Raw genomic sequence first — 72,089 nt, forward strand, 5'->3', positions numbered from 1 at the left:
GCTCGGGTGAAGACGGGCGATTACGTTTTTGGGGAGTGTCGGTGGTGGCACGACTACTCGCTGGTAAACCTGTAGCGGTGCCTCTTCACGGCGTCCTTTTCTGCACTGCATCGAGCGGGATGACTACAACAACAAAGCACCATCATGGCTTTTCCTGGTGCGAGCGGTTCCGCCACAGGGTATAATCTCCTTCACCCTCTTCTGAGTTTCATCATCAATATCATGATGTTCCTAGGCAATACTGCTTTCATATTCAGCATGCTCTGTTTGGTTGATTTGGATGATTATGCTAGTACTGGTTTTCTGGTTCCTTTTAATTTTGTGATCATTATGATCTTGATATTTAAGAACACATCTTTTATATTTATGATCATGTCTGTGATGCTTCAGCTATGTAAAACAATGTTTCACATATGTTTTGGCTCCATAATTTGTCTTATCAGCATGTTAATATTTGTCATGAATTGTTTCTGTCTTTTTATTCATGACTTCACTCTCATTTTTATTGCGTTATTTTTATGGATTAAAATAAATATGAAAATGCCTTATTCTTCAACAGGACAAGAATTCAGCAGTCTTTGGTTGCAAAACGAAGGCAACACCTAAAGGAGGTCCGCGTACGATCATGTAGGTACGAAGCAACTACATATGCAAATCTCATCCCGTACAACAAAGATACAAAGTTTCAAAGTTTGGGTCTTAATTCCTTCAAGTCTACAGGAAGTGTCGGTGATGTAATTTATTTAACGTTTGTTCTTTTTGAACTACGAAAGTTTCTATAAACCCATTTGAGTTTCGTCAGCATAATTATTGTGCTGGTACAGATTTTCAAAATGTCTAGTTTCCAATATTATTGTTGAAATTAATTGGTCCGGTGTGAAACCGTGCATGATGTTCAGTAATCAGTCATATATGATCGATGGACTTGGTCTTCAACTGAATTTCACAAAAATAAATGTATATACCTCACCTTTCCAAATTGCATTTCATTTTAGTTTTTTTTTGTGACTTTCATTTTAGTTTATTCTAAGTCAGACTTTTGTCACTTCGATCAAGTTTATCGGGGGACCCAGGGCCCGGCGACCCTGGGCTGCCGCCAAGACTCATCATATCGGCACCGATTCTTCTATATAAAATCATTGTTTTGCCTGTATAGTTAAGAGATTAAGCATAATCTCGTATTTAGCCATTAGACTCGCCCGGTCTTACAGAAAGTTCTAGGTTTGCTACTGTTCAAGTTTATAGAAAAATGCACAAACATATAAACATCAAACAAGATTCATGTAACGCCCCGACCTAAGAAGACGGCTAAGGCCCACTCTACACATTGAATGAATCACACCTGCTAATTAACTCCATTGCGCTTTCGTCCTCGCTTCACGCAAAAGGATCGATCCGGAGCTAACAACCTCCAAGGTCTAGGCTTTTAACTTGGCTCATCTCTCCTCCAACTTTCAGTGTGGTACTAAACTTCGTCGCAACACCCCGAAGTTACAGTGTCGCGAATTCGGTCCGGCCCAACTGGACCATTAGGCTGGGTCTCACATCCACCCACTCTCAAAGGATTCGACGTCCTCGTCGAATGCTGAACCAAGCTACACCTAGTAGGACAAATGTCCAGGACCGACTCTCTTGGCCACGTTCATATTTCCAGTTCCCCGGCCCAAGTGTCATGCCCTCACAGGAGCCATGCACAACCTGTCCAGGCTTCCAGACCAAACGCAACCGTGAAACCGCGAGAGTTGGCTCTGACTATCATTTGTAACGCCCCGACCCGGAAAGACGGCTAAGGCCCACTCTACATGTTGAATGAACTACACCTGCTAATTAACTCTCTCGCGCTTTCGTCCTCGCTTCGTGCAAAATGATTGATCCGGAGTTAACAGCCTCCCTGGTTTAGGCTTTTAACTTGGCTCGGCTTCCAGTATGGGACTAAACTTCACGCTACAGTACCCCTGAAGCTACGGTGCCACAAAATTGGTCCGGCCCAACTGGCTGTGCTGGGTCTCACAATTCACTAGATAAATCATTAAATATATTTGATAGTGCATTTATTTGATAGTTTAGAGGTTAATATATTAAAAAAACTATTCAAGTTAGACAAGTTTGACTTAGAGCAAAACTAAAACGATTTACAATTTAAAACATAGAGAGTACGGATTTAGTGTTCAAGTAAGAAAATCAAAAGGTTTCGATTTACTAGTCAATGAATTTTACCATGGAAGGTAAAGAGTTTCCAAGCTACTACTAAGTAACATAAATCCTTGGTTTCTTGCAGCCAACATTTGAACCTAAAGAGGAATAAGTTTTCTATAAAATATTGGAACTAACAGAAAATTACCATTCATTAAAAGAATAAAACAGATATATATGAGATAAATTAATTTCATAAAATTTGGGACATTGGATACAACACATGTTATCCATATCTGTCCATAAAAATACACATGGTACAATGTAAAATAAGTAACAAAAAAATATGTTGGGGAAGTCTTTAAACCTTTTGTTGTTTCACATTATATATATTTGCATATTTATCATACTAGATCCAGATAACAATATATATAATTACTTCATCCCTCCTGAAATACAAGGGCATGCATATATTTTAAAATTTAAACTTTGCTATCTTTAACAAATAACTAGTCTAATCATATCAAAAAGTTTATACTACAAAAATGGTTATTGCATTTGTATTTGGAATGATCAAACTTTTGTTACCATAAATTATACTTCCTCCATTCTAAATTGTAAGTCACTCTGCCTTTTCAAGAAATGTTGTTTTTATTATGCACCTAGATACATATTATGTCTGCATATATACTGAGAACTATATATCTAGAGAAGCCGTAACAATTATAATTTTGAATGGAGGGAGTATATTATAAGAAAAAATAGTGGTCAAAGTGTGTTTTCGAAGACGTACCAAGTTAAATCATGCCTTATATTTTGAGACAGAGAGTACCTACTTGAGTTTGTCATACAAGAAGCAGAAGTCCATTTGTTTGTACTAAGAAAAAAAATCACAGCCAGCAGTCATATGTGATGACTCACTTCACTAAAGGAAAAAAGAGACATATCATTCACAGACCCAAATCACACAACCAAAACAGGATGTCCAACCTCACCTAAATCTATCCACAGCCCAATGCGAGAATATATATCAAATGAACTTTCTGGTTAAATAATTCTAAGAACATCAGATGTGGTGATTCACAAAGTTACTTGTTTTTTAAATAGGCTATTCACCCCCTCTAGCCATATTAGGACCTTTCAAGTGGTATTCGGAGCCAGTGGTCAACCGTTTGATTGAAGGCTTAACAACCTCGGTGTCAAATTATGGCTCAAGTTGTGTTTCAACCATATGTGGGGAGCAAACCACCGTTCTTTGATGGCACATGCTATGATTATTGGAAGAGAAAGATGAGATATATCTTGGATTCAATCAATGATCAAGTATGGGAGGTGATCGAGAATGACTATGCTATCATTGATCCTGATGACTCCACCAACCAAGACAAGATCCAACAAGCAATGCAATACAATGGCTCTCAACATCATATACAATGTCATTGATTCTAAGGTGTTTGAGCAAATCAAGGATTGTTAAAAGAGCAAATGAGGTGTGGAGGATATGAAGGAAACATATGAGGGCACACCGGTGGTGAAGAGTGCTAAGTTGTATATTCTCAAGGAATAAGTTGACAAGCTTCAAGATAAAGGAAGATGAGAGCATTCTGGAAATAGTTCCCATCGGTTGCAAGTGATTGTAAATGACTTGAAGGCCTTGGGAGAGAAGATCAAGGATGATGATGTCTCTCATCGGTTCTTGATGTGCTTACCTCCAAGATTTGAGATGTTGAGATTGCTTATCATAAGAGGAGGATTGAAGGAGATTACCCCTAACCAAGTACTAGGTGATGTCATGACCCAAGAGACATACCGTGTGGAAAGGGAGGGGGATGACAAGGATGACAAGAAGGAAGAAGAAGAAAAGAAGAAGAAGAGTATAGCATTCAAGGCTAGCTCATCATCATCCAAGAACAAGGGCAAGTCCAAGAAAGAATCAAGTGATGATGATGATCTTAGTGATATTGATGATGAAGCTATGGCCCTCTTTGTACGCAAGATGGGAAAATTCATGAAGAAGAAGAGGCTATGGTGCAAGAAAGAGAAGAGATCACACCAAAAGCAAAGAATATGTGAGAAGATGCTACAATTGCAAGAGTCCCGATCACGTTGTAGCAAATTGTCCCTACAATAGTGACAATGATGAGGATGAGAAGAAGAAGCACAAGAAGGATAAGAAAGAAAAGAAGAGAAGAAGGAGAAGAGAATGACCTTCCAAAAGAAGAAGAAGGGTGGAGGCTATGTGGTCACTTGGGATAGTGATGGCTCTTCGGATAGTGATGACTCTAGTGATGATGGTAAGAAATCTATCAAGAAAGCACTAGCAAGCATCGCCATCAACAACAAGCCCTCCATCTTCGACACTCCTTCGACATGCCTCATGGCAAAACCTACCAAGGTAAAATATGATGTGAGTGATGATGATGAATGTGAAAGTGATGCTTGTAGGAGTGATGATGATGATGAGGAGTACTCCAAGGAGGAGCTCATGGACATGTGTGAGCAAGTGCATACTTGCTTTGAGATGAAGAGAAAGGAGTGCAAGGAATTGAACAAGAAAGTCAAATTTCTTGAGCAATCCCTTGATGAGCTCAATGCCACTCATGAGAGGCTAATGGAAGCCCATGAGAAGCTTGGCAAAGCTCACTCTAAGCTTGAGAAAGCTCACTCCTCTCTCATCGAGCAAGTCAAAGAGGAAGCCAAGAAGGAGCAAGTGATTGTATCATGTGATGTGGGACTAACATGTGATCTTATTGATGAATCTTTTTATAAGCCCATTATAGTTGCTCCCACTAACACTTCTTGTAGCACTACTACTTCTACTTCACCTTTGAGTGATGGTCTCACTTGTGATGCCTCATTAATGGTGGAAAATGAGACCCTCAAGAAGGAGGTGAATGAGCTCACTCGTGCCTTAGGCAATGCCTATGGTGGAGATGCCCGCTTGCTAAAGTGCTTGGGTAGCCAAAGGTTTTCTCTCAACAAAGAGGGATTAGGCTATACCCCCAAGAAAGGCAAGGTGGCCTTTGTCACTCCCAAAGTTAACTTTGTGAAGGGCAATGGTCGGTTTTGCAATAGATGCAAGCAAGTTGGGCATGTAGAGCAATATTGCAAGATTAACAAGAACAAGCTACCTATTGTATCCTCAATTAAATTTGATTCTTGTTACATGCTTGTTAAGGGTGCCAATGGTGTGAAGGCTAAGTTCATTGGTACACCAATTGTGGGCCCAAAGAAGAAGGCCATTTGGGTACCAAAGACCTTGGTAACTAACCTTCAAGGACCCAAGCAAGTTTGGGTACCTAAAAAGAATTGATCTTCTTTTGTAGGTCAATTATAAAGCCAGGAGGAAGGCATTGGGTGCTTGATAGTGGGTGCACACAACACATGACCGGTGATCCAAGAATGTTCAATTCAATCAATGAAAACAAGAGCAATGGGATTGATAGTATCACATTTGGTGACAATGGCAAAGGCAAGGTCAAAGGGCTTGGTAAGATTGCAATATCCAATGACTTGAGCATTTCCAATGTGCTACTAGTAGAGAGCTTGAACTTCAACCTTTTGTCGGTAGCTCAATTGTGTGATCTTGGTTTCAAGTGCATATTTGGTGTGGATGATGTAGAGATTATAAGTGTAGATGGCTCTAACTTGATATTCAAAGGATTTAGATATGAAAATCTATACTTGGTTGATTTCAATGCTAGAGAAGCTCAATTGACAACATGTTTGATCACTAAGTCTAGCATGGGTTGGTTATGGCATAGAAGGCTTGGTCATGTTGGAATGAAACAATTGAACAAGTTGATTAAGCATGACTTAGTTAGAGGCTTGAAAGATGTCACATTTGAGAAGGATAAGCTATGTAGTGCATGTCAAGCCAGAAAACAAGTTGGTAACACACATCCTAAGAAGAGCATGATGAGCACATCTAAGGCATTTGAGTTGATGCACATGGACTTGTTTGGACCAACCACATACACAAGCATTGGTGGAAACAAATATGGATTTGTGATTGTGGATGATTTCACTAGATACACATGGGTATTCTTTCTTGTTGACAAGAGTGATGTGTTTGCAACATTCAAATCATTTGTCAAGGGCATTCACAATGAGTTTGAAACAACCATCAAGAAAGTTAGAAGTGACAATGGTAGTGAATTCAAGAACACTAGAATTGATGAGTTGTGTGATGAATTTGGAATTAGACATCAATTCTCGGCCAAGTACACTCCTCAATCAAATGGCTTAGTTGAAAGGAAGAATAGAACTTTGATTGACATGGCAAGATCAATGTTGAGTGAGTACAATGTGAGTCATTCATTTTGGGCCGAAGCAATCAACACGGCTTGCTATTATAGCAACCGACTCTATTGTCACCCCATGATGGAGAAGACACCTTATGAGCTTTTGAATGGAAGAAAGCCCAACATAGCATACTTTCGGGTTTTTGGTTGTAAATGCTACATATTGAAGAAAGGCACTAGATTGAGCAAGTTTGAAAAGAAATGTGATGAAGGTTTCTTGCTTGGTTACTCCACTACTAGCAAGGCTTATAGAGTTTGGAATTTGGCTAGTGGTACTCTTGAGGAGGTTCATGATGTGGAGTTTGATGAAACAAATGGTTCCAAGAGGAAGATGAGAATCTAGATGATGTAAGAGGCACTCAATTGGTCAATGCAATGAAGAACATGGACATTGGTGATATAAGGCCTAGAGAGGTGATTGATGTTGAAGATGACAAGAATCAAGTGCTCTCTAACTCAAATGTGCAAGCTAGTGGTTCTCATGATCAAGTTCAAGCAAGAACTAGTGATGACAAAGTGCAAGATCAACAACAAGTGGCTAGTTCATCATCTCAACCAAGTGATCTATCAAATGCAAGCAATCAAGTGCAAGTGCTTCAACCAACCAATGTTGCAAGAGATCATCCCTTGGACACTATCATTGGTGATATTTCAAGAGGTGTGCAAACTAGATCAAGATTGGCTTCATTTTGTGAGCATTTCTCATTTGTGTCATCCATTGAACCTAAGAAGATAGATGAAGCTTTGAAGGATGTTGATTGGGTCAATGCTATGCATGAAGAGCTAAACAACTTCACAAGAAACCAAGTATGGGAGTTAGTTGAGAGGCCTAAGGATCATAATGTGATTGGAACCAAGTGGGTCTTTCGGAACAAGCAAGATCAAGATGGGATAGTAATAAGGAACAAAGCAAGATTAGTGGCTCAAGGTTACACTCAAGTTGAAGGTCTTGACTTTGGAGAAACATATGCCCCGGTTGCAAGATTGGAAGCAATTAGGATCTTGTTAGCCTATGCTTGTGCCCACAACATCAAGTTGTACCAAATGGATGTGAAGAGTGCATTTCTCAATGGGTACATCAATGAGCTTGTGTATGTTGAGCAACCTCCCGGTTTTGAAGATGAAAAGAAACCCAACCATGTTTACAAGTTGAGAAAGGCTTTGTATGGATTGAAACAAGCACCTAAGAGCATGGTATGAGAGATTGAGGGATTTCCTACTCTCTAAGGGATTCAAGATGGGAAAGGTTGACACCACTCTCTTCACCAAGAAGCTTGGAAATGACTTGTTTGTAATGCAAATCTATGTTGATGATATCATATTTGGGTCAACAAATCAAGATTTTTGTGAGGAGTTTGGCAAGATGATGGCAAGTGAGTTTGAGATGTCCATGATTGGAGAGCTTAGTTACTTCCTTGGTCTTCAAATCAAGCAAATGAAGAATGGCACATTTGTGAGTCAAGGCAAGTATATCAAGGACATGCTCAAGAAGTTTGGAATGGATGATGCTAAAGCTATTAGTACACCAATGGGACAAGTGGAAGCTTGGATAGTGATGCTAGTGGCAACATGGTGGATCAAAAGATGTATCGGTCTATGATTGGAAGCCTACTCTATGTGACCGCATCAAGGCCGGATGTGATGTTTAGTGTATGCATGTGTGCTAGATTTCAAGCCTCACCAAGAGAAAGTCATTCGAAAGGCAACAAAGAGAATATTGAGGTACTTGAAGCATACACAAAATGTTGGATTGTGGTATCCCAAAGGAGCAAGATTTGAGTTGATTGGATATTCGGACTCCGATTATGCGGGATGCAAAGTTGAGAGAAAGAGCACATCGGGCACATGTCAACTATTGGAAAGATCACTTGTGTCTTGGTCATCAAAGAAGCAAAATAGTGTAGCACTTTCAACCGCCGAAGCGGAGTACATTTTGGCCGGTAGTTGTTGTGCTCAATTACTTTGGATGAAGGCTACTTTGAGTGACTTTGGAATTAAATTCAAGCAAGTGCCATTGCTATGTGACAATGAGAGTGCCGTAAAGCTCACCAACAACCCGGTTCAACATTCAAGAACAAAGCATATTGATGTTCCGCCATCATTTCATAAGAGATCACCAACAAAAAGGGGACATTTGCATTGAGAGTGTGGGCACCGAAGATCAACTTGCCGATATCTTCACCAAGCCACTTGATGAAAAGAGGTTTTGCAAGCTAAGGAATGAATTGAACATACTTGACTTCTCCAATATGTGTTGATGCACCCCCCACTTATATGACATGCCTCTCCTTCGAGCAATCCAAGGTAAAAGTTGATTGGCATGGCATACATCCTTGCTAAGGACATGTTTAGTGCATCTAGACATATTTCAAATTTGAATAGGCTCATTCATTAAAATCAAATGAATTTGATGCTTGTATGGTACCACTATTGCTTGTATGTTTGAAATGATCTAGTGGTAACATATGACATGTTTGTGGGCTTGTAAACCTAGTATTTGATCTAGAAAATAAGCTATAAGTGTTTAACTCAACATGGTACAAGATAACCCTTATTTAGAGGTGTGAAGAAGCTTGTCCTTGGATCAAACCGAGTTAAATATCTTTTGCAAGTGATCTAGATTGAACCAAATTGGGAAAATGATTCCTCATTTCACATGATTTCACCTCAACCTATCTATAATTTGAGCTCACCTTTTGTGCTAATTGTTGACAAAGGGGGAGAGAAATTCATAAAGATAGTAAGATAGGAGGAGCAAACAAATGAAATACATTGTAAGGGGATCAATAAAAAATGCACACTAAGTAGGGGGAGCAAGCTCATAAACTTGTATGTTGTATTTGAATGTGCATTTCATATATTTGCTTGCATGGCACAAGTTTTAAATTTCAATATCCATGCTTGTGTGGTGTATGCTAGTTATATGCTTGAATGGTGAAATGAAAAACTAGCATGCATAGGCTAAAGTAACTAGACTTATGTTCATTTTATGGAAACTAGACCCTTGCTTGTAATGTTGATCTCATGGGGTATTCTAGTTTTTGTGTATGTATAGTTACTAATGGTGCTAAGGATGGTATATTGGTGCACTCCGATTGGTATCACGCTTCAAAGGTCCATCTCTTATACCTTAGCATCATACGGTAGAAATTGTCTCCTATATTTCCTATCTAAGCATATGTGCAAGCTACAATCCAAACTCTTAGCACATATGTAGGGGGAGCAATTGCTACCATTTGGAGTTCATGAAACTTGTCCATATTCTTTTACACATGGTAAATATGCTTGGGCAAGCAACATGGATTCAATTAAATCTCAATTCATATCTTTGTGTAAGGGTTGTCATCAATTACCAAAAAGGGGAGATTGAAAGCTCTAGTTTGGTTTTGGTTAATTGATGAAACCCTAAGTGCTAACCTAGTTTATCAAAGTGATTATGAGATAGGTAGCACTACTCCAAGTGATGAAGCAATGGCGAAGATCATGACAATGGTGATGGCATGGTGATGATCAAATGCTTGAACTTGAAAAGAAGAAAGAGAAAAACAAAAGGCTCAAGGCAAAGGTATAAATAGTAGGAGCCATTTTGTTTCGGTGATCAAGACACTTAGCGAGTGTGATCACATTTAGGTTAGATAGCCATACTATTAAGAGGGGTGAAAACTCATATTGAAATGCGGTTATCAAAGTGCCACTAGATGCTCTAACTCATTGCATATGCATTTAGGATCTAGTGGAGTGCTAACACCCTTAAAAGTATTTGTGAAAATATGCTAACACATGAGCACAAGGTGATACACTCAGGTGGTTGGCACATTTGAGCAAGGGTTAGGAAACTCCACCAGCGCCCTATATAGAAAAGACAGGGGTTCACAGAAGTGACTGGACGCTGGTGGTGTAGTGACCGGACGCTAGGGTTCAAGTCCGGTCAGTGACAGCAGTAAGCACATGGTCTCGGTCTGTGACCAGACGCTGGCGCGAAGAGTGACCACGCTGGCAGGGTGCGTCCAGTGTGCTGACACCTGATGTGAGGTGCACATAGGAAATGTTGAGTGACGGACGCTGGGTGTCTGGTCGAGCATGACCAGACGTGTCCGGTCATGAAATTTCATTTTGGAACCTTACTGGAAACGACCGGACGCTAGGGTCCTACGTCCGGTCACTTTCTAACTGACGCATCCGGTCATCACTTGACCGTTGAATCGGGCGATCGATGTTTGAAGCCGATGACACATGGCAAGCATCGGGCGACCGGACGCTGGGGTCCTATGTCCGATCACCCCGAGTTGTGCCCAGTGAAGGGGTACAATGGCTCTATTTCATGGGGGCTTCTATTTAAGCCCCATGGCCGGCTCAAGCTCACTCTCTTGGCCATTTGCATTGATAGTAATCTTGTGAGCTTAGCCAAAGCCCTCCCACTCATCTCCATCATTGTTTCATCATCATTGTGAGATTGGGAGAGAATCCAAGTGCATTGCTTGAGTGATTGCATCTAGTGGCACTTGGCATTCATGTTTCGCTGTGGGATTCACTTATTACTCTTGGTGGTTGCCGCCACCTAGATGGCTTGGAGCAGCAAGGATCGTTGAGCGGAGGGTGGTGATTGTCTCTGGCTCCGATCATGGTGATTGTGAGGGGTCTTGTGCCTTCCCCGGTGGAGAGCCAAAAGGTAACTCTAGTGGATTGCTCGTGTCATTGAGTTACCTTACTTGTGGGTAGGTTCTTGCGGTGTCCAATTGTGTGGACGAGGTTCGTGCAACACCTCTTAGCTGCTGAACCACCAAGTGTTGGTCGACACAACGGGGACTAGCGTGCCGGCAAGCACGTGAACCTCAGGAGAAAAATTGGTTGTCTCTTGCCCTTTGGTATTCTCCTGATGATTGATTTAGTATTCATCTTGTGATTGGTTCACTCCTCTACACGGTGGTATAATCACCCTACTCACTCATTTATATTCTTGCAAACTAGTTGTGGCAAGCTCTTTAGTGTAATTAGAATTGAGAGCTTGCTTTGTTATTTTAAGTTCATCTAGTGGAGCTCTTTAGAATAGCAAGTTGAGAGCTCTTAGTGAGTAGTAACATTACAAGTTGTGTGCCTAGTAATCATTGCAACTAGAATTGTTGGATAGATGGCTTGCAACCCTTGTAGAGCTAGAGCAAGTTTGCATTTCGCTATTTGTCATACTAATCAAATTGCTCTAGTTGATTTATAGATTTTTAAGTACGGCTATTCACCCCCCTTAGCCATATTAGGACCTTTCAAGGGGCAAGCTCAGCCATCTCCTGACAGACGACAAGCGAGCTGTGTGGCCAGCCCCTCACTCTACCGTGTCTCCTCAGCAAGGAACTGGGACTACTTCCGGCTGCGGGCCATAAGGATCTATGAAGAAGACAAGACTTAGAGGCATGGAAAGAGAACATGAGGGTCAGAAGCATGGTCATATCATTCCTGGCCAACCAAGGTGACAATGTCGCGCATCAAGCTCAGCTTGGTGGTTAGGGCGTGAACTGTGTCCCCAACCTCCATGTAGATGCTCCCCTATTCCCTCTCCTCCACTGCTTCATCGAGGGTAGCCACCCGAACCAGAGACCGGTGTAGGGTCAAGATGACGACTAGAGGGGGGGGGGTGAATAGTCATTTCTAAATTTAATCGCACCGGCTAACCAAAACAATTGTGGAATTAAAACAATCGGTCTAGCTAAGACTACACCCCTCTATCGAAGTTCACAAATACCTTATAAAGATCCTAATTATGCAACAAAGGTGTCGGGCTAGCTAGAGCTCACCTATCCAATTCAAGAAGCAAGGTCACACAAACCTATGCCACTAGTACTTTAAGCAACGAAGGAGCTCCTATACATGCTAGTAAGCAAAAGCACAAAGCTCCTAAGCTCACTAGCAATGCTCAATAACAATGCAACCAATACCAAATTAGAGAGCACAAATACTTAGCTACATAAACTAAGTAATATGACTAACAAGGTTACACAAACCAAATTAGCCATGCAAGGGAGCTACTTCTTATGCTACACAAGCAAGAAGGTAACTAGTGAGCTACACAAGCTAACTAATTACAAGAGCAACTACACAAGCACAATGTATGTGAAAGTAATTATAAGCTTTAGTAAGGGGATTGCAAACCAACAGGAAGAACAAAGTTGACACGGTGATTTTTCTCCCAAAGTTCATGTGCTTGCCAACATGCTAGTCCCCGTTGTGTCGACCGCTCACTTGGTGGTTCGGCGGGTAATTGGCATCACCCACCAAGCCCGCACATTGGGCATCACAAGAACCTACCACGAAAGTAAGGGTAGCTCAATGACACGCTCTACTAGAGTTGCTCTTCGTGCCTCCCGCGAGGCGAGCACAATGCCCCTCACAAAGCTCTTCTTCGGAGCACCGCACAAGCTTCTTGTGAGTTTCGATGGAGACCACCACCAAGCCATCTAGGAGGTGGCAACCCCCAAGAGTAACAAGCACCACCAGCTTGCAAGACGACCACCTAGTGCCATTCGATGTAATCTCATGATGCAATCGCACTAGAATCGCTCTCACACATAATCGAATAATCACTATCAAGCATATGTGAGATGGAGGGCTCCCAAGCACTCTCAAGCATGGACACAAAGTCTCCCAATGCACTCTTCTCTAGCAATGGCTGAGAGCACCTTCTATTTATAGCCCCCAAGAAAATAGAGTCATTGTACCCCTTCACTAGGCACTGCCCGAGGTGACCGGACGCTCCAATCAGATCGACCAAACGCACCCTACCAGCATTCGGTCAATGGATGCACGCCATGTGTCGCCACCATTCAACCTCAATCACTTGACCTCAACAGTCAAGTGATGACCGGACATAGCACAATGCTAAGACTGGACGCACCTCTGCCGAGTCTGATCGTTTTCGGAGTGGTTTCATTCATGACCAGACGCGTTAGTTTGATCACGACCGGACACAGGACTCCAGCGTTCGATCACTTCTAGTAAGCTCCTAGAGTTGCTCAACCACAACCGGACACGTCCGGCTGGTCATGATCGAATGCAGCATCAGCGTCTGGTCCTTTTCTCCTCTTATTTGTGCCTCCACGTCAGTGGGACCAGACACACCCACCTTACGTCTGGTCAAAGATCGATGCCTGCGCCTTCACTGCTGCCACTGATCGGATGCAGGACCCCAGCATCCAGTCACTACATGATCAACATCTGGTGCACTCTGTGAAACCCTATCTTTTCTACATGGGCGGGCACTCTGCTGGTGAAGTTTCAAAACCTTTTCTTTACCAAGTTGATGCACATCAACTCTAACTTCTTCTCCTTTGTAAATATGCCAACATCACCAAGTGTACACCACCATGTGTATGTGTTAGCCTTTTCACAATTATTTTCCAAAGGATTAGCCACTCAACTTGCCATGCCACTGGATCCTAGCGATGACGCAAAGTTAGATCATATGAGTGGCACTAGATGGCCGATATGCAAACAAGTTTGCCCCTCTTGATAGTACGGCCATCTATCCTAAACCCAGTCATCAACTTCTCTACACACCTATGACTAGTGAAATGAAATGCCCTAGGTTATACCTTTTCCTTGCGCATTCCATTCCATCTCCTCCATTGTTCATGCAACACATGCACCAACATGATCAACAATGATATGATCCACTTCATATGATCACGTGATCATATTGGTTCATCAATCTTGACTTCACTTGCTTTTCACCATTGCCTTCGTCCATCGGCGCCAAGTCTTGCTCAAGCTTCACCACCACGCGATCCATAGCTCCAAAGCCTCCGACTTGCCCTTCACTCTTACAACCGGTCCATCAAGCCAAGTCTTGTCTTGATCTTTCCACCTTGATCACATAACTCAATGTCATGTCTCATGTGTAATGAGCTCCTTCATCATCACATGTATGAGCTTTGCAACATCTCCGAGCCATTTCAACCTTCATGGCATATGTTACTCATACACATGTACCTGTGGACTAATCACCTATGCATCTCACAAAAACACAATTAGTCCACCTAGGTTGTCACTCAAGTACCAAAACCACACAAGGAACTTTCAACTAGGACCCCCTTCCCCCTCCCTTCTTTCTTCTTTTGGGCACATGGCCGCCCGCACGCCTCCCTCATCGAGCGCACCCTCTTATCTTCCCTCCTTTATTTCTCCTCCACTCGCTCGCGTAGGGAGCACACCATGGCCGACCTTATCCCCACAGCATGACTCGTCTGTGTATCACATTCATGCCATCTCCACTTCTAGTGTGTTGTGCCCCACCTCCGTTTGCCACTATAAGATGCCCTTAGTCCTTGCTCTTCTTCTCCATTCCCATCCCCTCGAATTTGAGGTAGAGCTATGAGATCCAGTCATTATTGTGGAACTAGGTTCGTCAATCCGTGGTGATGGTGTAATCTAAAAAGAAGAAAGGATCTGGTTCTCGAAGAAGTTCAAGTCTACCGTTGGTTAATTTGGTCTTAGGGTTCACGATGTTTGATTTCTCAGTCTCCTGTTTCTAGATCTGTTGGACCTACGCCATGTTTTGGATAATCATCTTCCAGTTGTTTCTCCATTGTCCTCGTCTATCTTGACTTATAGATTAAGTCTCGGTTGTATTAGATTGCTCTTAACCATGTATCTCTGAATCCCTATGTGGTTTAGCATTCAAAGTCGTGTAACCTCTGATTTACAAAATGTAATCGTGTTTTCCCCTCTTCTGGTTCTTGATTTGAATCTTGAGATGAGATTCTTTTTAGGGGGGTTGGTTGTAACACCTCTGGTGTTATGAGCTTGCATAGCACCGAGGTTTAGACCTAAGAGGATTTACCGAAACGATTTTCTCGAATTTTAAAATTTAACTAAAGTTAAAAAGTGTTAATTTTTACAAATTATATTGAACATCGGGTTAATTAGTTCCTAGATGTTTTGTTTCTACGAGTTAGTATGACGTATGGACTAGTGCTTAAAAATGTCTGATAGCAAATAAAAGGGTGAATGGCTTGTTTATTTGATTAAGCATGAAAAATAAACTTTATAAACAAAAATACGATACGACTGGTATATAGTACTTAAGTAAAATTTAGAACATGATTTTTGTTGCATTTAAAATATTGAGTAACAAACTTTAGTGCTGTAGCCGTGTTTGAAAATATATATAGCCGGCTTAGAAAATGCATATTTGAGAGCTAAAATGATATATAATGTGGGTAGAAAAATTATGCCGTCAGCAAGGTAAGAATGTCGTGAGTGTGTTAGTATGTTTGTTCGGGTACGGCTATGATGTTTGTTAGTTTAAAAATTAGTTTGAAAAGGAACAAAAATGGAAAACCCATTCGTAGTTGTGTCGATAAATAATAGTCAGCTTGAAAAGTGATTTTTATAGAGCAACAATAATATAGAACGTGTGTTTGGGGCTTTAATAAAAATTGAAGTACAAGTCGAGTAGATGAAAACACAACTTGGGTTTTGGAAAACAAATGCTGATGTGCGTTCGTAGCCGCTCGTTTCACCTACACTGCCGCAGCCAGCAGAGCCACATGACGCTATGTGTTCAGCTGTCTGTCGTGGTTTAGTTATTGATTAGCGAGCGGACTGATCCACAGTGAGGATGGGACATCTCCCTGCCCTGCTCTACCACTAGCCGATGCCGGTGACTCTCTTGGACCCGCTGCTATGATTTGATGCTCATGGTCGCTGCCTGCTTCATCGCATCATCTCTGCTGCACCATGAATTCCTCTGCTGCCTCTACTTGCCTATCTCAGCTTGTCTCTGCCTACCGCGGCTTGTCTCTGTCTACGCTACCCCTGCGTTCGTGTTCAAGTGGAGGCCGAATCCTCAGCGCTCGGCACTCCTGGCATCCATGCCCTTGTCCCTAGCACCACCCCTCCCTTCCCCTCTCCTCACGCCCTACAGTAGCCGTAGTGCCCACACCGCCATGCTACGCCCCATGCCCACGCCGCTTGCTCTCTCTCGGCTTGCTTTCTGCCACTAGAGGCCACAATCGCCGCGCCTCTCGCCCGTCCGCAGTGCCACCGACCACCGCATACGCAAACGCACGAGAACCCCATGGCTCCACACTGGATGCGGCAACCATAGCGCTGCCCCATCTGTGCTAGTACGGCTTCGCTGCCGTGGCTGCTTGCCTTGAGCCACACACAGATACAGCGCCGGCGCGTCCCCTACCACCGGGTCACCATGGAAGTCCACCACCACCTAGAGGATGGACGCGCCCAGCTCTGCCTCACCTCAAGCCTCCTCTGCGCCACTGTCGCTGCGCCTCCCTCCCACCTGTCATTCTCCTTCTCCCTTGCGAGCGCTCTGAGCCGCGTTGCCCCGCGCCGTTCCACCGTCTTCATCGGCTGGGAGCTGCCGTTTACGCCGACCAAGCCGCCACAACCACCAACTCTGCCTTCATCTCGGTTCTGCTGTCGCTGTGCAACCACCCGAGCCTTGGAGCACCATCATTGTGGTCCGCTGTCACCGTTGCGCCCTGTCGGTCGTTGGCGCTCACGGTGGGACCGCCTCGAGACGCATCCAGCGAGGCCACAACCACCACTGGTGTGCCATGGCCGCCCTTGGTACCCCTACGCACCGCCTCCGTCGTCGCCGGTCACCACCACGTGCCGAATCGGCCACCGGCCGATTCCTCCGCCTAGCGCTGCCCCGTTTCAAGGTAGTAGGTGGACTCAAGAGTAAATAGAGATAACAGTAAGGGCCTAGGTGTGATAATCGTGACTCAAAGGAATAGTAGAAATGGTAGCATACTAAATAGATAGAGGCATGGGGACATTTTTGCAAAACTGTCACCATGCACTGCGCTTGCCTAGCTGGGCTGGCCTATCGCCCCACGCCTGGGCCGTGTGTGCCCGCTGTGCGTTTGGGCCAAGCTCTCTCCGCACGTGGGCCAACCGCTATGGTTGCTGGGCCGCCGCTTGTTCTACCTGAGCCGCCGGTCACATGTCCCAACTAGGCCGCCGCACCCTTTACCGCGCCGCTGAGCCACGCCTGGCCAGCAGGCCGCGTGCGCGTCTATGGGCCAAACCGAGCCGCGTAGGCCCTTTTCTTTTGTGTTGATTTTTGTTTTGTTGATTTAGTGTTATTCAAAAATTGAAAATAAATCGTAGAAAATCATAAAAATGCAAAACCAATTTTGTTAGTCTCCTAAAATCATGATCTATCTGCTAGTATGTTTTGTTCACATAGTTTGATAATATTCTTGGGAGCTATATAATTAATTTGAGATACTTAATACTGTAAAAATATAAACTTGTAGGAATTGTTGTGATAAATTGGTGATAGTGTTGACTCTAAGAATTTTATAGTAAATTACTAATATTATTAGTTGCTCATTGTAATTTTTGTAGCTCTGGAATAATTAGTTTGCTAGATATATAATGATGCCCTATTTTGAATAATGATTAAATCGATATAATGAAATAAAGAAATAACTTGGGTTTATATAACTAAAATAATTGTTGGGAAATAACACCTTATTCGACAACATAGATATGTAGCCTAAGTACAGTCATTGTTAGAACTAGCTCATTAACTTGAGAGGCGTAAATCGTATTTTACGAGTCACGATTGCAGTCGATTAATTTCGTCTTTGCATTGCATTGCATTGCATTGCATTGCATTGCATTGCATTGCATATCATAAAAGGGACGTCGATGGATCGCGGAGTCATCAGGAGTTGCTGGAGAATGGTACTTTTGGAGATCATGTTGCCATGATGGAAAGCTAACTTCTGATTAAATCTTACCTAGGCAAGCCTTGATGCATAACCCCTACTTTTCTGCACTTTCAATTATATTTATGCATTAAGTTTTAAAGAGTTGAATGAAACCCACTTGCATATATATATATATATCTTTGTCCTATGAGTCTTACTAGTATGACAGGATCATGTAGATTGCTATGCTATAGGACTCCGGTAGAAGTCGAGTGATTGCTTGTCAGTCGCGAGATATAGGAAATATATTACTATGTTATTATCACTTGGAATATATAACATGGTGGAAAAAAATGGTGATCGGGCAGGGATATGGTTTGGGTATTGGTGGGTGTAAGAGGTTGTGTCCTACGGCCATGGGGCATAGCTTGGTTACACTGCTTTCCCTGCCTGTGTTGGTTAAGGACCGGTCGTTGCATAAGACTCTAGGTAAGTCACAGACATATTATCCTGAGCACATACTTGGATATGGGCACTTGGAAGACTTATTACTCTCTTATCATGGGTTTTGGCTCTTTCCAGACTGACTGTTAGGGTGATTTTTGGGTTAGGAGGTCCTTGCACCACACTAAGGCCAGGACTCAAGGGTGAGGGCTTGGAGTCCCAGTTTGAACGAGGACCTAGACCCCATGATAGGAGGGTAGTGGGTTGGTCCTACTTGTGTATGGGGTACAAGCGGGGCGTGTGTTTTTGGGGTACTCAGCTGGGGGCATTGATTCATGAATCGCCGGGCAATCCGATACGGCTTGTCTGTGGTCTAGCATCGTAGTAAGAACTAAAAGATGAAAGGTGAAGAAAGGGAAGTTTGATTGCTTACCATCAGCTTGAAAGTAGCATATGTGCTTACATAGAATAGTTAGTTAATGAACTAATGTGACTACTAATAAAAATCGAATATAAGGACGCACTTTTAGTAATGCTCCTGCAAATGCAATAAACCCACAAGCCAGATAGTCTTGCATATCCTTGGAGTCTTTTCTTTCCTTCTGTCGGATAAGTCTTACTGAGTATAATTGAGTACTCAGGGTTTTTTTCCCCCGTGTTGTAGGTGACAGGTGAAGGCTAGAGCCGACCTTTGTGTGTGGATTCCTCATGGTGGGCTCAAAGAGGATTTCTTTTATACTGCGATCATAGTTTTTATTTATAACTCTCACCAAATGTTTTATTAAATATAAGTTTTATGATCTGTTGTCATAGTTTATATATCAATATTTCATCACATCATAAATAGATATTTAATTCCACCGTAACCCTGTTCACATGTTTATATTTTGCTATTCAATTAAATTGCTCATAACTCTGATAATATGATTACATTCTACTATTATAACAATAAATATTATACTCTGATGTTGTATTAAAAGTGATGTAAGAAATGGTTAAAATATTGTAAGCTTTATTCTCTCATTTGTGATCTTGATAGAAAAATATAGATTTTTGGGTTCTCCCCTAGGGTGTGCTTGATGGGACCGCATGATTTAGTGTTCTCCCTTGAGTGCTTAGTGTCTAATGGAAGACGAGCACTCCTGGGAGGCATTAGATTAGGCGGTTCTGCCACACAGGGTCTCCCGACCTCTCTCCTTCTTCTTGATCAAGGAGATGGAGAAGAAATATCTCCACAGCTCGAAGTGGGGCTTGATCCCTAGGTACCCCTCGCACATCGCGATGAAGGCTATGATGTGCTAGATCTTGTTGGGGTTCAAGTGCTGCAGCTCGATCTGATAGTGGTGCAATAGACCCTGGAAGAACGGGTGGGGAGGAACCACGAGTCCGCGCTCGTGGAAGGGCGTGAAGGAGACAACGTAGCTGTCGGGCGGCACCGGCGCATCCTCATAGCCAGGCAGAAGCCACTCCGCCACATCGGTCCTCCCACAGAGAAGACCATGCTTGACGGGGCCCTCCATACGCGCATGGGGAACATTGGAGCGGTACCACTAATCCATATAGGATGGAGGCGGCTGCAAAGAAGCAAAGGCGACAATAGAGAAGCGAAAGCTACAGATCTAGGGCTCTGGTGGCGGATTAGCAAGCACGACAGATCCGAACGATGGCGGTGGAGAAACAGAGAAGGTAAGGCTATGGTTTTGATATGCAGAAACATGAAGGGGGAGGTCGCTATTTATAGGATGGAGCAGGGCGAGAAGGCAAACCATCTGCCAAGGTTCACGCGCCCGCTGTGCCATGTCACGTCACCTCCCTCCAAAGATTGTGTGCACGATATCTTTGGCCGTACCCTTGAAGGACATGCTTGATGATAGTTCGCCCAGTCGATGGGCCAAGAACCATCGTAGGTAAGGATGGATACAGAGCTAAAAATGCTCCTACGACCCATTCAGGAACAGGTGTTCGAAGGCTGGCTTGTCGATGGGTTCACAGCCTCTTCGGGGCACCCTTAGAGTGAGGGCTGGAAAGGGATGGGCCCACTATCGACCAGTACCCAGGCGCACGAGCGCCGCGGGCATCCTAGCCCATGTTCGAGTCTTGGTTGGTTCCTAGTCCATAGTTTTTCCTCGAAGAAAGGCAACGAGCCCTTGGGATCAGTCGAATGGACCTGAGAACTATATGGATTGGCCAGTGAGAATCTAGAGTCGGTCACCAGCTGACCCATGCAAGACCCCCATGAATGGGAAGCTAGGGCCCCACACAGACTAGCTTGTTAACAGCTCACCGAGCACCATGTTTCGTCCATCGAGGAAAAACATGGCACAGCTCAGTCCCTCTGTTTTATCAAAAAATGCTTGAGGGATGACGATCACAAAGATGAGCTGACCCTCGATTGGACCCCTGCTACGCGCAGGGGCTCGAGGGAAGTTGGACTCACAAGGAGACCGAATGCGCGATCGTAGTACGACGGTGGACCGATTGGATCCTAGGGGACCAAAATCAAGAACAATCTTTTCGACCTCCTGAATCCTATGGTTACATGCCTGACCTCGAGGACGTGGGTTCCGTCTCGTCCGACGGGGACCCATACCACCGCCAACCACTCCAGGTCCAAGCTTATGGGTCTGGGTCAAAACTCTGACACTAGGGAAGAGGTTGGTACACCTCGATGTAACCCGTGGCCATGACAGGCTATACCTAGGGATTTACATCAAGAACAATGTCGGGCGTGTCGATGTTGTTCTGCCTAATCTTCATATGGACACTGACATGCGCGTTAGTTCACCATAACGTCCGTCAAGACGGAGTGGAACGCCATGACCAGCAGATGACGCCTGCGCATGGCACCAGTGACGAATAGGGCCACGACATGGAGCTGTCCCTGTTGACATCTACAGGATCGGCGGGATCTACATGAAGGAGAAGGACCCGGCAACCCTGGAAGCCTTCCTCTCTCTCGTTCTTCTCCTTTTCCTCCTCTGTAACCCGCGCTTTCCCTTGGCCTATAAAAGAGGAAGCAGGGCATGCCATGAAAGGGGGGATCTGGACACCAGAGAGCATGACACGAGCACACGGCTGAGCGGCAAGCGAGCTCTCAGCACCTCTTCACTTCTTCCACCAGAGACTTAGGATCATCTCCCTCTCTCGCCTGTTTGTAACCCCTACTGTAAACCAAGTGCCAGTAACACGAGCAGCAGCAAACTGGACATAGAGATGTTCTGACCGAACCAGTATAAACCATTGTGTCCTCTGAGCACACCATCCGAGCCAGACGCGCAAATACAAATTTACTCGTCGGTGGTCCGAAAACACCGACACCGTCGCTTTTGCATTTTCGCTCAATACATCAACGACAGAGCCAGCCATAGTGTGTTGTGCTTATCGCCGGTTTGACTCCTGGAGCAGGTGCACACAGAATAACAATATACCACTCAATGGATCGTTGTAGCGGCTGGGACTGGATGGGATGGGACGGGACGGGATGGGACAAAGGGGTCCAAGCGCCAGGAGATGAAAGCTTTTGGCCGCGCCGTGGAGAGCCGTTACTGTTAGCCGCTGGCTGGGTCTCGATTGATCCGACTTTGGCGGCACACGCGGGACAGATGATACCGTGAAGTAACCCTGTGGTTGGCCCGATTAGGAGCACGATGTGTTATCCTCGGCCTCCATCGAAAGCGATACCCATGTATAGTATCAAGTTACCACGACAACTTCAGGATAATTTTACCAATACTTCTTCAGTTCGTCGCCGATTAGCCTGAGGAACACGTAACATGTAATTAGTTATCCTTAATCTTCACAGATCACCATCATCACACCGAATAAAGATGAGAAAATTTCCTATTGGGAACTAGAAAAGGCTGTGCTCTTCTATTTAACATCCAAACTTGAAATCTTTCTCACTTGTCCACTTTGTCAATTTTTCTTTCCTACATGACGTTTCGTCAGGTTTGTTGTTGGCGTGCACCGTGAGTCCTTTTCTTGGGAGGATGTGGAAAGACCAAAATGCCCTTTGGGAAAATAAAGGTAGACAAAGAAAATGGGCTAACCAGTTTCTGTCTCCAACCCTAGATCGAGCTAGGATGGAGGAGACTCCTTGTGGAGCACAGCCACCATGAGCGAGGGTGCAACCGCCCAGCGCACGTGGGCACTCCCGGCAGGGGGTTGCAGCCACCCGCTACGGGGGCGCGGCCACATGGCGCTGGCGCGCATCCTCATGGCTTGGGGGCGCGACACCATGCCTAGGGCCGGCCTAGGCCCTGCGCGGGGGCGAAACAGAGCGTCGACAGAGCTAGGACAGAGCAGACCGGCTTGTTCAGGTCAGTTCAAATTAGTAGTTAGATTTATAGATTTTTAGGATTAAATGTACATGGTTAGTACTCATGCATATCGTTTTACACTCATAGGATGGAGGAAAATACTAGTTTTCTATTGGAAATTAAATTGCTTGGCAATCACAAAAAAGCTAGCCCTTCAATGGCCACAAGAAGCAAAACAATTGAAACTGGAAGTCCTGCAATGAGCACAATGAGTAAAAGAAGATTAAGTTTGTGATTACCATATCCCAAACTGGATGTTATATATGTAATGTGAATATGTATAACAATTGTCTGTTCTATATATATGAACCTGGATGCTAAATTATAAAATTATGTAAGCTATGTTAATATCATGCTACATGTGAAACCTGGATGTTATTGTCATTTCTATGCACCTAATTAATTCATATTATAAGATGATGCTGGTGCTTTTAATTTTTGATATCTCTTAATTTGTACAAGCAAATAAAAAAGAAAAGTGTAAGATTTTTTTTTTAAAAGTTGCCATGAAAGACAGCAACAACAAACATATGGGGAGAGAACTTGCAATAATCATCCTGTGAGCGTAACGTCATGACCAAAAAATTCAGCAGGGGCAAACGGTCTTTTTGCATAGGATTTAACACCGTTACCTAGCTAACTGACAGAAATGTCAAAAGGAAAAATTGACAGAGTGGATAAATAAGAAAGATTTTAAGTTTAGATTTCAAATAGAAGAGCACAACTTTTTCTAGTGTCAAATACAAAATTTTCTCAATAAAGATCTGCAGCAGCGTGTGAAGTTGCCAGCGGGCAGCAACAAAGGTGGTGGAGCCTCCGCATGACAAACGTCATACGGCGCTGGACTAGACATGTGTGTGTGTATATATCAATCAACGGACAAGTACCATATGCATGCCGCACAAACATGGTGACTGTACATGGTGCTTAGTATGAGTTGATTTCAGCTAAGGAGGACGTACTTTTAACTTTGTCCAAGCAAACTAACGTGCTTTACACCAAAGGCGCGCACAAAGTAAAATTTATTTTGTCCTTATCCCCTAATACGTATCCCGCAATAAAAAGATATCGGCATCAATTCCCCCGATCTGCTTGTCTAACCCCTCGTGCTGCCATTTGACGTTGATATGTGTCGTCTCTTGCTTCACATATTGTCGCGGGACAGTGACAGCAGAATTATACACCTTCGGATGTAGGAGTACAAATCTACCCTTTCACTAACCACGGTCACTTAGTATAGTAGTACTACTTCACTCGCCCAGCCAGCCAATCACGCACGAGCACTCGGCCGGCATGGCATAGCATTTACGCAATCGCGTCGCAACACCTAGCGGCTAGCACGCAGCGGCAGCGCTGGATCGCGCGGGACCAACCAGGCAGATCTCAACGGCGTGGTAAAAACGCGGGCGAATCGCGGGGCGGCGCGTTGGCGTGCAGACGAGCGCCGCCAGCCACACAAGTGATCTGCGGCCTGCGGCTGCGGATGCACGGGCCGGGTTAAAACGAGGGTGGTTAAAGGCGCGGACTGCGGCAGCGGTCCATTCCTCCGGCGCATCAGAGATAAGATTTTGATGCGCGCCCCGTCCACGTCGCGGTCTCGCGGTCGCGGGTGCCAGTGCCATCACCCCAAAACGTACTAGCCCTATTCGGGGAACGCCAGCGGCAACAGTACCGAAATGTGCCGGGCCGCGATATGATGCCCCGCGCCGACGTTTCGAGCGCCCGTACGCTCGCTAACTCGCTGGCTCTCTCGCTTCGCCCGCGCGGCGGCGTCGGCGCCCGGGCGCCGCCGGATCGGAGGAAAAAAACCCAGAGAGGATGCATGCTTGCCGCGCGCGCATACGCCTAAGGGTGCGTTTAGATCAAAAAAATTTTGGATTTTGGCTTACTGTAGCATTTCATTTGTATTTGATAATTAGTGTCTAATTATGGACTAATTAGGTTCAAAAGTTTCGTCTCGCGATTTCTCGATCTTAATTAGTTTTTTTTTCGTCTACATTTAGTACTCCATGCATGTGCCGCAAGATTCGATGTGACAGTTACTATGCAAAATTTTTTGGCAACTAAACGGGGCCTAACTTCTTTCCGTCTAGGCCTAACTTCATTTCCTCCCCGGCCGGCAGGGCTCCTTCTCGATAGCCGCGGCGCGCGCGCCATGGGGCACGTCTCGCGCTCCATGCCAAGCTCTACCGGTACATGCCATTAGCCAACGCCGCCCGCGGACACGTGGTTTTTGCCTTTTCTCGGCAGGTGAACGCGACGGCGCCTCGACGAACCGCCAGCAAGCGCGCGCGGTTCGTTCTCGCCAGCACCGTTCGCGCGAGCACAGCTGGCTCGTGGCTCCTGGCTCCTGTAGATTGAGTTTGTTACTAGCTAGCTGGACGAGAGATTCCGTTATGGCATGTGACGTGATGGCCATTGATCGGTGGTAGACATTGATCCATCGATCAGTGACGTGAGAATGAGGAGGCCGGCTGCTGGACGAGAGATTCCGTTATGGCATGTTCTCAGCCCAGATATATGAGGGTGCAAGTGACATGGCACCACAGGGCATAGTGCAAATGGTCTAGCCATTTTAAAACTCGTCTGTATTATACATTACAGTCCAATAATGCAACCGAAACATAGATTACATATGCAGCTATATTAATTGTGCACACAACCTGCAGGTGCCTAATGATGACGGGCGACGACGGCTTTTATATCTAGCAACCAAGCTGCGGCTCAATTAGGAAATTCTGTAGGTATGTACTAGGCTACTAGCTAGCTAGTATGAACATGGTCCATGCGTGTGCATATGCATGAATCAAGCATACAAATATCTTTTTCTTTTTTGAGCTTTACGCATACAAATATCTACATGCATGCAATATAATTACCGTACAAATATCTATATTATATTATATCTATACTATATATCTACATGCATACAAATATCTATATTATATTTTCCCCGTCAACTACATGCCCGTGTGAACTGTCATGCAGTTAAATTAAGCAGTTAATTTTGTTTTGTGGCGGGGATGTCATGAACAGGGGTGGTCATGAACATGCATGCAGGCTAAATTATTTTATGCAGGGTTCAATCTATAGATGCAAGAGGCTAAATGGCTAATTAATATCATATCTGTGTAAGTATTGGCTAGCTAGATTTTTGTTTCAAATTGGCCTACCTACTTGCAATTAATCATGTTCGCTTGTTGGTTTCAACCAGCCCAAACCAACCAACCAATAATATTTCCTCTCACATAAAACCAGCACCAGCCAGCCCAAACCAGCTCACAAATCAACCAGCGAACAGGCCGAAGGTTGCTTAGCTCCGTACAAGTACGTGCTCGTGGTACTAGCTGTCCTGCGGTTCACTGAATGAGACTCCTACCACTATAACAACTGGTACTAGTTGCTGGCGATGCTGACTATAGGCAATGTCGGTATCATGGATTCTTCACGGGTTCCAGCTCACGCCGGAGAGCTGGTAGGGGTGCTGGAAACCGCATGTGGCGGTGGCGGTGGCGGCGGCCGCGGCAGCTTCCGGCGTTACTGGTGTGCCGAACATGGCGTGGTGGTGATAGGTTGTCGCACCTTGCACGCCGAGCGGGTTGAGAAATGTAGGAACGATGGCATTAGTGCAACCGCTGCAGGCGCCACTATCGACGGCACCGGCAGCCGCCAGGTTATTCCTCTCGGATGGCGACGACAGGGACGTGCCGCCGCCGTCAGTGGTGTCTCTGTTGTACCCATGGAACCTCTTTGCCGGCGGAAGCATCGCGAATGCCGACGCGTCCAGCCAGTTGAATGGGGTGGAGGAGGACGACGGGACGAGGAGCTGCTTGGTGTCAGCTGCCCTCGCCGCCGCGGCTAGCTGGCTCAGGGAGCTGGCGCCCGCTGAGAGGCCTGTGTCCTCTGCTGTGATAAATCCATCCAGGAAGTTGTCCTCGTGATGGTGGTGGATCAGCGAAGTGTAGTTATTGCCGTTATGATGAGCCGGCCTTCCTCCGCCTGCGACGGCGGCCATGGCAGCCGCGGCATGCGTCGGGTAGGCTGCCACCGCGTCCTCCATGGAGTCCTCGCACTCCATGCTCCTCTCGCCGGCTCCAAGCTTGTTGATCTTCTTGTAGATGCGGCATAACACCCAGTCGTCGAGCTGAGACACTAGTTAGAGCTTGATCACCACACTAGCTATATATTATATTATATTAGTGAAAACATTCTGAGAGATTATTGATGCATGCATATGTTTGTTAATGCAATCTCAGGGTAGATCGGATTATGTTCCGTTCTTGACACTGTAGAAAATAGTTGCACACGTACCCTGAGAGACGCTGTGGCCTTGCCTCCGACGACGTTGCAAGGCGGCCGGCTGGTGGTTGAGCTCGCCGCATCCGCGAGGCGGTACTCGTGCATGATCCAGTTGGTCTTGAGGCCCTTTGGTGGCTTCCCGCGGTAGAACACGAGCGCCTTCTTAACGCCGACCTTCTCGCGGTTGCCACCGGACGCCATGATGGGCTTGTCTGTGCCAGTCGCCTTCCAGTAGCCGGACGTTGCCGCCCTGTTCGGCCGCGCTCCGTTGGGGTACTTGCGGTCCCTCGGGCTGAAGAAGTACCACTCCTGCTCCCCGAAGGTCGCCTTATCTGATCAACCATCATGTCCAGGCCACAGTATCGTACGTGAGAGTAGTATATGGCACATGCATGCATGGAAGTATATATGCAAGCTAGATGAGCATATATATAGTATAACACATAGTAGTATTACTTTATTATTTACTTCCAAAAAGTTATGCACAGTATTAAAAAGAATATTTTATTAGAAGTACTACACTGCATACACAATAATCACTAGCAGAACGAGTAAGATGAGATAATCATGCCAATAAACAATTCATCAATCAAGTTTGTTACACACGCTAGCTTTACGTACCAGGTAGCTCCCACGGATCGAACTTGTAAAGGTCGACCTCGGCGATGATGGCGACGGGGAGAGGCACGGACGCGGCCTTCTTCTTGAGGTAGTGGACGACCAGCTCCTCGTCCGTCGGGTGGAACCGGAACCCCGGCGGGAGATCCGGCGCCGAGCTCGGCTGCTTCTGCGGTGGCAACTCGCCGGACGACGAGTCCGTGCTCTCCATGGATCTCATCACCGTACTAGCTACTACCCCGGCCGGCCCCTGTACCAAGCGCCAACACCAGATCAGTAGATCGATCTACCAGACTATATATGCTACGCACACAGAAAGCACAGCAGCACCTTGTGCTACCGAACTGCCATGCAGTTTGCTGCTTACCGCGGTATGGATCCCTCCCTGCAGTTTGGCAGAGCCGCCTCTAGTAGTGTGGAGGAGAGCAGACAGCGACGAGGATATCCGGGGTTTGTTACGCTGTCGGTTGGGAGGATCTGATGGAGCAGGCGGCCGGCGAGTGATCTGCGCTGGGATTTTTGGTGGTTTCGCCCGGGGAATCGTAGCGATGGAGGAGAGCCGGCCGGAGACGGAGGCGCAGGCGGGCAGGGGAAGAGTGGGAGGTGCCGAAGGCATTGCCCCGAGAAATATGGCTCCGTTGCACCGAACCCTAGAGCCCCGCGCCCGTCGTCCCTCGACACGTACCCCGCCGCCGCCCGTGTCAGCTCGCCGCCGCCTGCAGCACGTGTCAGCTCGCGCGCCGTGGCCGCGATTCCGTGAAGCCCTCGCCCGGTCGCCCCTGGCCATGCGCTCGCGGGCTGGCCGCGGGCCGCCTGTGTCGTCCGGGCTAGCTCTTCCTGAGAGCCGAGCCCAGCCCAGCTGCCGGAACAGGATCCTTCGTGGCCTCGTTTCGGCCCACGTCCGTAAACAAATGGGGCCGATTTCTTCTCAGTTTAGCCCGTCCAGAGCCGCTACCGTGGCCCACGTGCTATCATGGATTTGGGAGCGCAGGACCAGGCTGCTAGTAGTAGAAAATTAGAAATTGCAGTGCAGGTCTGAGCGAGTTGTACCCCCCATTTCTTCTTCTTTTCCTAAACTAAAGGACAGAGAGAGATAGGAGTAGAATTTAACCAGATTCTTCGAATGTTCCTGCGCTGAATTTCAAAATTTGAGCTCGCTTCGTACGTACGGCGTCCAGACAATGCATGGTCATGGATTCATGGTTCATGACTTGACTGTGCCCATTGTTTTTTAATCCAAGTCCTGTTAAGTTTCTCCTAGTCCTAGGTGAGTTCAACATTCAAGTAATAATAAACAAACAAATAAATGGAAGACAGAACTGAACCGAACTGCGGTCGAATCGGTGCCAAGAGAAATCTAGCAGAGTACATACAATTGTGCACATTCTTTGACGTATGTCTACTTTCTGAAATGGGTCTTTAACGTACTTTCATTCTAGGAGTAGAATGTTCCATTTCCTAATTGATATTTCAGCATACTCAATCAGCTGATCTAACATTGTAGCTCCAAAATTTAATATGATTAGTTTGACGAGATTTCCTGTCAGTCCAATTGAATCGCCTCCAAACATTCCAGTCTATCTTTGGAAGAAAACTAATTAAGCCGCAGCATGCATTATTTTATCATTAGCCAGCTGCTAGCGGTCATCATGCATGCCACTAGAGTTCCGACTTCCGAGTCCATGCATGGCTGCACGCTGCATCGGACCAGCAGCAGCTCTAGATGCAAGGAAGTCACTGTCAACATAAAAGGAATCTGATTGAACTACTTAAAAATGAATAAATAAATAGATACAACTAGTTGATTTCGAGATCAAAGACCAGCAATTGACCTTGACCACACTAATCATCAACATTTGATTTGAGTTCCACACCAGCGGTTGTATTAACCGCCAGAATCTCCAGCCAACAACGAGAAGATTCACCGAAAAAACAAGTAGACGTCTGAGTAGCTTCCAAATTAGCTAGGCTGCTGTGTCTCTCTGACCGAAGGGCTAAAATCATCTTCCGTAGTCCGTACACAGCTTAACGAGTGAGCTGACGCCGCATCTCGATCGGGCACGCGCTTGGAATTCCGTTTGGGGAAACGCCGCCGCGATCCGTTTGGCTGACCTTGACCCTGTCAATTCCGGGGTCTCATCTACCTCTGACCGGACGGTCTCGATCGCCGATTGATCAAACCCTAAACCTGACTTGTGTTGGTGGTTAATGATCCTGGTCAACGTCTATCTTAATGTTGTGGCTGCATTGCACTGCATATAGGTCAAACAGAAGTACCCGCGTCTGACCCTTGAAGAGAAAACCAATGGGTCTGGAACTCTGCATGCCTGGCGCGGTGGCGCCTGTCAACTTAATTTGTCTGTCTGCAGTAAGGCCCTGGTTGGAACGCGAGAATTTTCTCACGTGTTTTTTCTGTGAAAATAAATTGATTCATGTGAAATTCCTGTGTTCTAAATAGATCCAGTTGCTGCATATTCATAACATGTATCCATATGGCTATTATATAGATTTAGGAGAAATAATTAGAAAAAAATACTCTTCATTTAGAAAAAAACTACTCATCATTTTTTATATGTTGTATTAGTTTTGTCCTAAGTTAAATATTTCATCTTTGACCATCTATTTCACTACCGGAATCCTCAAATTTGCTGAGTGTTTTTTTGTTTGCCGAGTGTATTTCCTCGGGCACTCGGCGAACAAGTTCTTTGCTGAGTGCTGCGCTAAAAACACTCGGCAAAAAAAAACACTCGACAAAGAGGGGGTTTGCCGAGTGTCAAAAAAACACTCGGTAAATAAATAAAAAAAATTTCCTGAAAAAGAAGGAGAAGAAAAAATAAAAAAAAAAAACTTTGCCGAGTGCTCAGATCTATAACACTCGGCAAAAAAAAAGGAGAAGAAAAAAATGAAAAAAAACTTTGTCGGCAAACAAAAAAATATCGTACTTAACCCCAGCGCCCCCTCTCCTCCCGGCCCCCAACGCCCCCCCTCCTCTCGTCGGCGCCTCCTCCCTCCCCTCCTCAAGCCGGCGCCGCCTCCTTCCCCTCCTCTCCCGGCCGGCCTCTTCCCCTCCGGCCGCGGCCCCTCCCCTCTGCTCCGGCCCCCTCATCCGCCGCCCCCTCCTTGGATCCGACGTCCCCTCCTTTCCCGACGGCATGGCGGTGGGGATCCGGCGCCCGGCGGCCCCTCCTTCCCCGGCGGCATGGCGGCGGGGATCCTCCTTCCCCGGCGGCGTTCCCGGCGGCCCCTCCCCTCCTTCCCCGGCAGCGTGGCCCCTCCTTCCTCGGCAGCGTGCCCGGCGGCCCCTCCTTCCCCGTGGCGGCGTGGTGGCTTTGTGGTGGTGTCAGCGGCGGCATGGGCGGTGGTGGAGGCAGCGGCATGGGCGGTGGTGGCGGCCGGCGGAGCAGGGTGATTGTTTTTTTAAAAAAAAATGTTTGCCGAGTGTTTTTGTGGCACTCGGCAAAGTCTTTGCCGAGTGCCGACGAGTGACAGTCGACAAACAGCTCTTTGTCGTTAAAACCTACGCCGAGTGTTATACTTGGTAAACCGTTTGCCGAGTGTTTTTTTTTGTGCTCCCGTAGTGTTTTAAGAAAGTACTTCTCATACTAAATCTGAAAACATGAAATCTTATATTGTTGATATGTACAGGTTTATTGAAATTGATGATCATAGTTGGAAATATTTTACTTAGAACAAAGTAAATACGACATGTGAAAAAGAATAGAACGAGTATTTCTTAAATTCAAGAGGATGGACACGGATCGTAATAAATCGGTGATAGATCCTTCTGGCGGCGCCGTGGTTAAACTTCCACTCAATTATTTTCCCAATTAAGGCTGTGTTTAATTCGCGAAATGAAATTTTTTGAATGTCACATCGGATGTTTCGGGGATGTCGGAAGGGGTTTTCGGATACTAATAAAAAAACTAATTACATAGCTCGCCTGGAAACTGCGAGACGAATTTATTAAGCCAAATTAATCCATCATTAGCGTATGCTAGTTACTGTAGCACTTATGGCTAATCATGGACTAATTAGTCTTAAAACATTCGTCTCGCGATTTCCAACCAAACTGTGCAATTAGTTTTTTTTGTCTATATTTAATACTCAATGCATGTGCCGTAAGATTCGATATGATAGTTTGGGGTGAAAATTTTTGAAAACTAAACCAGGCCTAAGCACACGGAGGCACGTAGGTAAATAGGATAGGTAGTACTGTACGATCTGCATTGGAAACATTCAATTTTCAGGGTGGTCGTCATTCGGTCAGACGACAGCGCCGCCGGGTCCTGCGGTTTCTCTGGCAGCTTGGAAAAATAGAAACAACAGAGAGGGTTGGCTACTTTTTGCTGAAACAGCAGAGAAAGTTCAGACTCGTCCGGTACCGCCGTGAACCCATAACAACAGGCAACATCCGAGCAAGTATCAGGTAGCGTGATTAAATCAACACCATTGGACTGATTTGATTTCTTTTATTTTGCCACCTCAACACTCGTTTGTGGGAGTCGTCTCGGCTCTCTCTCTCCAGGTCGGATGCAGTGGGAAAACGAGACACGGAAGTCGCTGCTGAAGAAAACGATCGGATTTGTCGGGTGTGGCGGCACGATCGCCGTCTGCGTCGTCGCGCGCGCGTCTTTGTCAGCCTACGCGATCTTGGGACCGGACGCCCTCGTCTCTTTTTTGTGTCTTTCTCATTCAGTTCCCTCGTCGTCTTAATTTTCTAAGTCTCTTTATTTTTGAGATCTTGATGATCTGCATGCGTTCACACATGTCTTAGAACGCCACGTTTGTGGTCATATAATCGGGCTGCACCAGAGCACGATTGGAAAATGGAGCGACTACTTGAATTGCAAGCAACTTTACAACAAAGGCATTATGCCAAGTTACTCCTAGTCGAGATTAGGGTGAGCATTAACTTGCCGGTTAAGACTAACCTTCACTGGTAGAGAACGGAGCTTTACTCCCGGTGGAAAACCCCCTCTAGTCCCGGTTCCCCACCTGGGAGCAAGCATCCGGGACTAAAGGGAGGTCCTTTAGTCCCGGGTCAGGAACCGGGACTAAAGGAGAACCTTTAGTCCCGGTTCGTATTATCAACCGGGACTAAAGGTGCCTCCTGACATGCCATGATGGCCGGCACCTTTAGTCCCGGTTGGTAATACGAACCGAGACTAAATGTTTTATTCCTTTTTTCTTTTCTTTTTATTTTATTGTTTTCTTTTCAAAATAAGTTTTCGAAGTCGTATTGTACGCTGCTAATTATACATTTATACACGCGTATAGTATGTTTCGGTTCAAGCACAATGAACGTATTAAATCACGCAATTCAAGCATAGAATATATATATATATATATATATATATATATATATATATATATATATATATATATATATATATCCATGCATGCATCATAAATATATTTACATGCATGCATGCATATGTGTATTTTACATTATATTATTTCATGTGCATATATTACAAAAAGATTGCATTACAGTTGTTGTGATATAACAAGTTTCCTCTCATTCTCTAGCTTGGCTTCTATGGCAGTGTTGGGTCGAAGTAGAACTCGCCCTTGGAATCGATGACCTGCTCATTAAAAAATCCGGCTATAGACTCTTGAATTGTTTTGATTTGGTCTTGCCGTATGACCTTTTCCTCCAACCATCGAGTCTACAGGTTTGAATTAAAGGAAAATAAATTAATATATGTACACACACACACACACACACACATATATATATATATATATATATATATATATATATATATATATATATATATATATATATATATATATATATATATATATATATAAACATAGTAACACAATCAATAATAATAATTAAATGAATATATAGTGTATTTTTAACGTACTTTGAGTCTCTCTGTAGGAGTTCTTCGGGAGACTACCTTGATCAACTTGCAAACATAGTAACCACAGTAGTTGTTCTCCTGTTCCTGCCTCAGACACCACTTTACGAGAAAAAAATTTATCATCCAATCTGGTGATCCGGTGAAAGCTATATGTTTAATTAATAAAGATGATGCGATTCAGTGGACTTACTTTCAAAGGGATTATATTCAGTGGCGCTTTGTATTTTTCCATGTGTTGCTTTTCAATAAAGGTTTTCCAAACACTGCCCAATAAAAAATTTACCACGTCATCAGATATAGTTAATCATCATGTTTGTGTGTATATATAGTTGCTAGAGATACCGAAATTACCTCTGGATAATATCTATCATATCTTGGTAGTCTTGTTGTGGTTTTCTCATCGAGTCATAGATTATCAAGTGACTTTTCACCAGATCTATGTCCATCAATATCCAATAATTGCTGCATGTGTTTATAGGATATAACGCATAACACTCATTAATTAACTAGAATCAACATATGAGCCATTAAGGATGATCGACATTATTAACACCCACTTGAAGTTGTAGGGAAAGAGTATATCCTTCTTGTGGCGTTGGTTCACTAAGAAGTTCATGAGGTTACTCTCTGACTCAGACTTCCAATTAGTCTTTGGAGTAACTGGGTCTTTGAATACTATATGGGGATCAACAAAACCAATTTCATTGCAGCCTTCCTTTTCTGAGCTCTGTCATTGTAAATCTACATATATATAGTACTTGTTAGGATAATTTATATGCATATACACACATATGATGAGTTTAATAATAGATCGAAAGAATTATTACTTACAGGCAATAGCAGCTAATGATAACTTTGTCCAGAGAGGTCAGGTGACATAGTTGATGAAATTCTGCAAAGTCAACATACATAACATCATCGCCACGGAACCAATGTTCGTCTCTAATTCTGACACCAAAGCAGAAGTCTCCACCAGTAGACACCTGCATGTACCACTTGTTTAGCAGGTACATTTGCGTCCCCAGATCAGATAAGGCTTGAGGGTTGTATAGACTCTGGCCTAGTACAAATTTTTTCTTCCAAATATCAACCTCCGCCGTACTCTCAATGTTTCCATCACCAAACATCTGGTAAAGATCGAGACCAGTCTCATCAATAAATTCACCAAGGTGACCCAAATCGACATCCGGAGGTATGTTTGCCTGATGCATTAATCCTAAATTCGAATCATATTCATTACCAACAACTAGCGGGGGGACTGATTGATGCGCTTGTTGTCTGAGTTAGGCAACTCCTTTCTCTGCCCGCTTCTTTTTCTGTGCCGCCTCAATTGACTTGGTGAGAGTGTAGTCATAGTCCGATAACGTTGATTTGGACGGCTTACGAGATTCCCGCTGTTGTTGCTGGTAAGAAGCCACCCTTTTTCTTAGAATATCTAGAGCTACGAAGAAGTATGGTTTCTCCGGATTTCTCCTTGCTTCTTGATTCTTTTTAAGTTTGTCATAGAATCTAGACATATCTTTTTTATATGCATCAGTTCCTTCTTCCTTCTCTTCAGATATTATTTTAGGAATAGCTCTTGGTTTCATGGTGGCTTTCTTTGCCGGCGGGGACTGGTTCTTTGTTTGCGGGGCTGTCCTCTTGCTAGGCTTCTTGGTAGGCGGGGGCGGGGGAGGCGTTGGAGACCTCCTTGGAGGTGTTGGCAGCGGCGTTGGAGACCTCCTTAGAGGTGGCGGCTGCGGCATTGGAGACCTCCTTGGAGATGGTGTGGATGTAGCCTCGCCTTCCAACACAATGTCATCGTACAGAGCACTATAATGATCTGGCGATTGAACAATTGGATTTAGGTTGGGGGAGGATCTGCTACAAAAAAAGGAATGACATATTATTATGAGCAGATTGTTAATTATTTAAGCCAATACAAATTAATGATGTAGTGTTTTCATCCGCACGTACCTATGGTGAGGTAGTTCAGGAGGAGGTAGAGCCAACATCCCTGGAATGATGATGTAGCGCTTGCGCCATAGAATGAATGTCTTCTCCGCTTCTCCTAGAGTCTTCTCGTCATCACCTCCAGGAATGTCAAGAGGCAAATTACTAAAACCTTTTTTAGCTTTATCTACCGAGATGGTAGCATATCCTTCTTGGATTATATTCCCATGAATCCTTGGTGTCTTGGTTCGGTTGATAGGATTAACAAGACCGATAGCCACCTTGATTGTGGAATTCCCCTTCGGAATGTGTAGCTCACACGTTGTACAAGGTTCAGTGACATCATCCACAGGGAAGCGCAGTCATGTGTCCCCTTAATTTGGTATCTCCGTGGAAGCGCAACTGCTTTTCAACTGAACAAATTGGCTAATGTTGATTCCTGGCTCTGATGCCTGCTTGCTTGCACTCACAGCTATTTGCACTTGCCTTCTGATTTCCTCCTGCATTCTCGCTTCAAGGTTTTTTTCCCATTCCTATGCTTCACGCACCGCTTCCTCCAACCTCTGGAGCCGCTATGCCTCTTCTTCCTTCTTTCTCTAGCGGCTTCTGTAGGAAGGTCTATCCTGAGGGAATCCATACTCCCACGAGACACTTCCTTTGCCTCTAGTTCGGCCACCATGTTCAATAGTCCCGATGGCGTATGTCAGCTCATCCTTCTCTTTGTTGGGCCTGAACGCACCACTAGCAGTAGCTCTCTGAGCATAAAACAATCTTTCTGCTGCTTCTTGCAGTCTTGCGCCATAAATGCACTTCCCTGTCTCCTGGTCCAGTGTTCCCCCATGAGCGAAAAACCAATTCTTTGCATGTTCTCCCCACTCGAGTGATTCTGGTCTGATACCCTTGACAAGAAGGTCTGCTTCCATTTTGTTCCACTTCTTAATGGCAGTCGGGTAGCCACCTGATCCCAAGTTATGGTGGTATGTTTTCTGTTGGGCATTATGTTGGTTCTTTATCACCCGACTCACACCCTCTTCCGAAGTCTTGTACTGTACAAACTCATCCCAATAGGGCCTCTGCTTTGAGATCGGGCCTGGGACAGTAAAATCTGGTGCTATGTTCTTCTTGACATATGTCGTGTATAGGTGTTTCTTCCAAGTCTGAAACTGGGTGGCCATCTTCTTCATTGCCCAATCCCTAACTCGCTCCTTCAATTCATCACCATCTATTATATCATCATAACCATCTGTTTGGAGAGTGAAATGTACCAAGACATCTTTCCAAATTAACATCTTGTCACGATCGGAGACAAAATTGATATGAGGAGCATTGGTCTTCTTCCATTCGTGGGTACTGATCGGGAGCCGATCCCGTACAAGGTAACCACAGTGGTGCACAAATTTCATTTTATTCACCCCCCCGGTTCTCCTGTATCCACATTGAACTCCGAGATGATGAAGTGGCCCTCCAATGGCTTTTTGGGACCTTGAACATTTTTATTCTTCGTTGTAGTTGTTGTTGTCGATCCAGAGGGCTACAAAACATAAACATTATTTTTAATGTCATGAGCACACATAAGACATATGATAATATATATAGCTAATAATAAAAAATATATACTTGGCCAATATGTTGTTGCTCATTTTGTTCAAGAGCTAAGTACTGACTCCCGTCATCTGCATTCTCTTGCACGTTATTTTTAGCACCATCATCGCCGGCAACTTGAGTGCCAGTGTTGATCAAATTCATCATCAACTCCTCATCCATGTTTCTCGGGTCGGCCATCTAGCTTCAAAAAACAAAACCAAATCTTTGCTTAATTGCGTCGGTGACTAGGGCGAACCACGTCGGTGACATCAACAGCGCGGTTCGCCCTAGTGTGATTGTTTAGCGTTAACGATAACGATAATACAAATGTTGATCGACTAGGCCATGAGAGAGGGCGGTGTGACAAGAGTGGCGGTGCTCCACTCCGCCGGATATATGTCTGTACACATGGGTGAACGAGGGCGGCGGTGCTCCGCCGTATACATAGAAACGCATGGGCGAACGAGGGCGGCGGTGCTCCGCGACGTATATATACATGCATATGAATACAAATGACGTATATATACATGTCGGCGCGGTGGCTGGTGTGCTGACGACGACGACGTGAGGCGGGCTGGCGTGCTATGTACCATGTGAACCATGTAGTCATTCATCATATGAGAAAATTCTATGCTGATAATGTAAGTATAAGTCATTATGAAATGTAAGTATATGTGTCTTATTGCTAATATAACCATTACTATTTCTGAAATGATAAGAATTTATTTTCTTCTTCTACAGGCACAGTACTTCGTCTCTAATGCTATGATATAAAGTTTGAAGATAGTCTTCCCGGAAAAAATATGTAATGCTCATATTACTTTAGCAACATTAATATATTATATATGTATATTCAAAGTTCACAAATGAAGAAACGTTGAAGTTTTCCTTCATTTTTATATGATATTTGCGTATATAAAATCTAGGACATTTGTAATTTACTTTAGAACATCTATATTCGGTATCACAGCAAAATATAACATTTTTTGAAGTTTTCCGGCCACCGTCTGAGAATGTACAGAGAGACGAACTGATCACCTCGAGCTCGGCAGTGGAGGGCCTCGGACGCGCACGGAGGAGGGCGCGGTGGAGGGCCACGGGCGTGCGTGGAGGAGGGGCACGGGCGCGCGCGCGGAGGAGGCCGCACGAGGAAGAAGAGGGCGGCGGTGTCACGGAAGGCGAACGAACGGCGGCGCGAGGAAGAAGAGGGCGGCGGTGTTCGATGAGGAAGAAGACGAGCGGATCGATCTGCGCCAGGCGCTGGCGGTTATATATCAGAGAGAATTACTCCCGGTGCCAGCCACCAGCCAGGAGTAAAAGTCCTTTACTCCCGGTGCGTATTACCAACCGGGAGTAAAGGTCTCTTTACTCCCGGTGCGTGTTACCAACCGGGAGTAAAGGTATACCTTTACTCCCGGTTGGTAACACGCACCGGGAGTAAAGGGTTTTTTTTGGCGGGCCACGAAACTGCAGCCCACCTTTACTCCCGGGTGGGCTTCCCACCCGGGAGTAAAGGTGGCCTGAAGTTTCATTTCCCATCTATTTTAAGCAATAGTCTTGTTAAATACAATAGAAATGCAATAGTTTTTGTTAAATACATAGTAAATTAAATAAAAGGCATAAAATTATTTTGTTAAAAATATGGATTTTCTTTTTCTTTATTGCATGCACCATCTTCTACGGCTACCTCTTCTTTAGCTTCTCCTATTGTAGTATCATTGAAGCACGCACCATCAGGAATAATATCATTGTCGTCCCATTGTTCTTCTTCACCTTCTTCCATTACAACACCGGTTTCTCCGTGCTTCGTCCAACAAATATAGTTTGGCATGAAACTTGACTTGAACAAGTGTGAATGAAGAGTCCTTGAGCAAGGATATTCCACCGTATTCTTACATATGGCACATGGGTAGCACATGAAACCGTCGCGTTTGTTTGCCTCGGCCGCACGTAACAAAGAATGCACGCCGTCAATGAACTCTTGAGAGCGGCGATCAGCATTATACATCCAATGCCGGCTCATCTGCATTACATGACATAAATACCATATTAAAACCTAGATCATAATTAATTATTTATACAACATGCGTGCCACCACAAAAGATACAAATTTATGAAAGCATCGCTACAATGTAGACAATCCCAACTACCACTAAAAGAACTAAAGCTAAATATATTTTAGGAGCACAAGGATTTCGCGACCAATCTCAACTAAAACAGACAAATCCCCCGATTGTGCAACATCTTTAGGCTTCTTCTGCTGGATCACTGCCTCATTAGCGGCCGTATCTTCCTATTGTGCAAGATATTTTTGCACGAGTTCAATATACTCTTCCTCCCAATAGAAGCCTGAACATCGTCCACTGCCATCCCACTGAAATTAAAACAAAAAATTAGAACTTTAATCACAACCATCATGTGTCGACGAAATATGGTCGGCAGTCCACCGAGAGGGGTGCCCGTGGTGGTAGATTATCGGTAGGATGCGTGTAATCAGGAACCAAATGGTGACATAAGGCGCAGAGACAATGATTTAGACAGGTTCGGGTCGTCTGATAGACGTAATACCCTACATCCTGTATCTTTGGTGTATTGTATTGAGATGTATATCGATTAACCTGTCCTCTAGGGGACCCTTGTCTCTCCTTATATACTCCGAAGAGACAAGGTTACAAGTAAAGTATCTAATTTGGTACTATTACAATATCTAGTACAACTTATAATCTTGATGTGCACGCCTTGATCTTACGGGCCGGGCCACCTCGGATGGTGCGGCCCATGTACCATCTTGTGGTACCTAGGGGTATATCCCCCACAGCTAGTCCCCGAGCGCCATGTATTCTGATGCGACACGCCATTTTAACCTTCTCCGAACAGTGAGGCTTGAGTTCTTGACATCTCCGACCACCGTTGTCACCGGAGAAGTAGGTTGTCCGAAGAATGTATGGTGCTCTTAAGAAGAAAGAAAAAGATTTCTGTCCCGGGAAGTGTGCCCACTTGTATTTCTGAAAAGAAATGTAAGTGCGTCTTGAAGCGTAGCATCTTTGATCATCAGAGGCGTAGTGGTCGAAAAACAAGCACATTCACCGCAAGGTGAAGTGTGCCCACTTAGTCCCCGAGCCTGGTAGTAGGTGACGTAGGCACGTGGTGCCAGGGCCTAAAAAGAATTCTCAGTTAAGTTGAGAATCCAATCGTCGTACAGGCGATACGAGATGCACCGGCAGGTGCATCGTACCGATGTAGTCCCCGAGCTTGCTGGAAGGCGAGGTATGATCCTTGTAGCAAGGTCCAAGAAAAAATATCCCAACTGTATGCGAGTTGCCAGTCACATGTAGTCGAGACGCAAAGTCCCCAAGCCGTGGTCGGAGAGTGGTCGAGGCAGTCCCCGAGCACAGGTCGAGGAGCCAGCGACGAAGTTCCCGAGCCGTGGTCGGAGAGCGGTCGAGGCAGTCCCTGAGCACAGGTCGAGGAGCGAGCGACGAAGTCCCCGAGCCGTGATCGGAGAGTGATCGAGGCAGTCCTTGAGCACAGGTCGAGGAGCGAGCGACGAAGTTCCCAAGCCATGGTCGGAGAGTGATCGAGGCAGTCCTCGAGCTTAGGTCGAGGAGCGAGCGACAAAGTCCCCGAGCCATGGTCGGAGAGTGATCGAGGCAGTCCCCAAGCACAGGTCGAGGAGCGAGCGACGAAGTCCCCGAGCCGTGGTTGGAGAGTGATCGAGGCAGTCCCCGAGCGTAGGTCGAAATTCTTATCTTTGGATAGAAATCTGGTCGATGGCGATGAAGTTGTCTAGTCCTCGAGCTTTTTGGCCTGTCGTCATGACTGTGGTCACGATTGTCGTAGCGCCGTTCTTTGTGGCGATCATCATTGCGACGTGGTCTAGTGGTCGATGTGGTCGGAGCTCAGCAGAGCCGCTCGGGACGTGGTCGACGTGGTCGCAGTCGATGTGGTCGGAGCTCAGTGGAGCTGCTCGGGACGTGGTCGACGTGGTCCGTGGTCGACGTGAGCTCGGACGGCTTGCTCAATCGGTGATGGTGTAGGAGCAGTAGGAGCAGCCTTTGCCGCTGCTGGAGTACTCGTCGTCATCGTTGGCTTGTGTGTTGATCAAGCTTGGCTCTTGGAAATTGACGTAGAGCTACATGGCACGCATATATGCATGCATACTTGGCCTTGCTTGCTTGCGTCGGCTTCATGGTGATGTTGTCGTACGTCCTTGCCTGCTTTGCCTCGTGTTGATCTGATGTCGTAGTCCACGGGCGCGAGAGGTTGCCGAGCATCGCTACGAGTGAGCAAGAGCCGTGGCCGGCTATGCAACGTATATGCATGAACATGAATACGTGTAGCCCCTGATTGCTTGCATGGACATGACGTTTGCATGCATATATCCATATACGATACATGCATATATCCATATATGCCTTGTCCCTGCTTGCTTCCTGTTTGCTTGCATGGCCACATGACGTTCACATGCATATACCCGTATACGATGCATGTATATATCCCGAGCACGGAGTGGTCTGGCGATATATCCCGAGCACTTGCATGGCCATGACGTTCACATGCATATACCCGTATACGATGCACGTATATATCCCGAGCATGGAGTGGTCTGGCGAGAAGTCCCAGAGCGCGGAGTGGTCTGGCGAGTCCCCGAGCGCGGAGTGGTCTGGCGAGAAGTCCCAGAGCACGGAGTGGTCTGGCGAGAAGTCCCAGAGCACGAGCGTGGTCTGGCCAGAGTCCCCGAGCACGAGCGTGGTCTGGCCAGAGTCCTCGAGCACCGTAGTGGTCTTGGCGAACCCCGAAGCATGAGCTCGCTGACCGAACTGTGTTCCTGAAAAATAAACACGGAGAGCGATAGTACATGATGATGTACGAAATATATTGACCTCTCTGTAGGAGGTGAAGTAAACACTTGGTGTTCGGTTGGCGATGAATTATACTTGGTGTAATATTCGAAAAATAACATTAGCTGTTTTTAGCCCTTTTGTTATGTAGTGGCGTAGCGCGATGTATTAACATGTCCTGAAGAATGCGCCAGCCCTGGGCTGACCAACATCTCGTAGCGCGAGGTATGGAACGCTGCCGCGCGTAGAGTGCTAGTGTTACCTAGGAGCGACTGCCGACTACCCGTAGCGCAGAGGGCGGACTCTCATGCACGCGTGGGGTGGAGCCAGAGACAGTGCCGGCTCTGGGATTCTCAAGCAGGAAGGAAAACATATCGGCGAACTATTGTAAAAACTTATACATGTTTTGGATTGTATGTATGGAGAAAATTCAACGCGGAGCGCACCCCAAGGGTGGTCGGCGGAGGTGTACGATGATCGAAGAAATTTTCAATTAAAAATAATACTTAGCTTTATTGACGACCGGTGGGTGTAGTCGGCGTGTTGCGATGTTCGAGAGATGGCTTGACACGGCTCGCTTGTGGCTCGGCGCGGCTCGCTCAACGACTCGACGCGGCTCAACGCTGCTCGTCGTGACTTGCTAGACAGCTCAGACGGCTTGTTTGACGGATCGACACGGCTCGCCGATGGCTCAACATGAGTTGATCGGCGTCTGGCTTCCGAGTGCTCCAGAGCTCATGTACTTGGCCTTGACATTCCGACCTATGTCTGTACACCCTCTCCTCCATGCTCCAGCGGCAGGCGTGTGCCTTGAGTCTATGATCCCATCATGCACGCATCTTGCTTCGGTCATCGCGAGATGCCGCGCGAGATGGTGCATGAGGAAAAATAAAAAGATTTGTGTGTCATTGAATAGAAATCAAGTAATAAATATTTAATTGAGAATTCACTTAGCTTTTGGGCGTGTGAACAAATCGTCTTGGCCTTCTGCCCAATGAGATGGCTTGCATGTATACTTGTGTAGATGTATACGTGTATATGCGTAACTCTTGGCTAGCTTGCGTTGTCTTCATGCTGCTGTGGATTGGGCCGACGCCTGGTCGGAACTTTGGCCTCATGACGGACGCACATGAGGTCGTGGACGATATGATGGAAAAAACCGCCGTCACAGATTGACGTCGAGTTGCCGCAATTTTGACGAAACTCCACATGTCGTCGCCTTGATCTTGCTGGATTACATGCCCGTCGTGCATGAATACGATGGATATACTAGTTGACGTCACCTCTTGCATGTATCCCCGGTACAGTGATCATTGAACGCCTGCCGCGAGAAGCTGGGTTGCCGCGGATGGCATTGTTGAGGAAAATTATCTTTGGATAGACATCTGGTTGGTCACGATGAAGTTGTCCGGTCCTCGAGCTTTTCGGCCTGTCGCCATGACTGTTGTCGCGATTGTCGTAGCGCCGTTCTTCGCGACGATCATCATTGCGACGTGGTCTGGTGGCCGATGTGGCCGGAGCTCGGCGGAGCTGCTCGAGACGCGGTCGACGTGGTCGCGGTCGATGTGGTCGGAGCTCGGCGGAGCTGCTCGGGACGTGGTCGACGTGGTCGTGGTCGGAGCTCGGCGGGGCCGCTCGAAACGTGGTCGACGTGGTCTGTAGACTTCTGGGCCCGGGGTCGAATTAGTAGTCCGAGCAATCGGAGGTTCGTCGTAGATGCATCCATCTGGGCAAGCAGGCACGACGTGATGTATGCCTTTGTAGATACAAGTTTGGTCCATAACTATCTTGCATGCCTGGTGATCCACGGAAGCCTCTGTCTTCATGATATCCATAATTAGCTTGCTTGCTGTTGCCATGCCTGTGCCCGACGGAAGCTTTGCATGGTGGTGTAGATATATCATCACGTGATGACATGATGTTACGCTTAAATCTTCGGCGTTGATGCATGCAGACCCGATCTGGCAGGAAGGTTCACGCGGGAAGCACGGCGAGTCCCACTGTAGGTCGTAGTCGTCGTTGCCGAAGGACGTTGTCGCAAACAACATTGATCTTGAGATCCCATCTGGTTCGCCGTGGATCAGCACACACAACCCCTAAAGGGGCCCCTACCTGGCGCGCCACTGTCGACGAAATATGGTCGGCAGTCCACCGAGAGGGGTGCCCGTGGTGGTAGATTATCGGTAGGATGCGTGTAATCAGGAACCAGATGGTGACACAAGGCGCAGAGACAACGATTTAGACAGGTTCGGGCCGTCTGATTGACGTAATACCCTACGTCCTGTGTCTTTGGTGTATTGTATTGAGATGTATATCGATTAACCTGTCCTCTAGGGGACCCTTGTCTCTCTTTATATACTCCGAAGAGACAAGGTTACAAGTAAAGTATCCAATTTAGTACTATTACAATATCTAGTACAACTTATAATCTTGATGTGCACGCCTTGATCTTACGGGCCGGGCCACCTCGGATGGTGCGGCCCATGTACCATCTTGTGGTACCCGAGGGTATATCCCCCACATCATGAAAATAGGTATAAACTAACCATAATCATTAAATACGATAAAATAACTCACATTGCGATCCGGACACTTGTAGAAGATACGATCCTTGTTGGGACCCTCTTTCTTCACTCGGTACTCCATCACAATCTTCGTCTCATCACGACACTTGCCGCATGGAATGAGAGGGAGGCCCGGCCTAAGTCGCTTTGGAAACCCATGAGAGGCCGAGGACCCGGAAGCAGTTGCCATCTACTCTCTATACTCATTTTTTAATACACTATAAATTTCTCCTTTTATAAATAAATAAAATTAAGAAACTATAAAATTATCTAGATCTCTATACTCATTTTTTAATACATTATAGCTCAAAAACATGTTTTAATAAATAACCATCCGTAAGAGTTGACCTTGCTTACGTGATCATCTCGGCGAGCATTTCTCCACCGGACGGCACCGTACTTAGTCAAGGAAGAGCTCCGATTCTACGAGGAAGGGAACACGGTCTTCCACGACCGTTGTCGCTCTCCCTCGTAGAATCAAAGCTCCTCCTTGATATCCGTTACCGCTCGGCAGAGAACATGCTCGCCGATATGAACACGGTCCGCAAGTTCAACTAGTACGGATTTTCTATAATTTTCTAACTATTTTCTAAGTTTATATTTATATATACTACGTTTAGGTACGGTGATTGATAGACTACTGCGACGATATCGGGACATGTGAATAAATAACCATCTGTACTAGTTGACCTTGCTTACGTGATCATCTCGGTGAGCATTTCTCCACCGAACGGCACCGTACTTGGTCAAGGAAGAGCTCCGATTCTACGAGGAAGGGAACACGGTCTTCCACGACCGTTGTCGCTCTCCCTCGTAGAATCAAAACTCCTCCTTGATATCCATTACCGCTCGGCAGAGAACATGCTCGCCGAGATGAACACGGTCCGCAAGTTCAACTAGTACGGATTTTCTATAATTTTTTAACTATTTTCTAAGTTTATATTTATATATATACTACGTTTGGGTACGGTGATTGACAGACTACTGCGACGATATCGGGACATGTGAATAAATAATCATCCGTACTAGTTAAACTTGCTTACGTGATCATCTCGGCGAGCATTTCTCTACCGGACGGCACCGTACTTGGCCACGGAAGAGCTCCGATTCTACGAGGAAGGGAACACGGTCTTCCACGACCGTTGCCGCTCTCCCTCGTAGAATCAAAGCTCCTCCTTGACGTCCGTTACCGCTCGGCAAAGAACATGCTCGCCGAGCTAAACACGGTCCGCAAGTTCAACTAGTACGGATTTGCTATAATTTTCTAACTATTTTCTAAGTTTATATTTATATATACTTTAACCTTTTTTCATGTAAATATACAAGCTTGAAGTGATTTTGAGCTCAAATTGCTTACAAATGAAAAAACCACAATAAAGAACCATATATATATAGTGAATAAAATGACATAAGACAATGATGAAAAATGAGAGTATGAGATTGGTAACCTTTACAACTGAAGAATCGACGGAGGAATCGAAGAAATCGATGGAGGAATCGAAGAATGGATGGAGGAACAATGGAGAGAGGGAGGAAGCAAGAACACTAGTGCAGTGAGCTTCAACATGTGCTGAGCTCGGGCTCGGGGAGGAAGAAGGAGACGGCCGATATATAAAGGGAGGACATTTAGTCCCAGTTGGTGGCTCCAACCGGGACTAAAGGTAACTTTCCAACCCCGGACGCAGCCACGGCCCGGGAGTAGACCTCTACTCCCGGTTGGAGCCACCAACCGGGAGTAAAAGTATACCTTTAGTCCCAGTTGGTGCCTCCAACCGGGACTAAAGGTCCCTGCCACCTCTGTCTGGCGCAGTAGCCGTTGGGCAGGGACCTTTAGTCCCGGTTGGAGCCACCAACCGGGACTAAAGGTATTTCTAGTTCCGGGGGCAAAAAAAAAATTCCAGGACTAGAGCCCATTTTAGCCGAGGATCAAAGGTCTGTTCTCTAGTGCTTCTTCCTAATCTTTGCGGAATACAAATCAATGCACTGCAGAGTTTAGTTGTTCAGTAGACATCTACCAGGACATTTTTCCCAAGTTCAACTCTAACCTCCCGTGGAATTCTAGCTACATACTGATTTGTTTGGAGAATAACGAGCGTACATTTGTTTCTACCGCGTTTCCAAATTCGAACAATGTATCTTTTGTAAATCCTAGGCAGCCAATGCTGGTGACTCGCACGAGAGCCATGAAACTACCATACAAGTTCCAAAGAGGCACAACCCACGACCGTATCCGGGCAACTGCGACGTGGTGTGCCTGCCACGTGCATGCATGGTTGACTACCGACCGTATCCGGGCATCCGGTCGGCACGTGAGCGTGTTCGTGTGTGCTACTGCTACCGCCTACCACCGAGAAAGAGGCGCGACGGCATGGATCCGAGACCGGGCCTCTGCTCTGCTGGCTGGAACTGGGCGCAGGTGACCACGCATGCTACGTGGTGGAGGGGCATCCCCTGACAGTTTGACGGATGGCGCAGGGGAGACGACGTCGTCCTCGTCCCCAGTCCCCCATGCTGATCGAGCACGAAATAAACGCGATAGTATAGCACCAATGCAGCGCAAGCCGGCGCGGGAGAAAACTGCCGATCAAGCTGCCCGGCGGCGCCTGAAAAGGACAAGGATGCACCGGGCAATGGGATTCTCGATCTGATCGGAGGAGAATCTGGAATCTCGTCTCCAACCTGCCCCTCCGCGCTTGGCCGCCGCCGCCACCATCCGTGGGATGGTATGGTTGTGGAGGAATTTGGATGGTTTGGAGGAATTCTGGAGGTATTTGTGAGAGAAAAACATTGTTCCGGATGAAAAAAGAAGCGGATTAAACCGGATTTAAGGACACGCGAACGGGCCGAGCAAGAACAACATGTCAGCATCGAGCCCTGTCCGTACGCATGGTTGGACGGGGAGACACGGTTTGTACGAAACTTATTGCAGCTCACCCGCCGGTCCCTGTATAACAGGAAGAAGTGGTCTTCCAATGTGTAACCATCTACGCAGACGGTTTGATCAGTTGAGTGTCATAGTCTGTGTTGTGTTGGGACTAGTTCTTAGCGTGACCACGCATGCACGGTTTGAGGCTTGAGATCTTCACCACTACAATGCATGCGCTTTGACACTTGACATTGGCTACTTCATTCTTGCATGCTGCTCTAGTGCCCTATTCTCCGTGTTCACATTTATAAATTTATTTATCACAGAGAGGGCTAACCGAGTACACGGTCAAGTCGGTGGCTTTTGCCCATCACAAAAATGTACCCTTTCTCTTAGTTTTTCTGTGAAATGTGATTACTTTTCTTTCTTACACTAACACATCAAGTAAAAAATAAAAAGTTGATTCAACAGGACCCTTGTCTCATGCGTTTTTTTCCCAGTGAATCATCATGCAAGGTTGATCAGCACTAGCCACCAGTAGAAATACGAGGATAGAGCTTTTCGGACTATTCCAATTCAAGGACAAGAATTCAGCAGTCTTTGGTTGAAAAACGAAGGCAACACCTAAAGGAGGTCCGCGTACGATCATGTAGGTACGAAGCAACTACATATGCAAATCTCATCCCGTACGCAACAAAGATACAAAGTTTCAAAGTTTGGGTCTTAATTCCTTCAAGTCTACAGGAAGTGTCGGTGATGTAATTTATTTAACGTTTGTTCTTTTTGAACTACGAAAGTTTCTATAAACCCATTTGAGTTTCGTCAGCATAATTATTGTGCTGGTACAGATTGTCAAAATATGTCTAGTTTCCAATATTATTGTTGAAATTCATTGGTCCGGTGTGAAACCGTGCATGATGTTCAGTAATCAGTCATATATGATCGATGGACTTGGTCTTCAACTGAATTTCACAAAAATAAATGTATATACCTCACCTTTCCAAATTGCATTTCATTTTAGTTTTTTTTTGTGACTTTCATTTTAGTTTATTCTAAGTCAGACTTTTGTCACTTCGATCAAGTTTATCGGCGGACCCAGGGCCCGGCGACCCTGGGCTGCCGCCCGGACTCATCGGCACCGATTCTTCTATATAAAATCATTGTTTTGCCTGTATAGTTAAGAGATTAAGCATAATCTCGTATTTACCTGCGACTGCGCTTTGACCTCCTCGATGGTCAGCAGCGGGTTGCCCTGGGCGTCCTTGAGCGTGATGAGCACATCCAGGAAGTCCTCCATCTCCTGCCGCTCGCCGCTCTTCCACTGCCTCCACCGGTCGTCGAGATGACCGTGTCGTGGAGCCTGTTCACCGTCTCGTTAGCCTCCTTGACGATCTTCTCGTGGCCGTCGATGTCGAGGCCCCGCAGCCATGGGAGGTAGTCGGAGAGCAAGAAGGCGTAGAGGAGGCCGAGGGAGGTGAACACGGCGTCCATGTGCATCACCTCCATCGGCCCGGGCCCGCCGTCAGGCTGGGGCTCGCCAAAGTAGCGCATGTTGAACATGAGGCGGCGGATGACGTTGCCGCAGTAGTGACGAGCAACGTGCCTGACGTCGACGACGTCGCCGGCGGCTCTGGTGGCGAGGTTGTAGACGTAGCGGGTGAGGTTGTCGGCCTCGTCGGCGCGCTTGTCGTGGAGCCACGCGTGCCGAGACGGGCAGATGATCTCGGAGGTGAGGACGCGGCGCATCTTCTTCCACTGGTCGCCGTAGGGCGAGAGCACGGCGTTCCGGTAGCCGCCGCTGAACGTCTCGGACGCGAAAGTGAGCGGGCGGGATATGAAGTTTGCGTCCTGCTTCCGGAGCACCTCCCACGCGAACTCCGGGCAGGTGATGGACACGACGTGGACGCCGCCGAGCTTGACGCACGCGATGTCCGTGCCCATCTCGCTCATCATCTGGTGGATCCAGCGGAATGCCGGCTTGTTCAGCAGCATCTCCGGCAGGTTGCCGACGACGGGCCACGGCACGGGCCCGGGCGGGAGCGGCGGGTTGCCAACGCCCGGGGAGGCGCACGTTGTGCTGCTGCACTTAGTGGTGGTTTAGCGTGGCCGGCTCAGGGCTCGGGCCAGGTACGAGAGCGTCACTACGAATAGCAGCAGTTTGAGTGTCGCAGAGGAGGACAGCAAGGGGGCAGCCAGCACCGTGGCGGCGGCTGCCTCCACCTCCATTGTCGTCATTGTCAAATTACCAAACACGGAGACGGTGTGTGCAGTGTGTGTGGGAGCGAGCAGCTAGCAGCGACCGGGACGATCGATCTGAGTTCTCTTTGGCTAGCTGCACTGCTAGCAGCTAGCTAGGCCAAAGAGAGAGCTCACTGATCGATCACCCGATCAGCTAGCTAGCTATGTGTGCAGGCTCCTGCTTGAGGCAGAACAGGGCAGCCCGTGATGGGTATTTATGGTGCTGGATCGGCACTAACCACGCGTGCATGCACAGTGCCACAGCTAACTGTGTGCGCTAGCATGAAAGTGGAGTGGGGCCGGGCCAAATTCGAACCGTTTTCGTTTTCTATATACAATACTATACAATTTTTATTGTTCTCGAATTTAGCCAAATATAAATACTTCCATTTTCAACTAGCTAGTTTCATAACTATTTTTCATTTATCATTTCCTGTCAGTCCAATTGAATCGCCTCCAAACATTCCAGTCTATCTTTGGAGGAAAACTAAGTTGCGGCATGCATTATTTTATCATTAGCCAGCTGCTAGCGGTCATCATGCATGCCACTAGAGTTCCGACTTCCGAGTCCATGCATGTCTGCACGCTGCATCGGACCAGCAGCAGCTCTAGATGCAAGGAGAAGTCACTGTCAACATAAAAGGAATCTGATTGAACTACTTAAAAATGAATAAATAAATAGATACAACTAGCTGATTTCGAGATCAAAGACCAGCAATTGACCTTGACCACACTAATCATCAACATTTGATTTGAGTTCCACACCAGCGGTTGTATTAACCGCCAGAATCTCCAGCCAACAACGAAGAAGATTCACCGAAAAAACAAGTAGACGTCTGAGTAGCTTCCAAATTAGCTAGGCTGCTGTGTCTCTCTGACCGAAGGGCCAAAATCATCTTCCGTAGTCCGTACACAGCTTAACGAGTGAGCTGACGGCGCATCTCGATCGGGCGCGCGCTTGGAATTTCGTTTGGGGAAACGCCGCCGCGATCCGTTTGGCTGACCTTGACCCTGTCAATTCCGGGGTCTCATCTGCCTCTGACCGGACGGTCTCGATGACTCGATCGCCGATTGATCAAACCCTAAACCTGACTTGTGTTTGTGGTAAATGATCCTGGTCAACGTCTATCTTAATGATGTGGCTGCATTGCACTGCATGTAGGTCAAACAGAAGTACCCGCGTCTGACCCATGAAGAGAAAACCAATGGGTCTGGAACTCTGCATGCCTGGCGCGGTGGCGCCTGGCAACTTAATTTTTCTGTCTCAGTAAGGCCCTGGTTGGAACGCGAGAATTTTTTTTCTGTAAAAATAAATTGATTTCTGTGAAATTCCTGCATTCCAAATAGGCTCAGTTGCTGCATATTCATATCATGCATCCATATGGCTATTATATAGATTTAGGAGAAATAATTAGAAAAAAATACTCTTCATTTAGAAAAAAAACTACTCATCATTTTTTATATGTTGTATTAGTTTTGTACTAAGTTAAATATTTCATCTTTGACCATCGATTTCACTACCGGAATCCTCAAATTTGCTGAGTGTTTTTTTTGTTTGCCGAGTGTATTCCCTCGGGCACTCGGCGAATAAGTTATTTGCCGAGTGCTGCACTAAAAACACCCGGCAAAAAAAAAACACCCGGCAAAGAGGGGGTTTGCCAAGTGTAAAAAAAACACTCGGCAAATAAATAAATAAAAAATTCCTGAAAAAGAAGGAGAAGAAAAAAAATGAAAAAAAAACTTTGCCGAGTGCTCAGATCTATAAGACTCGGCAAAAAAAAGAAGGAGAAGAAAAGAATGAAAAAAAAACTTTGTCGAGTGCCCGATCTGGGACACTCGGCAAACAAAAAAATATCGTACTTAACCCCAGTGCCCCCTCTCCTCCCGGCCCCCAACGCCCCCTCTCCTCCCGTCGGCGCCGCCTCCCTCCCCTCCTTTCCCGGCCGACCTCTTCCCCTCTGGCCGCCGCCCCTCCCCTCTGCTCCGCCCCCCTCATCCGCCGCCCCCTCCTCGGATTCGGCGCCCCCTCCTTTCCCGACGGCTTGGCGGTGGGGATCCGGCGCCCGGCGGCCCCTCCTTCCCCGGCGGCGTGGCCCCTCCTTTCTCAGTGGCGTGCCCGATGGCCCCTCCTTCCCCGTGGCGGCGTGGTGGCTTTGTGGTGGTGTCGGCGGCGGCATGGGCGGTGGTGGAGGCAGCGGCATGGGCGGTGGTGGCGGCCGGCGGAGCAGGGTGATTGTTTTTTTTTTCAAAAAATGTTTGCCGAGTGCCGACGATTGACACTCGGCAAACAGCTCTTTGCCGTTAAAACCTACGCCGAGTGTTACACTCGGTAAACCGTTTACCGAGTGTTTTTTTTGGCTCCCGTAGTGTTTTAAGAAAGTACTTGTCATACTAAATCTGAAAACATGAAATCTTATATTGTTGATATGTACAGGTTTATTGAAATTGATGATCAAAGTTGGAAATATTTAACTTAGAACAAAGCAAATACGACATGTGAAAAAGAATAGAACGAGTATTTCTTAAATTCAAGAGGATGGACACGGATCGTAATAAACCTGTGATAGATCCTTCTGGCGGCGCCGTGGTTAAACTTCCACTCAATTTTTTTTCCCAATTAAGCACACGGAGGCACGTAGATAAGCAGGATAGGTAGTACTGTACGATCTGCATTGGAAACATTCAATTTTCAGGGTGGTCGTCATTCGGTCAGACGACAGCGCCGCCGGGTCCTGCGGTTTCTCTGGCAGCTTGGAAAAATAGAAACAACAGAGAGGGTTGGCTACTTTTTGCTGAAACAGCAGAGAAAGTTCGGACTCGGCCGGTACCGCCGTGAACCCATAACAACAGGCAACATCCGAGCAAGTATCAGGTAGCGTGATTAAATAAACACCATTGGACTGATTTGATTTCTTTTATTTTGCCACCTCAACACTCGTTTGTGGGAGTCGTCTCGTCTCTCTCTCCAGGTCGGATGCAGTGGGAAAACGAGACACGGAAGTCGCTGCTGAAGAAAACGATCGGATTTGTCGGGTGTGGCGGCACGATCGCCGTCTGCGTCATCAGTGCGCGCGCGTCTTGGTCAGCCTACGCGATCTTGGGACCGGACGCCCTCGTCTCTTTTTTGTGTCTCTCTCATTCAGTTCCCTCGTCGTCTTAATTGTCAGGTCTCATTATTTTTGAGATCTTGATGAGCTGCATGCGTTCACACATGTCTTAGAACGCCACGTTTGTGGTCATATAATCGAACTGCACCAGAGCACGATTGGAAAATGGAGCGACTACTTGAATTGCAAGCAACTTTACTGCAAAGGCATTATGCCAAACTACTCCTAGTCGAGATTAGGGTGAGCATTAACTTGCCGGTTAAGACTAACCTTCTTCCTAATCTTTGCGGAATACAAATCCATGCACTGCAGAGTTTAGTTGTTCAGTAGACATCTACTAGGACATTTTTCCCAAGTTCAACTCTAACCTCTCGTGGAATTCTAGCTACATACTGATTTGTTTGGAGAATAACGAGTCCGGCGTACATTTGTTTCTACCGCGTTTCCAAATTCCAACAATGTATCTTTTGTAAATCCTAGGCAGCCAATGCTGGTGACTCGCATGAGAGCCATGAAACGACCATACAAGTTCCAAAGAGGCACAACCCACGACCGTATCCGGGCAACTGCGACGTGGTGTGCCTGCCACGTGCATGCATGGTTGACTACCGACCGTATCGGGGCATCCGGTCGGCACGTGAGCGTGTTCGTGTGTGCTACTGCTACCGCCTACCGCCGAGAAAGAGGCGCGACGTGGTGTGTCTGCTCTGCTGGCTGGAACTGGGCGCAGGTTTGACGGATGGCGCAGGGGAGACGGCGTCGTCCTCGTCCTCGTCCTCATCCCCAGTCCCCCATGATGATCGAGCACGAAATAAACGCGATAGTATAGCACCAATGCAGTGCAAGCTGGCGTGGGAGAAAACTGTCCGTCTACAGTATTTTTCTCTCACAACAAATCAGCCGGCTTTAATACCAGCCGAACGGTTTGTACGGAACTTATTGCAGCTCACCCGCCGGTCCCTGTATAACAGGAAGAAGTGGTCTTCCAATGTGTAACCATCTACGCAGACGGTTTGATCAGTTGAGTGTCATAGTCTGTGTTGTGTTGGGACTAGTTCTTAGCGTGACCACGCATGCACGGTTTGAGGCTTGAGATCTTCACCACTACAATGCATGCGCTTTGACACTTGACATTGGCTACTTCATTCTTGCATGCTGCTCTAGTGCCCTATTCTCCGTGTTCACATTTATAAATTTATTTATCACAGAGAGGGCTAACCGAGTACATGGTCAAGTCGGTGGCTTTTGCCCATCACAAAAATGTACCCTTTCTCTTAGTTTTTCTGCGAAATGTGATTGCTTTTCTTTCTTACACTAACACATCAAGTAAAAAATAAAAAGTTGATTCAACACGACCCTTGTCTCATGCGTTTTTTCCCAGCGAATCATCATGCAAGGTTGATCAGCACTAGCCACCAGTAGAAATACGAGGATAGAGCTTTTCGGACTATTCCAATTCAAGGACAAGAATTCAGCAGTCTTTGGTTGCAAAACGAAGGCAACACCTAAAGGAGGTCCGCGTACTATCATGTAGGTACGAAGCAACTACGCTGCACATCGCTGGCTTCGTCACCGTCTATGAGGCCTTCCTCGGGATGGAGCCGCACGTGGACCTCTTCTAGTTCTTCTTCTCCAAGAGAGCGATGGTGGACTGGAGTTCGGCCGAGATTGCTCCGGTCGGAGGCTTCGCCCTGTAGAGGAAGCCACGCGTGGGAGGCTCGTATCCCGCGTACTCCCCATGTGATTCCAACCGGGGATGGCATGGGGAGTGGTTCTACATTAGGAATCCGGTGGGGGCGCTGTTTCCGGCGTTTACCGGTAGGAGGCTGGTGAAGCAGAAGAGTTGGTCGTGGGGCTACGCCCACACGGAGAGGCACAAGGTGGAGGTCATCGAGAAGGAGCTCCAGAAGCTCGTAAGGGACGACCTTGATGGGGTGCGGGTGTTCCACACCCTTTACCGCCGTCGGGTCATGCCGTTGGCGGAAAGAACGCACCCGATGTGGAAGTACGACGGCCGGTCGGACCCCGACCGCGTGTCACCGGAGGAGCTGCCGGACGATGAGATCTGGAGTCGCATCGGCCGAGTGCTGCAGCCGAGGCCTAACGTGACGGTGGTGGGAAAACCCATACTGTTTAATGCCTTGATCGTGCCCTCGCTGGTATGCTCCCTCACTTTGCTCGTGCTTTTTCCTCTTCCCCTCTTCTTTTTTGATTTTGGTTCATTCGTTTCGTAGGGGCGTGGGAGCACCTTCCCAAGGGGGCGGCGGGCCAGGCCCGGCAGGCCACTTAGAAGGAGGCGGCAGATGCCCGAAAGAAGAAGAGAACCAAGGAGGTTCAGCGGAAAGAAGAGAAGAAGAAGGAGGTCGCCCGGCGCGTGAAGGCCGGGGAACGTAGGAGCGACGTTGAGTCGAAACTCACGTCAGATGATCCTACGGATCTAGACGACATGGTCTTCTCCGACGAGGAGGAGAGCCAGGAGGTTGTTGCGACCTCGGTGGTGCATCACGACCCCACGGCGACGTCTGCTGGTGGGGAGCAGGAGGCATCAAAGAAGCGTGCGGCTAGCGCGGACGCCGTTGGCGAGCGAGCGACGAAGCGGATGCGGTCACCGCGCCCCTCGGCGGTGTTGCCACCTCCATCGTTGCTTGTGGCGGACGTGGCTGGACGAGCCGGGCGGTCAGAGGAGCGGCCCAGCGAATGTGCAGCGGCGGGATCAGTGCCGACGTCGAACTTGCGGCCGGAGGAGGCCCCGCCTGCCGTGAATGTGGCCGAACAGTCCAGGCGGTCCGTGGGGCAGACTAGCGCCCGGTCATTGCGTGACTCGCAGTCGGGAGACGCCCCGGCCGCTGCTCCGGTCGGGGAGCCCCGAGCCAGAGGTCATGGAGATCCACAGGCCGGGTAGGAGCAGGTTGGGTTGGCTCCGACCCTGTCCGAAGTGAGGGGGCGTGGGTCATAGTCCAGGAGCGGTCCTCGTCCTATGGGCGCATCGAGGTCGTTGTCGGCCTTCAGAGTTGTGCCGCTCACCACCCGGTATGTCTTTCTCCGTTTTCTTTTGGTTTTTTGCTGGCTGAGCTTTTTGTTGGAGTGTGACTGGCCCATACCTTCCGTCAGTGGCTTGGGGATGCCAAAGATGAGTATTGCCCCGACTGCCATGCAGGAGACCTGGAAGCCCGTTCTGCAGTGTGTCGCGGTGGCAAGACCTTCCGTTCCGGGGATGGTGCCCTCTGGCTCGGCTGTCGAGGAGGCGGTGGCTGTGGCATCGGTGTTAGCGGCGATCTCGGTGCCAGTGGCGTCGGAGGTGACTCTCGCAGTGGAGGCAAGGGAAACCAAGCTTCCTGCCTTGTCGGGTAGAGGGTCACGCGGCTCGCCCTTGCCGTCTGAGCCAAATGCGTCGAGGGAAGACATGGCCGGTCCAGGGTTGGGATGCTCAGCGGCGGCCCAGGTCAACATGGTGGTGGAGATCCCGTCTGATGATGAGGCGGATGTCCCAGGGGAGTCGTCGGCGCCGTTGCAGCAACCCACCGGGGATGTCACGGTGGAGCCGTTGGTGCTGTCATGGAGCCTCGTGGTGGTCTAGTCGGTGGCTAGGACCTCTGGCGGGCCGGTGATGTCACCGCGGGACTTGGCGGTGGCATGATTGGAGGCTAGGCCCTCCGACGAGGTGTCGGAGGGTGACCAGGAGTGGCCCTGCCTCGAGCATCCAGCGAGCGCGTGGTTCATCCTTCGGGACTCCTGGGAGCGTCAGCTCTAGGACATCTTCGGAGGGCAAGGGCACGTCATAGTATCAAAACTCACCAAGCTGACCGCGCAGCTTGAAAGCGCCCGAAAGCGGGCTTTGTTTGCCCGGCAGTTGGTTGAGGGCAACATGCAGCTTGCGGCGGAGGTGAGTTTCTGGTACTTGTCTTTTATCCCTGAATCCCTTGTCGATTGTTTTTAGCGTGCTTACCTTTCATAGGAGATAAGGAAGACATCGTCCCGCAAGTCCTACTTCCTCTGGTTGGAGTATGCCCGGATGGCCGAGCTCGAGCATCGGGCGGAGTCCGCTTGCCGCAAGTCCTAGGACCGGGCGGAGGGGCAGTGTGCGGAGGAGCGGGCGACTGCGGTCGAGCAAGGGCTCGAGGTGGCAAGGGCCCGCTAGGCGGAGACTGAGGTGGAGTTGTGGGCGTCTCAGGCGAACACCAAGGCGGCGCTTCAGGAGGCCTTGGCGGCCCTTGATTCAGAGCGTGCCGCCCTGGAGTCAGCGGAGAAGGCCCTGGAGGTGGAGCGGAGGGCCCGGTCGCAGGCGGATCGAGAGATGCGCGCGCTCCGAGGCCGGGTGATAGAGACGGAGGACGCGAGTGCTTGGCTGTGTGAGCAGGTGGCCCAGCTGCGCGAGCAGGTGGCTCGGCAAGTGGTGGATCTCTCCACCCTTGAGGCTTCTCACGTCGGTATGTCACCTTTTTGGTTTTTGTTGTGTTGGCTTTTCCCTCAGCCTGTTTCTAAGCTCGTTGCTCTTCTCACAGAGCTGGGTGGAAAAGTGGAGGTGCTGGAGCAGGACCTGGAGATGACCAAGGCGATGCTTGGGTGGCATACGGAGGAGCTGGCCAAGTCCCGTGAGGAGCGCCGTGCTCTTGAGGGGGATCTCGACCAGATCCACAACGTTGCCCAGCACATCGTTTTGGAGATCTTTGGATCAGCGCCGAGCACCAGCGCACCCACCGTCCAGTTGGCGGAGGTCCCAGGGGAGGTCCGAGATCTCATCAGATCCAGGCTGTTCTATGGAGCGTCGGGAGTGCTGACCGCGGTGGGGATGCACCATCCGCACCTGGACTTCGCCACCATATGTAGCGGATACGCTGAAGGCATGAGCATGGCGGACATCCAGTCGATCGGGGAGTGCTTGCTGCCGCACGCGCGGTCGGTGGCAGATCAAGTCTCCACCGAGTGGGTGATGGATGTCCGTCGTGAAGACCTAGCCAAAAGCATGCGTGGAGAGGATGCTGCAGAGCTCTCGGATGGCGAGGAGCCTAGGTCGGAGGTGAATGTCGCCCCGGTTTTGGTCGAGCCGGATGCCGTGCCGTCGGGAAGTGAGCAGCCTACGCATTCGTCGGTTGCACCGTCGTCGGATGTCACCGGGCCAGCCCAGTAGTATGTAAAAATATAATAGTAGTTAGTAAATGCAGGAAGTTTTAAGTTCATGGGGAAGCCCCCGTGTAAGACGTTTCATGGTGTGTTTTAATGACTGCAATTGGTTTTTTGCTTTTGTAATGGAGTTGCTCTGTTCGGGGAAGCTTGTTCCCTTTTGTTCCTTAGTTCTCCCTTGGCATAATTTTGTTTTAAATTTCTTTCTCTCTCGTACCTACCCGTTTGTTCTGTGGGCTGCAACTTTACAAGCCCGGGGCATGGCCCGCGAGGCTCGGATGGTCGTAGCCATAGAAAAAGGCGGGGTGCGATCAGTCAGAATGTTCTAAAGCAAAGTTACGTAAGGTAAAACAAAGGAACGAACTACCCTTTTACTCAGGTAGGAAGGAGTTTCTTTATACAAAAGCAAAAGAGTACTTAAGGTAAAAAATAACAAAGGGGTAGTAGAGCCCCTGGTGGAGCCCCCGAGCGCTCCGAGCCGAACAGTGTTCGGGTCGTGGTGCTCTTGTAGGAGCATTCGCTAAGTAAGGTAAGACTGAAACTTAGGAAAAGAAGAAAAGACATAGCTATTCTAAGGTCCACGGAGGGGGCGTCGTCGTCGTCGTCCTTCAGTCGGTGCTTTCCCGTCTTCTTCCTCCTTTGGCCCGCCAGCCTACCTCAGCAGGCGCCTGAGGAGCTGACAGTCCTTGTAGAGATGGTTGACGGAATAGTTGTGGTAGGTGCACGGGCTCTCCATGAGCTCGTGAAAGTGGCCCAGAGAGTCTTGCTGGGGCTGAGTGCTCGCGTAATCTGCTGCGGCGGCTAACACGGAGTTGGCCGGTCGGCGGCGATCCTTTCTGTTCTTCTTTCCCCTCTGTGTGGAGGGGCCCTCGTCTTGATCCTGGCGCTTGGCCTTACCTTTGTCGTGGCCCTCGTTGAAGCGCGGCAGAAAAGGCGCTTGCTAGGGGTGTTGGACAAAGGTCCGTGGTTCTAGGCTGTCAGGGCTAGGACTCCGATCGACGCTGCGCGCGTCTTGGTTTGGTCTGAGCCACGCGTAGATGGGCGGTCGGCACGGGGCGGTCGTTAAGTCAAGACAAGGAGCGGTTGCGGCTTCTTGTGCCGCAATCGGCGGTTGTGGCGATGACAGGGTGTAGTGCCCCGTCTGCTGCGTCCCTGTTCCCTGAATAGGGAGCAAGGTCGTGGGTCGGCATCGCGATATGGAGCACTCCGCTTGCTGAATGATGGCGGTCTAAAGCAGTGCCTGGAGGTTCTGGTGGATTGCTCATCCATGAGGGTCGTTTGGCTCGGGCAGGTCACGCAAAAGCATTGCCGCGGCGGCAACGTTCTGACTGGCCCGAGCGAACTACGGGGGATTGGTCCCCTGAATCAAGGCGTTGCACTGGGGCTGACGGGCGCGACCCCAAGCGCCGCTCGTTGGTCTATGCGCACGGGACGTAGTGTGGTGCGCCGAGCGCGTTGGTGCGGTTGGTGGCTGATGCGGCCACTGTCGTCGTAGATCCTCATCGTGCTCACGTGTGAGCTCGGGGTCTCTGCGTGAGGACCCGGCAGGGCATGGGTCCAGAAGGACTCCATCACCCCTAGCGGCTGTTCCAAGGCGTCTGCCATAGCGTACTCCCAGGACCGACGGTGGCTAGGTGCCACGTCGCCGATGCTAGAGCCGTCACTCCCGACGTCGTCGTCCATGATGTCGAGGAAATAGGTGGGAGCATAGATCGCCATCCCCACAAACTCAGACATGAGGGGGTGCGGTGCCAGCACCTTTTGGAGTCCCCGGGCGTATGCGTCCGCAGAAGACACAAGGCCATAGGGGAACCGGCCGTATGGTGGAGCGGGGTTTGAGCAGAGAGTTTGCTCGGAATGAAGCGCAGATGCCGCGCCGTCGAAGGTGCGTGTCCCAGAGTCGATGGAGGACGTCCCTCCGATGGGTGCCGGGTCGCGAGCCTCCTCGCGGAGGTGGAGTACGCCGAGCCGGTCGGCGACGAAGTCCAGGCTCCCAAAGTGGAAGGCCTGGAATGGCTCAAAGGCGGGTGGAACCCGCATCCCGGCGGGCCAGAGTGCGGGGAACTCCGGCGAGCCGAAACGAATCGTATCGTCGGAGCCTGCCACGGCGAAAGTGGCGGAAAAATGGGCCATCCGATGACCAAAAGGTGTTGAACGTACAACGTCTTCCCCACGGACGGTGCCAACTGTTGGTGCAGAAAGTGACCAACTAGTAAATATTTATAGTTTTGTTGTACGTTGTGATCGGAGGTGGCCTAGCACTCAATGACATAGGATTTATACTGGTTCAGGCAACGTGCCCTACGTCCAGTCGGGGTCGGTCGGCGACTTTATTTCTAAGCCCAGGTGCTCAAAGTCTATAGTGGGGTTACAAACGAGAAGGAGAAAGGAGGGGATATACAAGAGGTTCAGAAGGCTCCGACCGAAAGGGTTGCGGTCGGAACTCGGTGGTACTGCGGTTGTAAGGGGTTGGTGTCGATCTAGTGAGTCTGAGCTTGAAGAAGTCGATCTCCCCCTCGGGGGAGGGAGCACATCCCCTTTTATAGATGAAGGGGATGGCTCTTTACAGGTGAGAGGGAGAGAGTACAGATATTTCTAAGCCTTGCTGCCTACGGTGATGAAAACTGGATAATGGTTGAAGCCCCCCAATACTGTCGATGTCGCTGTCGGATGTCGGATGTGCACGGGAGGTCGTGCTATCTTCTTCAGGAAGAATGACGCCGGTACCTGCAAGATACTTCTGGATGCCTAGTGGCATGTGAGGAGCTGTGCTATGTTCACCCGGTATGGCAAATCCTAGAGCCCATACCGCAATCGGTGTCCAGAGACACGCGGAGGGGGCTTACCATATGGGAGTTTCTAGCGGTCCCTACAATACTTTGTGTCAGGGTGGCTGTAGAAGCACTGCTTCGTGCAGGGTATGGTCCCTGGTACAGTGGTGTTGACTTGCGAGCCATGCCTTTCCTTTCTCCGCACGCCTTCTGGTTCTTTCCGAGCGGGCGTCCCCGATCGGATGGTCCCCATTCGGTCCTGGCGCGCCAGTCGGAGAAGAGCGGTGAGCAGGCTTCCCGCGAGCCCCGGTCGCGGGGTCGGAGTCACGGAGTCGGAGTCCGAGGCGGTCCTCGGGTCAGGCTTTTGAGTGGAGGCCGTGCGGAGGCAGCCGGGGCCTGACGCTAGCGCTCTGATCGGAGAGGCCGTTCGGAGCTGGCCTGAGCCTGAGCTAGTGCTCCGGTCGGAGAGATGGGCCGAAGGCGGCCTGGGCCTGAAGCGAGTGCTCCGGTCTATTGGTTTTAGACTTTCGGCCGGTCCAGAAGAAAGAAAGGCCGTTTCCCTGGACCGAGCCCTGACGTGGAAGCCGGTCTCCGAGGGACCCCGGGTTTATGAACCCGACAATATGCAAATCTCATCCTGTACAATAAAGATACAAAGTTTCAAAGTTTGGGTCTTAATTCCTTCAAGTCTACAGGAAGTGTCGGTGATGTAATTTATTTAACGTTTGTTCTTTTTGAACTACGAAAGTTTCTATAAACCCATTTGAGTTTCGTCAGCATAATTATTGTGCTGGTACAGATTGTCAAAATATGTCTAGTTTCCAATATTATTGTTGAAATTCATTGGTCCGGTGTGAAACCGTGCATGATGTTCAGTAATCAGTCATATATGATCGATGGACTTGGTCTTCAACTGAATTTCACAAAAATAAATGTATATACCTCACCTTTCCAAATTGCATTTCATTTTAGTTTTTTTTTGTGACTTTCATTTTAGTTTATTCTAAGTCAGACTTTTGTCACTTCGATCAAGTTTATCGGCGGACCCAGGGCCCGGCGACCCTGGGCTGCCGCCCGGACTCATCGGCACCGATTCTTCTATATAAAATCATTGTTTTGCCTGTATAGTTAAGAGATTAAGCATAATCTCGTATTTAGCCATTAGACTCGCCCGGTATTACAGAAAGTTCTAGGTTCGCTACTGTTCAAGTTTATAGAAAAATGCACAAACATATAAACATCAAACAAGATTCATGTAACGTCCCGACTCAAGAAGACGGCTAAGGCCCACTCTACACATTGAATGAACCACACCTGCTAATTAACTCTCTTGCGCTTTCATCCTCGCTTCGCGCAAAAGGATCGATCCGGAGTTAACAACCTCTAAGGTCTAGGCTTTTAACTTGGCTCATCTCTCCTCCAACTTTCAGTGTGGTACTAAACTTCGCCGCTACACCCCGAAGTTACAGTGTCGCGAATTCGGTCCGGCCCAACTGGCCCATTAGGCTGGGTCTCACATCCACCCACCCTCAAAGGATTCGACGTCCTCGTCGAATGCTGAACCAAGCTACACCTAGTAGGACAAATGTCCAGGACCGACTCTCTTGGCCTACGTTTGTATTTCCAGTTCCCCGGCCCAAGTGTCATGCCCTCACAGGAGCCATGCACAACCTGTCCAGGCTTCCAGACCAAACGCAACCGTGAAACCGCGAGAGTTGGCTCTGACTATCATTTGTAACGCCCCGACCCGGAAAAACAGCTAAGGCCCACTCTACATGTTGAATGAACTCACACCTGCTAATTAACTCTCTCGCGCTTTCGTCCTCGCTTCGTGCAAAATGATCGATCCGGAGTTAACAACCTCCCAGGTCTAGGCTTTTAACTTGGCTCAGCTTCCAGGTATGGTACTAAACTTGCCACTACAGTATCCCCTGAAGCTACAGTATCACAAAATTGGTCCGGCCCAACTGGCTGTGCTGGGTCTCACAATTCACTAGATACATCATTAAATATATTTGATAGTGCATTTATTTGATAGTTTAGAGGTTAATATATTAAAAAAACTATTCAAGTTAGACAAGTTTGACTTAGAGCAAAACTAAAACGATTTACAATTTAAAACATAGAGAGTACGGATTTAGTGTTCAAGTAAGAAAATCAAAAGGTTTCGATTTACTAGTCAATGAATTTTACCATGGAAGGCAAAGAGTTTCCAAGCTACTACTAAGTAACATAAATCCTTGGTTTCTTGCAGCCAACATTTGAACCTAAAGAGCTATACGTTTTCTATAAAATATTGGAACTAACAGAAAATTACCTATTCATTAAAAGAATAAAACAGATATATATGAGATAAATTAATTTCATAAAATTTGGGACATTGGATACAACACATGTTATCCATATCTGTCCATAAAAATACACATGGTACAATGTAAAATAAGTAACAAAAAAATATGTTGGGGAAGTCTTTAAACCTTTTGTTGTTTCACATTATATTTGCATATTTATCATACTAGATCCAGATAACAATATATATAATTACTTCATCCCTCCTGAAATACAAGGGCATGCATATATTTTAAAATTTAAACTTTGCTATCTTTAACAAATAACTAGTCTAATCATATCAAAGTTTATACTACAAAAATGGTTATTGCATTTGTATTTGGAATGATCAAACTTTTGTTACCATAAATTATACTTCCTCCATTCTAAATTGTAAGTCACTCTGCCTTTTCAAGAAACGTTGTTTTTATTATGCACCTAGATACATATTATGTCTGCATATATACTGAGAACTATATATCTAGAAAAGCCGTAACAATTATAATTTTGAATGGAGGGAGTATATTATAAGAAAAAATAGTGGTCAAAGTGTGTTTTTGAAGACGTACCAAGTTAAATCATGCCTTATATTTTGAGACAGAGAGTACCTACTTGAGTTTGTCATACAAGAAGCAGAAGTCCATTTGTTTGTACTAAGAAAAAAAATCACAGCCAGCAGTCATATGTGATGACTCACTTCACTAAAGAAAAAAGAGACATCATTCACAGACCCAAATAACACAACCAAAACAGGATGTCCAACCTCACCTAAATCTATCCACAGCCCAATGCGAGAATATATATCAAATGAACTTTCTGGTTAAATAATTCTAAGAACATCAGATGTGGTGATTCACAAAGTTACTTGTAATTCAGTTCTCATGCACACATGTGCGTACTCATAAATAAAGTTGCATTTAATTTAACATGTATTGGAGGATTTGCATATATATGAGGCACTAGTAAGAACAATTATATATTCCATCTATCTATGCATATATGCATATCAAATTCAAAATAAATAACACAAGATGCCAACATATATAAACTAATAGAAAATATATACACTGTCATGTTCCTAAATTAAGATGTACTTAATTATCCACTGTACGGTTGTAAACAAACAAATAATGATTTTTCCCCCTATTGTTAAGATATGATGCATTATATGATTTCCATGAGTACTCTGTAAACTTGAGCAAATGTAATATGTTTGCATCGATGGCATGGTTCAAAGCACACACAGTAAGCCCTCTAGCATACAATATATATGCATGATACAACTGACTAGGTGAGAGTTGTACCAACACAAACATATATGAATTTTTCTTTGGAATGCAGCTACGTGCGCATATACGTAACTCATACACGTAGCTAAAATGATCTTATTTGGAATGTAGCTGACATATACCCATTGCCACGGTGAATAGGTTAAAATGTGAAACATAATACCACTCTTTCAAGTTTGAACCATCCATGCTAAGTTGCCAACACACCGAAAAGAAAAAGGGAAATAGAGAAAAGACGTGAAGATATATACCCACATGTAGCCAGAGGCCACATTAGCGAGGAAAATGAGTGAGACAAAGACGTTGATGAATCCAACACCGCCATGCAACGAGTCAGATAGACACACTGCAACAGCAGTATGCAAAAAATGTCTTTAATCATCTGACATACAGTTTTATTTTATTTTTTCTACATGTACATGAGTGGCGGTAATTATTTGCAAAGCCACATCTTCGGAGGACTGTTTTATGGTCAGTCGTGTAATAGCTTATTCTACATACTACCGCCCCAAGTTTACCAAAATTGAGACCAAAACCTCTAAATTTTCATTATTACAATGAAAAAAAGTAATGAAATGAACCAATCCCCTCCCTGTTAATGAAAAAAAAAGTAATGAAATGCAGGCCATCGCTTCGAGAAGAAGCTGGTCTGAATAGTAGCCGATGCTCCGTTCAAAAATTCACAGCCTCGAAACGATCATCTGGCGGCGTTGTGGCTGCAGGCGCTGTTCCATTTCTTGAATCCTCTCCATCACCGCGTTCGCTGCCGTTAACACCAGGTCCGCCAAGTCACTGCAGATCGCCATTGCAGAAAGATGGAGTCAGTTCAAAGCTAGTTGCATCATTGCATGCGTTCATATATATATAAAATAAAATGCATGCACGCTGAGGTCAGAGCTGAGGCTAGCTAGAGGACGAGGTGAGTCAGTGAGTGCCTGAATAATGTCAATGGCGCGTGCATGGAGAATTGGAGATGGAGTTGCAAATGAAAGGGCGGGCACACGTACTCTTTGGCGGGGTCGTGGGTGAGTCCGACGGTGTACTTGGCCTCCTTGAGAGCGATCCTGAAGCGCTCGATGTCCCGGGTCGTGTTTGCTTGGGAGTCGAGCACCTCCTGCCGCAGGATGAGCTCCGTGGGCTTGATGCCGTAGAAGATGGGGATGAGGAGCTTGCGTGACTCCACGATGTTGGCGAGCTCGTGGAGGCAGAAGTCGGAGTCCGAAGTAGCTGCGGGGAGAAAATGACCACGGCGACCCTGCACTGTCTGATGCCCTCGTTGATGCTCTCATGGAGCCTGTCGCCGGGGCGCATGGACTTGCTGTCCAGGAAGGAGCGGACCCGCCCCCCGCTGAGGTGCTCGAGGCGGTCGTACAGGAGGCGCGCCACGTTGTGCTTGGTGTCCACCCCGCGGTGGTTGATGAACACGTCGTACTCCTTGGGCGCCGCGGGCCTCTCGTCGTCGACGCGCCGCGTCGCCCACCGCTCGGCGAGCTCGGTGTTCCCCATCGCCGCCTCCGCCGATGCGTTTAGCAGCGATGCGATGCCGCAGTCGTCGCTGATCACGGCGGACGACCTCTGTGGCGGTAGTGCGGATGACGCCATTGGATTGACGGAATGCGGGCGGGCCGGAGAATGAAGCTGTGTGAATTCCTTCCTCGCCGGTTTTTGGAATGTAGCTAGGGCTGGGAGGAGTGTGACCGAGGGCCTCGATCGACCGACGATCGTGTGATGAAAGCACGTCGAGAGGCCGAGATCGGCGTACGTGCGTGCGTGCTGTCGGAGACTTGGATCCGGAGCCGATTGAGATTGCTAGTATGCAGCTGCGCTGCTCTCTCAGATCGGTCGAGAAGTGAAATTGATGAACGATCGCGATCGATCGTCGTCGTCTATGGCGCTACTAGAGCTCTTTGCCGATGTGCAGTGCAGCTGCTGGAACGGGTCTGTTCTTATAGGGATCGGATCGGTTAAGAGCTGTTGAATTTCAAAGAGGGTTCCTCCTGCCCCAAGGAAGCTCGGTGCTGGACCCTTCGACTGCTTGCACATTCGCAGCCACGCTGCCTACGATCGTCGTCCGAATTCCTCGGTTTGAAATTTCAGCCTGTACTGCACGTGGACCGGAGACAGCATTTGCATTGGATTTTGCCCAGTATAATATATGGGTTGGGCCGGGTCTCCAAAACCCATCGACGAGGCTCCCCGATCGAAGACGACCCCTTCAAAGACGCGAGCGCCTTCCGCGCGGTTGGACTCTCCTCGGCAGCTCGCTGTTGTTGCCTGTTGAGGCATTCAACTCCCACCTCCACACCAGCGCACCTCGTACCCGTTTCCGTCTGGGCTTTCCGCTAGCTGCTGCCGGCTCTGTGAATTCTTGGTGTGCCGTACGCGAAAAGGATTAATTTTTTTTACTGATGTGAAGGGATGCTAGACTCTCTCGATCTGACGGCGACAATGCAGATGGATTATTGTGGGAATAGTCCACGTAGATTTCTTGGTGATGCAACGGAGGCGGTGACGATCGATGCGCGCTGCTCGACTCCAACATTGACAGAAGCGGTTGTGACCGAGAGCTGTTCCGTACTGCCTTCGTTTCTTTTTCCCCCCTCTAAGGCGTCAAAAGCGCAGTCAAATTAAACCCCGGTTGGCTTATCTCGTTTGATGTAATCGTCTTGCCAAGGTAGCTTTTGACTCGATCGCTACAGTGAAACGCTTGTTCCAAGCTCTGACGGCTAGCTGTGGTAGGGAGACTATATATATGTGTGTGTCATGGCTGATGAGATAATAGATTGGATGAAAAAGGTGCAGAAAAGGCGCACCAAAAAATCGTTGTCAGCACACAGTCGGAGTAACTGCATTTTTCCATTTCGGAACATGACTGAGTTTTGCCACTGCTTTGTCTGTATGTTGTCGTCCAATTTCCTTTGGATTACTATACATGTGAGTGTGAGACCAGAGACTCAATTGTTACGTAGAACAAATAGAGAGAGATGTGACGGGTTTCAAATAAGCATGGATTATTTTAAATTCGTTAAAAATTGAATAAGATAGCAAGGTTCCCACGCAAATATATAGCATGGGTAGCTAGCTTTTTACTGTAACATTCAGTGTTTTCAAATAGCTTGTTTCATTGCAGCTGTCCTTCAAAATGCGCCCCCACTAGGATATTCCATACGAAATCCATAAAGATATTGTTGGTTAATTCTTTGGCTTGAAGCTATCATCGTCTCTGTCTCCTCTCTTTTTTTCCAGTCCAATCTTGTGACTATACAAATTTTACCAAGTCGAACATCATTTTTATTCTAAATTTAGCTATTTATTATTGTTATTTACCAAATAATCCTTAGTAGCTAATTTCGCTTTCTCAATTTGTGTGGGAATAGATACTCAATATTTTAATTTTGAAATTAGATATATGTATTTATTGTGTTTTAGCAAGACTATTTAGTTTGTTTCCAGTTTAGTGAGATTTTTATTTTACTCTGTTTGTGTTCTTCACGGGATGGGCTTCTATCTCATCTGGTTTGGATTCAGGTCCCAGTTACAATCAATCAAAGGAGGGGGGGGGGGGGGGGGGGGGGGCTGATGGATGAAGAATCCATAGGGACTTTAATCACAAGAAAATGATAGAACTCAAACAAATAAAGAAAAAAACTAATCCTGTTTAATATTAGAGAAATATTACTGTTGTATGATCATTAAAATCGATGGTACTTTATTTCCCTATTATTTTGGTGACGTTTAGTCTTCTAGATGAATGTTTTAAATTTGGTGAGATATGCACCAGTATGTATATGCCACCATCTATATTGAGAGCTATATATATTCAACTCAAATATTTATGCCTATTTCTTTCTATCTTACTATACACTCTCCTTCCCCAAATAAATTAACTTAGAGTTGCCTAAAGTCCATGTTTTTAAGTTTGACTGAATTTATAGAGAAAGCACCAATATTTATGACACCAAATAAAATATATTTTCATGATGTATATAATGGTACTAATGGGTGAAGACTTTCAACCGGATGCATTCTGACTAGCTCGCTATGCCCAACGCCTCTGTCATCACGGCTAAGAGCTTAAAGGTCCTTGCCTCCAGTTGACAATTCTTCCCTCCTGAACCCAATGTACATTGCAAAACAATTTGCGTTGTTCCTCTAGCCCATTCACTCACGTCTTCACCATAGGGAAAAAATATACATCAAGACTGTAAAATATTTGGTAACTTTCTTATGTGCCACTGACTCATGCATGCTACCTTGATAGTGTTTATGTGCTCAGATTGTAATGCCCATGCTACATCTTAGTTTGAAATTGCCCTAGATTTGATTGAGAAGTCAATCCCTGAAAACATATGGCAGGGAAGATGATGTCTATGTTGCAACTTGGTACTCCATCGTGTTGTTCTAGAAGTTTGTCCATGAGGAAATACAATCAATATGGTTCATCGTTGGTGGAACATTTGAATTGCACATGCGCTAACAACATCAACTTGGTAAGATTGTCCTAACAAAGTGAGTTTGCACAAGATTCTCTCTTTTCTTGCAATCCGCAAGAAGGGGTCAACACTAAACACCATTGTTTATGATGGTGGACAAAATGGTGGTCATTGTGATGGTCAACCAGTGCAAGGACAACAACGATTCTTGCAGGAGTTTGACAGAGTTCTTGGGACAAATTTAGGCTCTGTTCGTTTCCACTACATAGTGTGAAAAGCATATTATATATTATTGTCGGTGCAGAAAGTGACCAACAAGTAAATATTTGTAGTTTTGCCGTACTGTCGTGATCGAAGGTGGCCTAGCACTCAAGTGACACATGGTTTATACTGGTTCAGGCAACGTGCCCTACGTCAAGTTTGAGTCGGTCCAGTGACTTTATTCCTGAGCCCTAGGTGCTCGAAGTTTGCAGTGGGGTTACAAACGAGAAGGAGAAAGATGGGGGGTACAAGAGGTCCGGTTGGAAGGGCCGAGAGTGACAGGGAGCCTCGCTATGAGCTAAGTGTTCGAGCGTATGCTCGTGGTTTGAACCTGGTGGTTCTACTATTGTATAGTAGTGAACTTGATCGATCTGCGCCAACTGTCGGTGTTTCGAACAGACACCAACTAGTAAATTTATATTTGTTGCGCGTTAGGCTGGAATGGTGTACTAAAGGACACAAGGTTTATATTGGTTTAGGCAGAATGTCCCTATGTCCAGTTTGCTTGATGCTCTTGTTATTAGTATCGAAAAAGGATTCGTAGTAGGGGGTACAAACGGTCGAGAGAGGGAAATGTCCCAAGTCTCTGATGGAATGGTCGAAAGGACGCCAAGATGCTCAGGTTACTGCTTGGGTGTGTCTTGTATGTAGAATTGATCCGTCCCTTTAGTAGGGGTGCCCTGCCCTCTCTTTTATAGATCAAGGGGGAGCAGGGATTATAGATGGGGGAAAGAGAAAAAACAAGAGGGTGGAGAAGGTCCTTCGAAGGAGCCGGGTCTTCCTTTCCCCTTGTGTCTGCTCTGCTGACATGGCAGACCATGTCAGGGATGGCATGTTCGCTGATCCTTATAGGGCCGTGCCCTGGCCTCATTCAGCAAGTGGGTACGTCCCATCCCACACCGGTGGACGGTGCGGCGTGCCAGGGAGCCGAGCTGTGACCCTATGGGGAGTAGACGGGGAAGTGACCATACGTCCGTCACTGTAGATGATGTGAGTTCTCTCCTGACTATAGTGGTTGTCGTATGCCTGTGTTAGTATTCGCGCCTGAGGGCTGATGGCGGCACCTACAACACCGTAGGACAAAAGTCGGCGCCTACAACACTATTCGGGCTCTACCATACCTATGAGGGCTTAAAGCGCCCGTCCTGTCGTATCCTGACGGTACCTTCTCATAGGTGCGTAGGGCATGGTCCTTGGTACTACGGTTGACCTGAGTATCCTGTCTTACCCTGTGCTTGTCATTATGAGGGGGTAGGGTGTAGACATCGGGCGAGGCAGAGCCAGCACCAGAGCTCAGACATCGGACGAGGCAGAGCCTGATCCTAGACGTCGGGCGAGGCGGAGCCAGCCCTCAGCCGTCGGGTGAAGTAGAGCCTGCCCTCAGACATCGGGCGAGGTGGAGCCAGCCCTCAGACGTCGGGCATGGCGTAGCCAACCCTCAGCCGTCGGGCGAGGCGGAGCTAGCTCTCAGACATCGTGTGAGGCAGAACCCAGCCCTCAGGGGTCGGGCGAGGCGGAGTCCAGCCCTCGGAGGTCGGGTGAGGCAGAGCCAACCCTTCGGGGCAAGGCGAGGTGCGGCCAACCTTCGGTTGTATGGACAAGGAGTGTAGTTGCGCTCCCGTCTGTTCGAAAGCATCAACGTTTGATGGTTATTAGCTCCACCTCGTTGGGTACCCTAGTATTAGGTCCCCAACAATTATGAACTATAGAAAACCTAAATCATAACAATATGAATTGTAAAAAATAAGCTGGTGTTGTTTGGCATCCTAGATTATAGGGTGGTGGGACTGCTGACATTTGCTACGCAACGTCTATAGTTGAAAGTCCATTTGGGTTTTGGTAATTAATGACAATATTCATGGACTAATGGTTTTCATGTGAGATGAAAGGTTGATCAATAGTCCACGAGCAATACTTGGAGCTACATGAGGTCATGAAGGAGATATGACATGAACCATGTGATGCAAGAGCTCAACAGAGTGAAGAGATGGAACCAAAGGATAAAATACAAATAAAGGCAAATGTATAGGTAGAGGTTTTGTCTTTCACTAGCCATAAAGTTATTAGAGAGGTTGAAATGGCCCAGGTTGATAGGATAGATTTACTATAAAAAGGGGAAAATTGAGTTTGCGAATGTGGAGGGTGTTTTTCATGCACGCACATTGAACTCTAACATGCACTGGAGCTCTCCGACGGTGCACCGAGACCACATCGGAGTTTAACAGCTACTATAACTAGACTTAGCAGGTGACCGTTGGAAAGCTCCAGTGAGGCACATGGGCTCTCTAGTGCTCCTATCTTTACCAAATCAAGTTGGCAACGACTAGTTTCTTGAGTAGACATATAAATACAGGTGTGGCTAGTCTATATATAACTCTTAGACCTCTTAGCCGAGATCCACACATTAGAGCTCAAGATACACCTCCACTCACATTTGCTTGGTAGAGATTACATTCTTCATGGTATTGGAGTGATTCTAGTGCATGTGCTTTGAGAGATTGCATTGAGTAGCACTAAAGATGAACTTTGTTGTGGGCTTTCTTATTGCTCTTGGCTAGTTACCGCCACCTAGACAATTTGAAGTAGTAGGACTAACTGAAGATTGTGAGGTGCTCCAGAGGTGTGTGAGGGCTATTAGGTCCATCCCCATTGGAGAAGGCAAAGAACAACTCTAGTGGAAAAGGGGCTTAGATAGCACTTTGTGATAGAGCCAGCTTGAGATCAAGTGCTTACATCAGAGCCAACTTATGGGATTGTTAACTTTGATAGAGGAATTATGATCCTACTTGGGCTTGCCTCAACATGGACATAGGTGACCATCAAGTTACTGGACTACAGGTGATATATCTTTGTCATCCCTTATGTGGTATTCCACTTGATAACTCTACTCCTATGCTTTACTTTGTGTTCTTACTATTCCTACAAGTAGAGCTATTAGAATTTATCATCATAGGAAGAAAACTAACCTGGTTGATCCAAATATAGTGACATGCTTAGTTCATATTTGTGTCATTCGAATTGTGTAGGTTGTTGATCACCCTAGGTTTGCAAGACACTAACTAGAGTAGAACTATTAGGGCCTCCTTTGTATC

The 72,089-nt window shown here is 47.1% G+C and overlaps 2 protein-coding genes and 2 pseudogenes across 4 annotated transcripts; all 4 read right to left on the bottom strand.

Moving 5' to 3' along the window:
- Positions 1-25,447: 25,447 nt before the first annotated feature.
- Positions 25,448-28,421, bottom strand: LOC136550294 (NAC transcription factor NAM-B2-like). 3 transcript variants are annotated; one of them, XM_066541823.1, is made up of 4 exons: positions 28,157-28,421; positions 27,793-28,039; positions 27,184-27,503; positions 25,448-26,980 (listed from the first exon to the last, which is right to left on the bottom strand). In XM_066541823.1, exons 1-4 carry the CDS (start codon positions 28,403-28,405, stop codon positions 26,318-26,320), a joined length of 1,479 nt encoding a protein of 492 aa, XP_066397920.1. In that variant the 5' UTR covers positions 28,406-28,421; the 3' UTR covers positions 25,448-26,317. The 3 variants fall into 3 exon arrangements, with proteins under 3 accessions (XP_066397920.1, XP_066397919.1, XP_066397921.1); XM_066541822.1 differs by having other exon boundaries at positions 25,448-27,016; XM_066541824.1 differs by lacking the exon at positions 28,157-28,421 and adding an exon at positions 28,120-28,143 and having other exon boundaries at positions 25,448-27,016.
- Positions 28,422-30,806: 2,385 nt separating this feature from the next.
- Positions 30,807-31,166, bottom strand: LOC136549057 (uncharacterized). Its single transcript, XM_066540365.1, has one exon. The coding sequence runs from the start codon at positions 31,164-31,166 to the stop codon at positions 30,807-30,809; it is 360 nt and encodes a 119-aa protein (XP_066396462.1).
- A 17,215-nt stretch (positions 31,167-48,381) lies between these two features.
- On the bottom strand, positions 48,382-49,850 carry LOC136549058 (tyrosine N-monooxygenase-like; annotated as a pseudogene).
- A 15,133-nt stretch (positions 49,851-64,983) lies between these two features.
- On the bottom strand, positions 64,984-65,905 carry LOC136549059 (probable 2' cyclic ADP-D-ribose synthase BdTIR; annotated as a pseudogene).
- Between the last annotated feature and the right edge of the window lie 6,184 nt (positions 65,906-72,089).

The sequence above is a fragment of the Miscanthus floridulus genome, chromosome 4 (genome assembly GCF_019320115.1).
Source record: "Miscanthus floridulus cultivar M001 chromosome 4, ASM1932011v1, whole genome shotgun sequence".
Classification (NCBI taxonomy): Eukaryota; Viridiplantae; Streptophyta; class Magnoliopsida; order Poales; family Poaceae; genus Miscanthus; species Miscanthus floridulus.

Coding starts and splice junctions, on each gene's coding strand:
- LOC136550294 (XM_066541822.1), bottom strand. CDS start 28,405: ATGCCTTCGGCACCTCCCACTCTTCCCCTGCCCGCCTGCGCCTCCGTC. Junction 27,504..27,792: donor CGATCCGTGGGAGCTACCTG/GTACGTAAAGCT, acceptor ATGGTTGATCAG/ATAAGGCGACCTTCGGGGAG. Junction 27,017..27,183: donor AGGCCACAGCGTCTCTCAGG/GTACGTGTGCAA, acceptor CTAGTGTCTCAG/CTCGACGACTGGGTGTTATG.
- LOC136549057 (XM_066540365.1), bottom strand. CDS start 31,166: ATGCCGCTGCCTCCACCACCGCCCATGCCGCCGCTGACACCACCACAA.